Here is a 62,210-nt window from a genome sequence, read left to right as displayed (position 1 = left end):
TTTCTGTACGTTTTTCCCTTTGTATCTAACCAATTTATCTAATTGGGCCGGCCTTTTGGGCCTTACCAATTGGGCTTAAGTGTGTGGCTTGGAGTGGGACCAAAAGGGACCAATAAGACACTAGCTCCAATGGGCCTTGGGCTTTTCTGTCAACTCTTGACAAGTCCAAAGTTACCATTAACTATTTTTAATACCACTATATAAAAATAGTTGCACTCTAGGTCTTATCTATAAATTATATCCCAAGACTTTATTATACATGCAACCCCTTCATAAAATATTCGTAGTAATACAAAGTCATTAATGTAGACTGCCACTTTGTAAATTACTACATCTTAATCCTTGAGTACCCGGTTTAATCCTTTAATGTTATTCATTATATATTTATGAAATCCAATTCCATAAATATATACTTTAGTCTTACTAAAGTGGTTAGGCCTAACTCTTTGAATAACAAACCCATTAAACTTATCTCAAGGGAATATTTTATATCTCCGTTAAGAGACTATGAATTCCATCTTGAGAATACATGTTCCATCAACACTAAATGTGGCTGCCCAACATACTGAGGTTTTGACCATAACTGTAGATCTCACTCCTGATATATCAAAGCAACCTACACCTCATGATCAGGTTCATTATTCTCTCAGGATTAAGAGTTCATGCAAATACAAGTCGTGAGATTTATTATTCATTTGACAGTCTTTAGGAGAATAATAAATCTCACAGCGGTCCAGTTCAATATGTCTTAACTCTTAAAACATATTAACACATCAACTAGAAGTCTCCGCTTCCATGATCAAGACAAATCATCGTAGTTGATATGTTATAGTCTTTGCAGATGAAATGCCCAATTTCATCACCGACTACGAACTATAATTCTGAGTTTACAAAGAACTTGTGATTTATATCTTCTGTGACTCTTCACATAAATCACATACTATGCATCTCATGGACTATATGATAATGTCTGAATATTCATGTTACCATTATTTCAGATAATAATAAAACAAATTTATTAAACATAATATTAAGTCATACATAATGTCAAACACAATGTCACACTTAATATTATACATAGCATCTTACAATAGGATTTAAGGGCACCAATCCTAACAGGCTTCTTGGAACTGTGTCTTGTCTAGCTTTCCGAATCCCGCAATACGCTCGATTGCATCCGCCAAAACTTGGCTTCTTCCAATGCTTCTCAGCAGCACCAAAACCTCACTAGACACTCAAAATGAGTGTGGTAACTATTTGGGCTAGCAACCTCTCAAGGATATGGAAATGGAGAGGTAGGAGTTGAGTAAAAACCACAATGAATTGTGTAGAGAAATCTGGGTATAACAATTTCTAACTCTTAAGGGTTGTGGCCAAGGTTTTCTCTTAGAATCACTCCTCAATATTTGTGGGTAATGTGAGTATATATAGTGTGGGTATAGATAGTGTGTATCAGATATAACAGATTGGCAAAACAGAATGTTTCGAGGGTATCTCACGGGAAGGCCTTACCCGTGAGACACTCACGAAATCCAGCTGTCACCCACCTGTCCTGACTTTTCGCATTCCAGTCATGTGCAGGGCACATGCTTCACTTTAGGGGTAAGCTTCTTGCAAGATACCCGCGAAAACTTCTCGCTCTTCACTTTGTCTTGAGTCTTCACGCTCTCTCTCATTCACATAACCCTTACAAGAAATCCCATATAACATACAGGGTACATAAGATTGAACATAATTGCAATCAAATTTGGCACGAAATTAAAGCCAACATAAAATAGTTGTAAATTACAACTTTATAATCTCTCCCTTTGGCTATTCTGTGACAAAATCTCTAAAACATACTCTAGACTTAAATGTGAGTTTAGGAACAGTGACAAAACTCACTCACACCTAATCTAGAAGCTGTGAAGCACTTGCATCTATATACCTGTAACCTGAAACACTCGCACACAAACAAAACTTTCATTAAGCTTATGACAAATTGAATACATGATACGTACATGAGCAAGTAAAGCACGATTGAGTTAATAAACACTATAAAACAGTTAAGCATATCTTGATCATACAAGAACATTCATTGAAGAATGACTACAATGGTCATTTAGCTAGTAAATGATCATCCGGACACACAATGCAATTAAGTCCAATCAATTGCATGTCCAACACACAACCAATGCAAAATACACGAAGTATTTGCATCACGGATACAAGATCCTACTAGGGTACAAGTGTGTAGTACTCAAGATAGTTTAGCAACATCTAAAAGTACTAAAAAAAATGCTAAAACTGATCTAAAATGGCCAAAGAGGCTAGAACTGATCTAAAGCTAAATCAAATCTTTGCGCCATTGACATGTCCTTAATCTGTGAAGATAAGCAGTAATCTGCTCCTAGATGTACATAAACTGATCGGAGGTATGCTGCACATGGGATTCAAGCAAGCCATACATCGACTCTATCCATGCCATAAGGCGATCTAGACGATTGGGTCCTTGTGCTTGTGCTTGAGAGGATGGTTGAGCAGAACTTTCTGGTGCCGAGGTGAATCTGTCAACCTCTTCTTTGGTATCTCCACCCTTTTCCTCAACATTATCCCTCGGTATTTGAGAGATGCTGGTTTTGGGTTCAATGATGTGAGCTCTGCTTCTAGTCATAGTGTTTGTACCAATGGGATAATCCTTTGGTACAGTGGTAAAACCACTCAAAATCTTGAGCTTTTTCATGGCAATGAGACCCATGATAAGGGTGGGGAAGGGCATAACAGTTCTGGAGTTCCTTTTTGTAATGCTCTTGGTCAAAAGATGGAAGATGGGTCCACAAATATTGATCTCTTTATGTGTGTAGAGATTGTATAGAAAGATGGTCCTCGGTCCGAACAAAGTTGCCAAGTTGGTAATCATGATATATGCTAATGTCCTCATTTCCACGTTGAATGGAATGGTGTTCATTGATTTCTTGTGTAGCGCTCCATCAAGAACCTTCACCATTGGCTCTATAGATTCCAATCGATCATCATATTGCATGGTAATCGGCTAAGAAGGTGGATGAACTTCTAGGAAATCTTGGATTGAGTCCCTTGTAATCACAAATTCCTTGTGACGCACCCAGCAGTTAATGTGGTCTCCATCCAGACTAGCATTTGAAAATAACTCTTTGATGATTTTTGAGTACACATTACCAGTTGGATTCAACAGCTTTGTCCATGTCCTCTCCTTAAACATATCAGGGATGGAAGTGTCCTCAAGAGTATCAAATTGAACAAACTTTTCCCTAATTATTGTTGCTCGTTTGTACCAATCATTGTAAGCCATGTCTACCTTAATGGACTTAAAGTTGTCGGAGTCCATGCATGGACGCTTGGATGATTTCTTGGAAGCAGAGTGCTTGGGGGAGACATCTGCACAAGTAAACACAAAACAGAAAAAACAGATGCAAAAACACAAAAACATAACACAAACTTGATTAGTGTCAAGTTAGTCCAAAACGTAAGCACAACACTTAAAACAGAACACAACAGTGTTAAATGAACATGCTTGAAGTGCTAAAACATGTAAATAGCATTAAAATGCATAAAAATAGTAATTGTGCATGTGTGTGCATGTGGTGTGCATTAGGTCTTCACCATTGGCTCCATAGATTCCAATCGATCATTATATTGCATGGTAATCGGCTAAGAAGGTGGATGAACTTCTAGGAAATCTTGGATTGAGTCCCTTGTAATCACAAATTCCTTGTGATGCACCAAGCAATTAATGTGGTCTCCATCCACACTAGCATTTGAAAAGAACTCTTTGATGATTTCCGAGTACACATTACCAGTTGGATTCAACAGCTTTGTCCATGTCCTCTCCTTGAACATATCAGGGATGGAAGTGTCCTCAAGAGTATCCAATCGAAAAAGCCTTTCCATAATTATTGTTGCTCGTTTGTACCAATCATTGTAAGCCATGTCTGCCTTAATGGACTTGAAGTTGTCGGAGTCCATGTAGGGACGCTTGGATGATTTCTTGGAAGTAGAGTGCTTGGGGGAGACATCTACACAAGTAAACACAAAAGAGAAAAAACAAACTCAAAAACACAAAAACATAACACAAACTTGATTAGTGTTAAGTTAGTCCAAAACGTAAGCACAACACTTAAAATAGAACACAACAGTGTTAAATGAACATGCTTGAAGTGCTAAAACATGTAAATAGCATTAAAATGCATAAAAATAGTAATTGTGCATGTGTGTGCATATGGTTTGCATGAGGTGTGCCTAGGAGATGCATGGCAAGGCATGAATCGGCACAAGTGGGTCAAAGTGTGTAAAACACACACCCAAAGATCAAAATATGTTAAACAAGTTTAATCATGGGTAATCCCAAAATTTGGAACTCGTCGGAGTCCAAAACAACTCAAAAATGCCACTTGAGCATTTTGACAAACACTTAATATGCAACACTACACTACACATATGTGCAATGCATGAACAAATGAAAATATTAATAAATACAAGTTCAAATTGCCACAAAGGGCCAACACAGATACAAACAAGTCAAATGGGGCAAAGCTTAATCAAGATTTTGAAAATATTTTTTGCCCAAAATCAATAAACCTAACCCTATTTTGAAAATCCCCAATTCAAGACAAACTTAGATATTTTTCTGCATAATCTAAGAAAAGAGTGAAAAGATTGTTAAGAAACATACTTTTGCAGAGATTTTGTAGAGATTTGAACTTGAAATTGAAGGGTTTTGAGTGAAAATCAATTTGGGTTTGAGAGAGGTTCAAGTGAGGCAAAGGGATGGAACTCAAGAGTGTTTTAAAAGTCTCTCATATCATCCCTATAAAATTGAAAACACGCATTTTTTGTAGGTTAGATACTCGCGAAATTACTCGTGAAAAACACATTTGAAGCACAAAACCTTTCGCGAGAAGCCTTTAGTCACGATATAGTTGTGAGACAGTCGTGAAAGTCTCTGTCTGAAATTTTGTGTTTGTAAGGTTGAATTTAATCAACCATTTTGTTGGCTTTATTCTGTGCCAATTTGCTTGTAACTCAGTATTTAGAATCCTGTATTTAGGTGGGAATCATGTAAGGGTAGTGTGTGAGAGAGTATGAAGAAAAGCTTAAAAGTGTGCACTCAGCAAGGCCTTGTGACTAGATCTTGTGACAGGCTCGCGGCTAGCAAGTCACCAAAGGAGGCACACGTGTGAAGCATGCATAGGAGCTGAATAGTCATGCCAGCTGGAGCACTATAGGACAAAACTTCCAGTTTGGCTAGGCAATTAGCTCACGACTCAGTCAAGTTGCGAGGCCAAGTCGCCAGACCACACTGTTTGGAAAAAACTGACCTTTCGCATTTCAAACACACACTATTATAAATACCCATTATACCCAGAGAGAATTTTGTAGAGAGAAACCTTAGAGAAAACCAAGATTAACCCATCCACAATCTTCATCCTTGATTCTCCAAATTCCTCTACTCGCACCCTCTCCGTTGGTACATCCTTCAGAGGTACATTTAGCCAAATCCTTTTGTCATCATACTCATATATGTGAGAAGGTTATTTGGTGCTTGGGAAGCAGTTAGGAAAGGACCAATTGATATTGGTTGATGCTATAGGCTATAGCAGAATCCGGTAAGCTAGAGAAGACAATGGTTCAGCATAGCCTCGTTGGAGCAATGAGCTTGGAGGGCTTAGCTACACTAGATAGATTAGGCTTGGAGGGTCTTCCACTATTCATGTATCCGAACTTGATTCTCTAGTGAATTATTGACCATTTGGAGGGCGGCGGAGAGGTTTTACCCCGAGAACTTCGGTTTCCTTTTCGATAATACATCGTTGTGTTGTCTTTGTGTTTGCATCTCTATTCTCTTAATGTTTGCCATTTAATTTATACTGTGATTGCAATTTTATTTGGTTTAGATTGTTTTATCAATTCTGTTTTAGCTTATTTTCATATTCCGCACATACATTGTTTGATAATAAGCTTGAATTGGTAATTTGTATTTTAGAGGTCTAAACATTCAAGGTGTTTTACACATTAATTTGAACATTCAATTGGTATCAGAGTAGGTACACTTATTGTGGTTTAAATACCTAAGTGTGATCCTTGACCCTTTATGTTTATTTGCCATGGATAGTGCTTTGTATGCCTCAATGCATGTTTTGGATGTTGATGAATCTAACATGCCACGTGTTTGTGAAAATGCCTTTATGAGTGATAACTCTCATGATTGTGATGCTATGTTACATGAATCTTTAGATGTTGTTGATATTTTTAACATCAAACTCTTGAAGAAAAAGGCTAAGAAGTTTAATAAGGATTTGAGCAAGTTATTTTGTGAAAATGATGATTTGATTGCTAAGCTTAATGAATCCAACAAATTGGTTGAAAATATAAGAAATTTGTTGAAAATTCTCTTGAACAACTGAAAGAGTTTGAATGTTTGAATATGGACTTGGACGCTAAACTTGTTTTGTCTAACAAACTTGTTGATGAGCTAAAATGTGAAAATGAATCTCTTAAGATGTATGCAAAGTGTTTGACTGCTGAACCTATTGCTAAAAATGATCAAAATATTTGTTGTAATCATGCTGTGGTACCTGATTTTGTGCCTATTGTGTATTCTATCTCAAAGGACAAATCGGTGTACGTTTCTACACATAAAAGAAATTAAAAGGTGAAGAGAAAGGATCTTAAGTGAAAGCCTCCATTTAGGTCTCAATCTAAGGTTTTGGATGGATCTAAGTTTGTTCCAACTTGTCACCATTGTGGTGTGATTGGTCATATAAGACCTCAATGTCATAAGTTGAAGAGAGAACAAAACCATGTTACTAAATCCCTTCCTAAAAAGCCTAGTGGACCTAAACACATTGTTTGTCACCATTGTGGTGCTTTTGGTCATCTATGACCTCATTACTCTAAGTTTCATGCTCTCAAAAGAATCAAAAGAAAAGAGAAACTTGAGCTTCTTAACAGTTAAGCTAAAAAGGGTAAACCAGATTTGAGTGAAAATAGCATATTGTTAAAAAAAAGTGTTCAATGCTCTTAACTCTTTGACTATGTGCATCTCTAGTTCTCATTCTTCCAACCCTCGTTTCACTTCTCTTGAGACACTCATTCTAAACAATTGTTCCGTTTGAATGAGGAAGGGTTCCTATGGTTGAGTTTGTGCTCTTTTGGTCCTTGATCTAATTCTTTCGACCTTTGTAGAACCTTTCATGCATTGAATGTCATATCTTCATGCATTTTGTGCATCTTGCATTTCTTTGTATGCATTGCTATTGTTTTTTTTTATCTTTCTTTTTATGTTTTAGTATTGTGTGAGTAAAAAATCCAAAACCACATAAAAAATGAAAAATTCAAAAAGTTTGATCATATACGTTTGAGCACATATCTCATGAGTGTTTGGCCTAGTAATCTTCTAAGATCATGAAAATACTATCTTTAATTCCAAAACTCACAAAACATGTTATACATATTCAAAATTGAAAACCTGGCTCTGATACCATTTGTTGAAAAAATGCATGTTTGTATTGCATACAAAACATATGCAGTGGAAAAATTAACGGATCTACTTCATTCGCAATTGATAATATGTACTATGTAAATTTCAAAATTCAAGAATAAGAAAGTGTACCTTTGTGTGGAGAATTTCAAAAACAAAGATAAGAAGTTCTTGAGAACACTTTTAATCTTCATTCCAATTCCACTTGTGCCTAAGAAGTGTGGTCTCTCAATCAGTTTCTATGAATTTGTTCAAGAGAGAATGAGAGAGTGTCCAACCCTTATATACAAACAATTTCGTGCTCTTACTAAAATTCTGTATGTTTCTCTCTTTATAATTGATTATCTAATTAGGTTGGCGTTTTGGGCCTTTCCAATTGGGCTTTAGTATGTAGCTTGGAGTGGGACCAAAAAGGAATAAATAAGACTCTAGCTCCAATGGGAATTGGGTTTTTCTGTCAACTCTTGACAAATCCAAAGTTACAATTAATTATATTTAATCCCACTATATAAATATAATTGCACTCTAGGCCATATTAATAAATTATATCCTAAGACTTTATTGTACATGCAACCCCTTCATTAAATATTCGTAGTAATACAAAGTCATTAATGTAGATAGCCACTTTGTGAATTACTATATTTTAATCCTTGAGTACTTGGTTTAATCCTTTTAAGTTATTAATCATATATTTATGAAATTCAATTTCATAGATATATACTTTATTAATTTCTTACTTAAGTGATTAGGCCTAACTCTCTAAATAACTAAACCCATTAAACTTATCTCAAGAGAATATTTTATATCTCTGGTAAGAGACTATGAATTCCATCTTGATAATATATATTCCATCAACACTAAATGTGGCTATCCAACATACTGAGGTTTTGATCGTGTCTTTAGATCTCACACCTGATATATCAAAGTAACCTACATTTTATGATCTAGTCTATTATTCTCTCAGGATTAAGAGTTCATGTAAATAGAAGTCGTGAGATTTATTATTCATTTAACAGTTATTAGGAGAATAATAAATCTCACAATGGTCTAGTTCAATATGTCTTAACTCTTAAAACATATCAACTAGAAGTCTCCACTTCGATGATCAGAATAAATCATCTTAGTTGATATGTTATAGTTTTCGCAGATGAAATGCCCAATTTCATCACTGACTATGAACTAAAATTCTGAGTTTACAAAGAACTTGTGGCTGATATCTTCTGTAATTAAATCACATAAATCACATACTATGCATCTCATGAACTATATGATAATGTCCAAATATTCATGTTACCATTATTTTAGATAATAATAAAACAACTTTATCAATTACAACATTAAGTCATACATAATGTCATATTTAATGTCATACTCAATATCATACATAGCATCATACAATAGGGTTTAAGAGTACTAATCCTAACAATCTCCCACTTGCCCTAAAGATTATTTTGTACTAATATAACCCCCATTCCCTCCAAATGTGACTTGAAAGTCCTTTGAGGCAAGGCTTTGGTAAAGGGATCTGCTAGATTATTTTCACTTTCTATCTTTGCTACTATTACATCTCCACGAGCAACAATGTCTCGAATGATGTGGTACTTTCTCTTAATGTGTTTTCCTTTCTTATGATTCCTTGGATCCTTGGATTGTGCAACCACTTCACTATTGTCACAAAACAATGTGATGGAAACTTGCTCCATTCTCACAACACCAAGATTAGAAAGGAATTTCTTGAGCTAAATAGCTTCCATTGCTGCCTCACAAGCATCAACATATTTAGCTTCCATGGTGGAGTTTGCAATAAAAAATTGCTTAACACTCTTCCAACTTATGGCTCCACCTCCCAAGGTGAATACACAACCTGAAGTGGACTCTCTGAAATCAAAATCTAATTAAAAATCTGAATCTGTATAGCCAATGGGAATCAAATCCTCACATGGGTAAATAAGCATATAATTTCTCATTCTTTGTAGATACTTGAGAATATACTTTATAGCTTGTCAATGTTTTCGTCCTAGATTTGATTGATATCGGCTGATCATGCCAACTGAATAACAAATATCTGGTCTAGTACAAAGCATGGCATACATGAGACTTCCCACTACAGAAGCATAAGGAATTTGTCTCCTCATATTTTCTTCCTCTTGAGTCTTAGGCCTTTGGTCATTAGATAGAGGAACTCCATGTCTGAGAGGAAGTAATCCTTTCTTGGAGTTTTGCATTCTAAACCATTCTAAAACCTTATCTATATACCTAGCTTGTGATAAGCCTAACATTTTGTTCTTGCAATTTCACCAAATCTTGATCCCTAGAATAAAGCTAGCCTCACCTACGTCCTTCATATCAAATTGGCTTGACAACCAAACCTTTACCGATGACATTACTCCTACATCATTTCCAATGAGTAGAATATCATCAACATAAAGCACTAGGAACATTACTACATTATCTCTGTCTTTTGTACACACATGGTTCATCAAGATTTTGTTTAAAATCATATGACTTGATTGCTTGATCAAATCTGATGTTCCATGACCTAGATGCTTGTTTAAGTCCATAAATGGACCTTTTCAACTTGCATACCATATGTTGTTGGTTCTTTGCTATAAAACCTTCCAGTTGCACTATATAGATTTCTTCTTCAAGATTGCCATTTAGAAAAGCAATCTTGACATCCATTTGCCAAATCTCACAATCATAATGAAAGTTCAAAATGTGTGTAAAACACCCTTGAATGTTTAGACCCCAAATTATAAAATATTAATTCAAGCTTATTATCAAACAATTAATGTGCAGAACATGGACATAAGCCAAACACAGAATTGATAAACAATCTACGCCAAATATAATTACATTCACAACATAAAATAAATGGCAAAGATAAAGGAAGAGAGATGCAAACACAAGGACAACACTCGATGTGTTATCGAAGAGGAAACCGAAGCCCTCGGCGTAAAATCTCTCCGCCGCCCTCCAAGTGGTAAATAATCCACTAGAAAATGTAGTTGGGATACATGAACAGCAATAGACCCTCCAAGCTTAATCTACCCAGGTACCTAAGCCCTCCAAGCTTCTTGCTCCAACGAGGTTACTCTGAACCTTTTTCTTTTCTAGTTTATCAGATGCCACTATAAACCATAGCATCAACCAATAGTCATTGGTCCCTTTCGAACTGCTTCCTTTAGCACCAAATGAACCTTCTCACAGATGTAGGTGTGATGAGAAAAAATTTTGGTCAAGAACCTCTCAAGGATGTATCAATGGAGAGGAAGAGAGTAGAGGAATTTGAAGAGTTTCTTAGTGAAGATTGGGGATGAGGCAATCTTGTTTTTCTCTAAGGTTTTTCTCATAATATTCTCTCTGGAAGCTCTCTACATTTCATGGGTATAAGGGTCTATTTATAGTGGTGTGTGTTTGGAATACGAAGAGTTAGTTTTTGCCAAACAGTGCTGGTTGGCGCCTTGGCCTCATGGCTTGTCCAAGTCGCGAGTTTAATTCGCGAGGTAACGGCTTGGCCAGCCTGGGACTTTTGTCCCGTAGTATGACAGCTGGCGTGACCCTTCACCTTCTTGCATGCTTCTCATGTGCCCAGCATTTGGCGGCTTGCAAGCCGCGAGTCAGTCGCAAGTCCTAGCCGCGAGTCAGTCGCGAGTCCGTCGCGAGTCCTAGCCGCGAGTCTCTGCTTCTTTGCACAAAGATGAGCAATTCTTCACACTCTCTTCACACACTTCCTTTACATGAATCTCACCTAAGTACAGGGTTACTAAGTGCTAAATTATAAGCAAATTGGCACAGAATAAAGGCAATAAGATGGTTGATAAATTTCAACCTTACAATCTCCCCCTTTGGCTATTCCATGACAAAACCCTAAAACAAACTCTAGACTTAATGCGTGAGTTGGAAATAGTTGGAAAACTCACTTATACCTAACTCTAGAATCTGTGAAGCTCTTGAACCATAAACCAAAACATCTCCTAAAACACAATAACACAATAAGATCATTGTATGCAGAAAACTTGTAATGCATATGGAGCAAGCATAATGCGATCAAGCACAATGGAATAAAGCAATAGACCATGGCAAGACCAAAAACAAGCAAATACTATGAGGGCGTTTGGATTGCGCGTTTGCGTGTCCACGTTTCCTCAAATCTGCGTTTCTCTTTTTTTTTTTTTTTTTTTTTTTTTGGCCGCATAATTTGACTTTGGGGGACAAAAAATTTGTGCATGAACAGTGCGTGCACTGTTCACGCACTGTTCATGCACTATTCATGCAATAAAAAAATATTAAAAATGGGTCCCACGACACTATTCACACATTTAAAAATTATTTTGCTACAGTGTTTTCAGTTTTCAGTTTTTAGTTTTCAATTTCAGCAACAATAAGTTCAATCCAAACGGACCTTATAACTAAGTGATCACAATGTTCATTCACACTTGGAATGAACATCTGAACATTTAAGCTGATAGACACAAGGTAAATCACTTGAATGACCAACACTCAACCAACGCATAGTACATGAATGGATGTGAAGAGTGCCTTCTTGAATGGTTTTCTAAATGAAGAAGTATTTGCTGAGCAACCAAAGGGTTTGAAGATCCTCACTTTCCAGGTCATGTGCTAAGATTGAAGAAAGCTTGGTATAGGTTGGAGCAGGCACCAAGAGCATGGTATGATTGTCTCACCACTTACCTATTGGATCATGGGTTTAAAAGCGGTCAAGCAGATCGAACTTTGTTTGTTAAAAGGGATGAGAAATACCTCCTTGTTGCTCAAGTGTAGGTGGATGATATTGTTTTTGATCCACAATTGATCAACTAGCTTATGAATTTTCAGAAGAAATGAAAAGGGAATTTGAAATGAGCATGGTGGGAGAATTGAACTACTTCCTAGTGAAGGAAATAAAGATAAATGCAGCAGAAAATAAGTTTTAAATGGATTTACTTCATTCGATATTGATAACAAGTACTAAGTAAATTTCAGAATTTGAGAACAAGAGATCGTACCTTGAAGCGGTGAATTTCAAAACAAAGATTGAAGCACTTGGGACTACTTTTAATCTTCACTCCAATTCCACTAATGCCCAAGATGTGTGGTCTCTCAATTGGCAACAAAGGGATGACTAGCGAGTGACAAAAACTCACATGCACACCATTTCACAATGATGTTTCTTGCATATGAAAATCTGAACGTTTTTCCCTTTGTATCTAACCAATTTATCTAATTCGGCTGGCCTTTTGGGCCTTACCAATTGGGCTTAAGTGTGTGGCTTGGAGTGGGACCAAAAGGGACCAATAAGACACTATCTCCAATGGGCCTTGGGCTTTTCTGTCAACTCTTGACAAGTCTAAAGTTACCATTAACTATATTTAATACTACTATATAAATATAGTTGCACTCTAGGTTTTATCTATAAATTATATCCCAAGACTTTATTATACACGCAACCCCTTCATTAAATATTCATAGTAGTACAAAGTAATTAATGTAGACTGCCACTTTGTAAATTACTACATCTTGATCCTTGAGTACCTGGTTTAATCCTTTAAGTTATTCATCATATATTTATGAAAACTAATTTCATAAATATATACTTTAGTAACTACTTACTAAAGTGGTTAGGCCTAACTCTCTGAATAACAAACCCACTAAACTTATCTCAAGGGAATATTTTATATCTCCGTTAAGAGACTATGAATTCCATCTTGAGAATATATGTTCCATCAACACTAAATGTGGCTGCCCAATATACTGAGGTTTTGACCGTTACTTTAGATCTCACTCCTGATATATCAAAGTAACCTACACCTAATGATCAGGTCCATTATTCTCTCAAGATTGAGAGTTCATGCAAATGTAAGCCGTGAGATTTATTATTCATTTGACAGTCTTTAGGAGAATAATAAATCTCACAGCAGTCCAGTTCAATATGTCTTAACTCTTAAAACATATTAACACATCAACCAGAAGTCACCACTTCCATGTTCAAGACAAATCATCATGATTGATATGTTATAGTCTTCGCAGATGAAATGCCCAATTTCATCACCGACTACGAACTATAATTCTGAGTTTACAAAGAACTTGTGATTTATATTTTCTGTGACTTTTCACATAAATCACATACTATGCATCTCATGGACCAAATGATAATGTCCTAATATTCATGTTACCATTATTTCAGATAATAATAAAACAAATTCATTAAACAAAATATTAAGTCATACATAATCATACATAATGTCATACACAATGTCAAACTTAATATCATACACAGCATCATACAATAGAATTTAAGGGCACTAATCCTAACACCTAGGGCTTCAAGTGAAACAACAGAAAGATGGAATATTCATTTCTCAAGAGAAATATGCCAAAAATCTTGTCAAAAGGTTTGGCCTGGACTCTAAGAAACATACCTCTACTCCCATGAGTTCCTCTACAAAACTAAGCATTGATGCAGCCGGGGTTGACGTCGATCCAACACTTTATCGAAGTATGATTGGTAGTCTTCTTTATCTCATAGCAAGCAGGCCTGATATTGCATTCAGTGTCGGGGTATGTGCATGGTTTCAAGCTGCCCCTAAAGAATCCCACTTAACAGTAGTGAAGCGAATCATTCGCTATGTCAATGGTACATCTGAGTATGGGATTTGGTATACAAAATATTCGAATGAATGGTTGGCAGGATATTCAGATGTGGATTGGGCAGGATGCATTAATGATAGGAAAAGCACTTTTGATGGGTGCTTTTATCTTGGAAATAATTTGGTTTCATGGATGAGCAAAAAGCAAAATTCAGTATCCCTTTCAACGGTCGAAGCTGGATACATTACAGCAGAAAGTTGTTGTGCATAATTGTTATGGATGAGAAAGCTACTACATGACTATGGAATTTCTTAAGACACTATGTGTGTGTTCTGTGATAACACCAGTGCCATAAACTTGTTAAAGAATCCAGTTCAGCACTCCAAATCAAAGCATATCAAGATCCGTTATCACTTCATTTGAGACTTGGTCGAGGAAAAGATAGTTTGTCTAGAGTTCATAAATACTAACAATCAAAAGGCAGACATATTCACTAAACCTCTTGATGGCCCAAGGTTTGAATCCTTGCGTAAGACCATTGGTGTTGGTATCATTCCTTGAATTCAAATCTCTTTATGTTTCTGTTTGATTTATTTTTGTTGCTTGTTTTCTTATTTCAAAATGTTTTTCCATTTTTTTTTATCAATCTTTTATTACTTTTATGTCAAAAATCACATAAAAAGTAGAAAATCCTAAAAAGTTTGATTGGCTTAGTTGAGTTTTTGTATCAAAGCATGTTTTTCCTTGTACATTTGTCCTAATGGCTTTGTGCATTTAACGAGCATAGCTTGTCTCTTATACACTCATATCATTGTGTAAGAAATTCTGAAATCTGTGTGACTGTTGTAAATAGATCTTCAACATTGTCATGAATGATTAGTGAATGATTTTGTCGATCTCGAGACATGCATAGACTTATGCCTATATATCTTCCCACTTTTATTTATTTACGGCTTTACTCAAAGAGCTCACCAAATTGTAAGTCTCCAAATGAAAAGAGATATTGAGCTGCAAAAGCCTGTTGCACATACCAGTATTTGACTAGGAAAAAGGGAAAGCGACCAAAATAAAATGCATGATGCCCAAAAAGCCAAAGGCTATCTCATCAAATTAAAATATTAAAAATTTCAGGCATTAATCTCACAATGAGATTTGTTTATGTGGAGTAAAATGAAAAGCTTTAATGATATGTTGAAAATGGAGCAAAATGAAAAGTTTCAATGAATTGTACTCAAGTTTTTGTGGGAGGTCATATATGCATACTTTTATAATTGAGATGGGTCACATTATCTAGTGCTAGTTGTGTATGCCTTGATTGAATTGATCATTGAAGCTTCACATTAGACTAAGGACTATCTAATCTTTTACACCCACACACAACACACAAGTCTATGTTCAATGAATGCCATATTCATTTGTATGATTGTACTTGTTTAAATGTGTTTTTCACATACTCAATCTTTGTTGATCAAATACAAAAAGATTTTTAGGTGTTTTAGTTTATTTTTGAACAGTATTTTGTTTTTACAAAAATGTCAAAAAAATTTCAAAAACAGTGTTGCCCTGTTTTGGCGACTCAGTCACGGGTAAGTCCAGTCACATGCTCCAGTTGCGAGCTCACTCCGAGACTTTTCACAACTTATTGGCGAGTCAAGGTCTCAATCGCGAAAAGTGCTTAGAAAATTTTTCAAAAATTGAGTTTTTATGATTTTTACGACTCAGTGTGGCGACTTGTTCGTAGGTGGAAGGTCCAGTCGCGAGAGATACTCAGAGATTTTCGCGGCTCATCTCACGACTATTTCACGGGTAGACCTTCCAGTTGCGAAAAACACTTAGAGAAAATTTTTCAAGTCTCTTACCTTCACAGTGTTTCGTGGCTTACCAAGGCGACTGATTGGCGACTTAACTTAGTCGCGAAAAAAGCGTGTTTTTTGCGTTTTAAAGATAGTTTTAAATTGGTTTTCAATTTTTCCCTCAAACTCCTGTGATTGTTCATTGTCTTCCCTATTTCACTCTCATAAACACTCCGTGTATTTCTTTGAAAAACTTCCATTTCTGCATCATTTGTTCTCAAATCGTCAACAAAAAGGTATGGGTTCTCTCTCTTTCACTGCATACCTACTGATTTGAGCATTATTCTCTTGATTTCTGTGGTGTTTGTTATGGTTTATGATTTATCTTGTTAGAACATGGGTTTCTATTTTTCTTTTTTTATTGTGTGTTTGTGATGGTTTGTTCACTGATTTTCTCTATCTTGTTTATCGTGTGTGTTCTTGTTTGTATTCACAAACTCATTGTCATGGATTGAACCTAAATCTCAAATGTTTAGGGTTTTCTTCATCATCCATGGTGTGATTCTGACACATTGCTAATCCTGTTTGGTGTCTTGTTTGGTTTATCTTGTTTATGATAACCAATGTTGCAGAGTCAAAATGTCTCCTTTCAAGAGATTAGCTATGAAGGGAGGTAGCAGCAAAGAGAAAGAACCTGTCATTGAAATTGATGATTTCTCTCCTAAACCAAAAAGGACTCGTTTCCCATCAAGTGTGTTTGGTCCTAACAAGTTCCGATCGTATGTTGCTTTTCAGACTCATGAAAACGATTTCAGAAATGCTACACCATTGATTGAAAGGGCCGTTGATCAGCAATCTCTTTTTGACACTGACATCCCTAAATGGTTTGCTCATAAGGATTGAAATTATCTTCTCTCTGATCTTGATGATGCATATGAGAATTAGGTAAAAGAATTTTATGCCAATGCAATTGTTGATGGAGACGACCTTAAGTGTTGGGTGAGAGGAAAAAGTTTCTCGGTGTCTCCCACATACCTGGCAGAGATTCTTCACATCAACCGACCAATACTTAGAAACTCACAAGTGTATGATAATTTATATCCAGATGAGGACTTACTTCGGGAAGTTCTTGGAAAAGATTTGGAATTTTCCTCAAATGAGAACTTAGTTAATGTCTCATCTCTTCCTTCAAAATTAAGGGTGCTTATGATCGTCATGTTTCACAACCTGTACCCCTTATCCAGCACTGGATATATGAATCTTGGGCGTGCACTGTTCCTTCATGATCTGATTTCTGATGTAGAGATAGACATTTGTGCTCATATCTTTCACGTTCTTTGCAAAACTGTTCTACGAACTGAGTCAAGGATATGCATGCCTTTCTGTTGTCCCATTTCATGGATTCTAAAGCTTAAAGGAATCCATCCTGCACAAAACCAAGTCCAATCAACAAGCGTACATTCAACGCCAGCATTGGTCATAGTAAGAAGGGAACCAAGACAGAATCTTCAACGTCCCATAGTGGTTCGCACTTTACCTCACTCCCCATCGACGAGAAGCTAGACTCTATTGTAGCATTTGTCCATGAGCTAAGTTCAAAGATGTCCAGACTTTCATCCATCTTGCATCACCTCAACATTCGATGGGATATAAAGTTCACCTCTATCCAAGCTCAATTGGATCAAATCCAAAGAAAGCTAGAAGAAGATGAGAACTAGCTATTCCTTGACAAAAAGGGGGAGATGATGTTGGCAGGGGGAGTTTATCGAAAGGGGGAGTTTTCAGTAAATAGCCTTCTGTTTATCGCTTTTGTCTATCTTTTGAACATTTCTATTTTCATGTTATTGTATTCAGTACTTTATGAGGTTATTGGTTTGTACCTGCTACCTTTGTAGGTTTTAAGGTTTTTGTTTATGCTTTGTACCCATGTTGCTTTTGTAAGCTTTTAGGGTTGTTTATGCACACTTGTAGGACTTTGTTGTTTGTACCATGCTGTATTCAGCCTGTGTGCTTTGCTAAATTAGTACTTGACTAAATGTTATGCATTTTCTTCTAAGTACTGTCACTCTTGTGCCCTTGTAGGATTTTTCCTAGATGCACATACTTCTTGTACTGTGCATTGGTTGAGTGTTGGCCATTCAAGTGATTTGCCTTGTGTTTGCCAGCTTGAATGTCTGGATATTCATTCCAAGTGTGAATGAGCATTGTGATCACTTGGTTATAGTGATTGCTTATTTTGGTCTTGCCATGGTTTATTGTTTTATTCCATTGTGCTTGATCGCATTGTGCTTGCTCTATATGTATTACAAGTTTTCTGCATACAATGAACTTATTGTGTTGTTGTGTTTCAAGAGTTCTTGTTATTATGGTTCAAAAGCTTCACAGATTCTAGAGTTAGGTGTGAGTGAGTTTTCCAACTGTTCCCGTCTCATGCTTTAAGTTTAGAGTTTGTTTTAGGGTTTTGTCACAGAATAGCCAAAGGGGGAGATTGTAAGGTTGAAATTTATCAACCATCTGGTTGGCTTTATTCTGTGCCAATTTGCTTGTAATTTAGCACTTAGTAGCTCTGTATTTAGGTGGGATTCATGTAAGAGTAGTGTGTGAAAAGAGTGTGAAGAAAAGCTCAAGTTTGTGCAATGAAGCAAAGTTTCGCGGCTAGGACTCGCAGCTAACTCGCGACTGGCAAGCCGCCAATTGCAGGCATATAAGAAGCACGCAAGGGAGCTGAAGGGTCGTGCCAGCTATTGCACTACAGGACAAAAGTCCCAGGCAGGCCAGGCCGTTACCTCATGACTTGAACTCACGACTTGGACAAGCCGCGAGGCCAAGGCACCAAGTTACCCTGTTTAGCAAAAATTGTCTCTTCGTATTCCAAACACACACCACTATATATAGACCCTTATACCCACGAAATCAAGAGAGCTTCTAGAGAGAATTTTTGTGAGAGAAACCCTAGAGAAAAACTAGATTGCCACATCTTCAATCTTTACCTAAGAGGCTCTACAAATTCCTTTACTCTCTTCGTCTCTATTGACACATCCTTGAGAGGACATTGACCAAATCCTTACCTCGCCACACCCCTGTCTGTGAGAAGGTACATTTGGTGCTAAGGGAAGCAGTTTGGAAGGAACCAATGTCTATTGGTTGATGCTATGGTTTAGTAGCAGAATCCGGTAAGCTAAAGAAGAAATAGGTTCGGCGCAACCTCGTTAGAGCAAGAAGCTTGAAGGGCTTAGGTACACTAGGTAGATTAGGCTTGGAGGGTCTTCTGCTATTCATGTATCCCAACTATATTCTTTAGTGGATTATTTACCGCTTGGAGGGTGGCGAAGAGGTTTTACGCCGAGGGCTTCGGTTTCCTCTTCGATAACACATCGCGTGTTGTCCTTGTGCTTGCATCTCTCTTCCTTTATCTTTGCCTGTTATTTTCTGCTGTGGATATGATTATGATTGGCTTAGATTGTTTATCAATTCTATGTTTGGCTTATCTTCATGTTCCGCACATTAATTGTTTGATATTAAGCTTGAACTGATATTTTCCAATTGGGGATCTAAACGTTCAAGGGTGTTTTACACACATATTGAACTTTCAATTCTTAAGCTTCTCTGCCCCTTATTATGCTGCTCTCCCCCTTTTTGGCACGAATAGCTAAAGGCTGTCTTCCAACTTCTGTTGTATGTTAGCTAATTGTAACTCAATGGTTTCGAGATGCATTTGAGTTTAACTGTGAAAGGAGTGGAGAAGCCGTTTTAAATCTGAAATCCGACGAAGCACATTTTCGATGAAGTAACTTTGCTTGGGAAGTTGAAATCCAGGAGGAATAGACGGGGTGCTAGTTGATTGCGCAGAAGTAACTGTAGCATGAGTAGATGAAGATGCATGTGTGGATGGCTCACTCTTAGGTTTCTTAGAGGAATGACTCTTGCTTGCTTGGAGAGTGTGTATGGATATTGGTTGAGAACGAGGTAGAATTTTCTCATCTGCTGAAGGACTAACACCTTCACGAAGGATAATCTTCATGATTAGACTACAGAATGGAAGAATTGTTCGTGTTGCTGATCAAGCTGCTGTTTTCCCAATGATCTGGAATATGTGAGCACAGATGTCAATCGGGACACTAGAAATAAGGTCACACAGGAATTTAGCCCTTCCAAGACTGATGAAGGCAGTGTTTGACAATGGGTAGAGATTGGAAAACATGATCAGCTTTAGAGTTGTCAGTTCAGGAGAAAACAATGCAGTGCTTATAAATGATCCTGTGCTTCCCACTTCATGATCAGCCCTAAGAACTTTAAGGATGTCTTGTGCCTAAAGTTCTTTGTCATCGTATGGAGTTCGATCCACATTTTTTGGTCTGGTGATACGAAAAACCTTAGCAATGTAGTCTGCATTCATGGAAAATTCTGTTCCTCGTACCCAGCATTTCAACTTGACCCCTGTGTATCTGGCATTTGAGAAGAATTCCTTGACCAATTCTTCAATTGGATCCTCAAAATTTCCAAATAGGTCAGCCCAATCTCTTTCTTCAAAAATCTTAGGAATAAATGTTGTCCCTAGGGTATCAAACTTGACAACTCTTTCCACAATGGTAGAAGCCTCTTTGAAAGTGTCTGTGTACGTCTTTGAGTCAATAGGTGTCCTGAATCTCTCAATGGAAGAGTCCCTAGATGACTTAGATGATCGTCATGTTCGTTTAGCAACCGGGGTTGACGGGTCATCGGTTACAATATCTTTGCCTTTGGAGGAACAACGAGTCAACTGAAAAACATCAAACACATAACAGAGAACCAAATGCAATGCCACAGGATACACACATTAGTATGATTAGATTCAGATATAAGAGTGTGAAAAAAAATTTCACAAAATCACAGAAACATGAACAAGTTTAACACCAAGAAGACATAGGCAACACTATCAAACGAAATAGGCACACAGAAATGATGAATAACAGTAACAACTCAGAGTCAAATGGGCAATGTGTATCTTAAAGTCACAAATGACAAAATACCAAGAACATGATATGAATGGAGCAACACATTCATGAACCACAGCATATAGCACAGTCTCTCAATAGACAGAAACATGAAAACACACATGTAGAATGAGACACAAAGTAAAGGCAAGACAAGAACATCAAAACTCAAAACTCACAAACCCCCAAACAAAGTTCGAACCTATTAAATCTCAACAAAACAGAAACACTACACACAATAGAAAAAAATACTTGAACCAAGTACAATGAAGTAAGATAGAAATAACCCATACCTTTTTCTTAGTGTTTAATGAAGACATGATGCAAAAATGGGAACTAAAAAAAAAAAAAAAAACAGAGAGACACGGAGTGTTTGAGAGAGACAAATAGGGAAGATAATGAACAGTCACTAATATTCGAGGAAAAACTGAAAAAAAAATTTAAAAATTGCCTTTAAAATGCAAAACATGCGTTTTTCACGACTGGATCAAGTCGCTAGTCAATCGCCAAGTAAGCCGCTAAACACTTGAACTCAAGATTTTCAAAAAATCTTCTAAGTGTTTTTCACGACTGGAAGGTCTACCCGCGAGATAGTCACGATATGAGCCTTGAAAATCTCTGAGTACCTCTCGCAACTGGACCTTCCACCTGCGAACAAGTCACCACATTGAGCCGCAAAAATCATAAAAACTCAAATTTTGAAAAATTTTCTAAGTGTTTTTTGCGACTAAGACCTTGACTCGCCAGTGAGCCGCAAAAAGTCTCGGACTAAGCTCGTGACTGGAACATGCAATTGGTTCTACCCACGATTGAGTCGCCAAAACAGGGTAACATTGTTTTTGAAAATTTTGACATTTTTGTAAAAACAAAACACTTTTGAAAAACAAACTAAAACACTCAAAAAAAATTTTGTGTTTGATCAACAGAGATTGAGCTAGTGAAAACATATTTAAACAAGTACAATCACAAAAATGAATATGGCATTTATTGAACATAAACTTGTGTGATGTGTATGGGTATCAAAAATGAGATAGTCCTTAGTCTAATGTGAAGCTTCAATGATCAATTCAATCAAGGCATACACAACTAGCACTAGATAATATGACCCATCTCAATTAAAGAAGTATGCATATATGACCTCCCATGTAAACTTGAGTACATTACTTTGAAGCTTTTCATTTGGCTCCATTTTCAGCATATCATATGATCTTTTTGAATAAACATATTTCATTGTGAGATCGATGCCTGAAATTTTGAATATTTCAATTTGATGAGATAGCCTTTGGCTTTTTGGGCATCATACATTTTATTTTGGTCGCTTTCCCTTTTTCCTAGTCAAATACTAGTATGTGCGACAGGCTTTTGTAACTCAATATCTCTTTTTATTTGGAGATTTACATTTGGTGAGCTCTTTGAGAAAAACAAAAAAATAAAAGTGGGAAGATATATAGGCATAAGTCTATGCATGTCTCAAGATTAACAAAATCATTCATTAATCATTCATGACAAGGTTGAAGATCTATTTACAACAGTCACATAGATTTCAGAATTTCTTCCACAATGATATGAGTGCACAAGAGACAGGCTAAGCTCGTTAAATGCACAAAGCCATTAGTACAAAGGTACAAGGCAAAACATGATTTGAGACAAAGCTCAACAAAGTTGATTAAACTTTTTGGATTTTCTATTTTTTATGTGTTTTTGGATTTTTTACATAAAAGTAAAACAAAAAAAATTGATCAAAAACAATGTAAAAATATTATATAAACTAAAACAAATAACCAAACAACAATTCAAACAAACAGAAGCAAAAATCATACAAGCGAACATAATCACAAAGCATAGGAATTATTGATGCATGGACATGTTATGATGCTTATGCATGAGTACCCTTCGTCACCTATACGCCACGTGTGTTTGGGGTGATATCCTTGACGGATTGAGTACAAAGTTAGGACTGTTAAACCTCTTTGTGAAGCTTTCCAAGCAATTTGTAAAGGCACCAATCATCTTCATTATGTCCATCATTACGGGATCATGGTTTTGACTTCTTGATTGTTCACCACCCCAAGACCTATTGTCAACCTTACACATAATGAGCAGCAATGAATAAGAGAATTCTAATAGATTTAAACATTGCTACTGGTGAAAAGATTTCTTCATAATCAATACCTTCTTTTTGTGTACACCTTTTTGCCACTAGCCTTACTTTAAAGGTTTCAACCTTTCCATCTATCCCTCTCTTCCTCTTGTAAACCCATTTGAAACAACAGGTTTAACACAATATCCATGTTTACCTAAATAAGTTGCAGAAATTAAATTCCTACGAACATTAGGTACATACAAACACTCTTCCAATAATAAAACCGTAGACTCAAAGCATAAATTAAATACTCCAACAGCTACAATCAGAATCTTGCTCCCATCAGCCACAGTAAGAAACAACTACCCTTTATTAAGCTTTCTAGTCTCCAGGAACCCTTGCAAAAAATTGTAGATATGATTAGTACAACCTGAATCCTCACACCATGAATCCATGCGATTTTGTACTAAACATATTTCAAGGAGGAATAAACTTTTCATACCCTTATTAATGGTAACCTTGAATTTTGGACAATTCCTCTTCCAATGTCCTTTCTCACCACAATGAAAACACTTTCCTTTGATCTTCTTTCCTTTATTAGCAACTCCTAAGGCAATTTGTTTACCATCTTGCTTAGTGAAGTCCTTCTTCTTCTTCTTCTTACCTTAGCCTTTTGACTTAGGTTCAGAAGTAGAATCTTCACCCATATTGGCTTCAACACTAGAAGTACCAAGGATGCCTTCCGCCGCAACCAACTCATTCATTAATTCAGACAATGAATAAATCTTTTTGTAGTGATTTTGGTAGTGACTGAAGTATCATATCCACTTGGGATTCTCCATCAATATTGGCACCTAAAACTTCCAGTGTATTCAGAATAGAGATCATTGTAAGACAATGCTCACTCACTGAAGTGCCTTCAACCATTTTGGTATTATAAATTTGCCTCATAGTTTCTTTCCATACAGAACGACCTTGCTCACCAAACATCTCCTTTAGACTTAGTATTATGTCTGAAGCTAGTTCTACATCCTGCATTTGATGTTGTAGAATATTTGAGATAGATGCTAGGATGTAGCTCTTGGCCATCTCATTAGATTTCTACAAACGATTATATCACAGTTTTTCCTCAAGAGGAGCATCTAATGAAGGAAAGCTAGGACATGGTTGAGTAAGCTCATATTTGTGTTATTCAGTAGTAAGAACAATGTCCAAATTTCTTTTCTAGTCAACATAGTTAGATCCAGTCAATTTGTTTTGATTAAGAATACTAATAAGTGGGCTAAATGGTGCCATGATAAAATCTGAAAATAATAAACATGAATATAATAAGTAAACTGGACATTATCAATTTAGCACATAAATATATAGTATGGAACCTTAATAAAACCATAATATGATATGTAAAGTTGTAATTTACAACTATATGTTTTGTTGGCTTTTATTTCGTGCCAAATTTGATTGTAATTATGTTCAATCTTTTGCACCCTATATTTGCTGTGGGATTTAATTGTAAGGGTTGTGTGTGAGAGAGAGTGTGAAGACTCAAGGCAAATTGAAGACTAAAGAGTTTTCGCGGGTATCTCACGACTAAGCATCCCGTGAAGTGATGCATGTGACCTACACATGTTGGAATGCGAAGAGTCAAGACAGGATGAAGACAACTATGTTTCGTGAGTAGCTCGCGGGTAAGACCTTCCTGTGAGACACCCACAAAACATTCTGTTTTGCCAGATTGTCCTATATGATACACACTTTCTGTACCCAAACTATATATACCATCATTATCCACAGAAGTTGAAGAGTGCTTTAGAAAGAAAACCCTAGCCACAAACCTTAAGAGTTAGAGATTGTTATACCCACAATCCTCTACACAATTTCTTGTGGATTTTCCTCAACTCTTACCTCTCCATTTCCACACCATTGAGAGGTTGATAGCCCAAAAACTTACCACATCCTTTCAAAGTGTCAAGCGATGTTTTGTTGCTGCTAGGAAGCATTGGAAGAAGCTAGGCTTTGGTGAATGCAATCGGGCATATTGCGAGATCTGAAGAGCTAGACAAGACACGGTTCCGAGAAGCCTTGTTAGAGTAGGAGCTTAGAGGGCTTAGATACATCGGATAGATTAGGCTTGGAGGGTCTCTTGCTAACCCATGTATCCTAACTAATTGTCTAGTGGATTGATTACCGCTTGGAGGGCGGCTGAGAGGTTTTTCATCGTGTTCTTCGATTTCCTCTTCGATAACACATTGGCGTGTTATCTTGTGTTTGCATTCTTCTTCCCTACTCTTTTACCTTTCATTTTACTGCTGTGTTATAATGATTATGGGTTAGAGTAGCTTATTTGTTTATCCGCTCGCATTTACTCTATTCTGTACTTAGTATTAAGTTTGAGTAAAATTTATCGAGCCGTAACTTTAATTTGGGGGTCTAAACAGCTCTTTTGTTTTCAACACATTTTCGAGCTTTCAATTGGTATCAGAGTGGGTGCACTAGCTGTGGTTTAATTGCCTTAGTGCGATCCTTGACCTCGTTTAAGATGGACCGGTCTTAATCTTTAAATGTTCCACCATATTTTGATGGTAGAAATTATGCCTTTTGAAAATTTTGGATAAGGGCATTCTTGTGTTCAATTGGTGATACTATTTGGGATGCAGTAGATGTAGGTTGGACTAGGCCAGAAGCTGCTAAATCCACTTGGGAGAAGGCAGCACTTGCGGTAGCTAACGCTAACAGTAAAACTTTGAATACAATTTTGTGGTGTTTCTCTAGATGAGTTTCACAAGATTTCTCACATAACAGTTGCCAAGGAGGCGTGGGAGATATTGGAGACCACCTATGAAGTCACGAAGAAGGTGAAGGATACTAAGTTACAGTGTTAGCCACTCAATTTGAAGAGCTGAAAATGAGTGAAGACGAGTCATTCAACTCATTCTATAGCAAGCTGAATGGGGTGGTTATTGGCCAGTTCAACTTGTGTGAGAAGAAGGAGGACTTAAAGATAGTGAGGAAAATCCTTCGATCATTGCTGGAGAGCTTCCATGCAGAAGTTACTGCAATTGAAGAGAGCAAGGATCTCGATGATATCAAAGTTCAAGAACTAATTGGCTCACTTCAAACATATGAGCTGTCATTGCCATCACAAAGGAAGAGCAAATCCCTTGCTCTTAAGACAATTAATGAGAGGATCGATGCTTATGACTCATTAGATGAGGATGAGGTTGATAAAGATGTGACACATGTTGTGAAGAATTTCCAAAAGTTCTTGAAGTTCAAGAAGAATGGAAAGTTTGCTGAGAAGGGAAAATTCCAAAATCTCGAAAAGGAGAAAAAGGATTTCAAGAGGAAAAAGGGGAAGGAGTCTCAATCCTCTCAAGGAATCACAAGCTTTGAATGCAACAGACATAGACATCTCAGGAAGGAGTGTCCCAATTATTTAAGAAGGAAAGCAAGGTGTATGCCACTACTCTTAGTGATTCAGACTCCTCTAATTCAAATTTAGATGAAAGCTATGACAGAGAGGGAATTTCTCTGTCTTTATTACTATTGCTTTCGTGGAATCTTCCAATGATTTGAATGTGCTAGTGGAAGAGCTTGGTGAGCACACTAAATTGGAGTCAATAGGGATAGTAGAGGAATCTAAAGATGAGGAAGATGAAGGAACAATGGGACTGCAAGAGACATACAATTCCCTCCTTAAGAAGATTGATGAATATGGAAAAGTGGCTAAGGCAGCCATTAAAAAGATGAAGAAAGCAAAACAAGATTATAGAAGTCTTTTAGTGCGATACAAGGAGACCAAAAGTGAAATGGAGATGCTAAACGAAGAGTTAACCGAAGCTTATTCAAATATCAAATTTCTTGAACTTGAGGTGGTTCAAGCAAATGCTGAAGTAGAGCGAGCTTCCTCCAAGAAGCTTGATGAAGTACTTACTTATCAAAAACCTTTCTCCGGCAAAAGTGGATTGGGATACACTAGAGATAGCAGTTCGGTTGCCAATATATCCAAGGAATTAAAGTTTATGAAAATCAAGGAACCGATGGTAGCTACCACTGCTGTTGAGAAAGTGAATGTAGAAAAGAAGAGGAAAGTGAATGACCAACAAGTGCTGATAAAGCCTCATAACCAATCAGTGGTCAAACCTGAAACTAAAGGGAAGTCACATCCAAAATCATAAAGAGGTCTAAGAACAAAACATTTTTGCCATCATTGTGGAATTCAAGCACACACCAGACCCAATTGTCATAAGCTTAGAGCATTGAAGAATGCAAGTGCTCAGAGGTCAAGAGGACCAAGAAATGACAAAAGGAATTGGACTACTGAGCAATCAAAAGGTCAATAAGGTGATCTTGGAGTGAAGGATGTGATGAGGATGATTGATGCATTCACCACCTGTTTGGCAAGCTTCACCAGAAGATTTGAATGTCATAACAATCGTACCCAATCCACTAGGGATATCACCCCAAACACAAGTGTCATATGGGTGAAGAAGGATACTTATGCATGATCACCCTTTATGCCCACACATTAATTCTTCTGATGTTTAGGGTTATAAGTTCATGCATCATGACATGCATAATTCAATTTGTGTCAATTGCTTCTAGTTTATAGCATGTTTCTTTTACAATTTTTGGTTTGTACCTGTTTTTGTTTATCTTACTTGTTCTGTTTTTAAGTGTGTTCAAAAATTCAAAAACCCATAAAAATTGAAAAATCTACAAAAAGTTTGATTGCTTGTGTTGTGTATATCACATGTGAGTTTGGCCTAGTACCTTTGTACTAATAGCGTAGTGCATTTACGAGTTTAGCTTGTTATGTATGCACATATATCTTAGTGGGAGAAATCTTGAAAACTATGTGTGATTGTTGTAAATAGATCTTCAACCTTGTCATGAATGATTGGTCAATAGTCTTGATGGTCTTGATACTTGCATAGACTTGTGCCTATATATCTTCCTACGCTACTTTTATGTTTTTTCTTAAAGAGCTCAACAAATGTAATTCTCAAAATGAAAAGAGATAATGAGCTGCAAAAGCCATCACACATACTAGTATTTGACTAGGAAAAAGGGAAAGCGACATTCTAAATTGAAATGTATGGAGCTCAAAAAGTCAAAGGCTAACTATCAATGTTGAAATATCAAAAATTTCAAGCACCGATCTCAAAAAGAGATGTATTATCCAAAAATGATTAATTGTTATGATTTATGCAGAAGCCAAATGAAATGCTTTTAACTTTTATAATCATTCTCTTGTGGGAGGTCATATATGTTCATTTCTATAATTGAGATAGACCACTTGACTTAGTACTAGTTATGTATGACTTGATTGAATTGATCATTGAAGCTTCACTCTGGTCAAAGGACTATTCCACATTTGTACTCACCCACAACACACAAGACTTTGATTCAATTAATGCTTATCTCATTTGTGTAATTGTACATGTTAAAATGTGATGTGTATGCTCAATTATTTGTCGATCAAATCTAAAAATATTTTTGAGTGTTTTATATGTTTTTGAAAGTGATTTTACACTTTCGTGTTTTTAGTTTTTGTTCAAAATGTATTTTTGTGTTTTTCTTCAAAAACTAGTTAAGAGGCAGTTTCGCAAGAAGCTCGTGACTTAAAGCTTCCCGCAAAACCAGCTTAAGGGAAATAAATTTTTTTCCAGTTTCATACAGAGAGTCTCGCTATTCTCTCATGGGTATTTCGCTACAAAACCGTTCTCAAAAAATGGTTTTCAGGTGAAAACAGGAAATTTTTTCAATTTCATGCAGAGGCTATCGCGATTATCTCGCAACTGTTTCGCTACTAAAAGCTTCTCGCAAAAGTTTTTGTGCTTCAGTGGTGCTTTTCATGACTAATCTCACGACTGCCTAACCCGCGAAAAATGTGTGTTTTCAGTTTTCTATAGCAAATGTGACAATTTTTCAAACTCACTTCATTTCCCTCGCACTACCTCTCTTGAACCCCTCTCAATCCAAAATCATTTTTCACTTAAACCCCTTCACTCTCAAGCTTGTTTTCTGCATTTTCATCTTCAAGGTATGTTTTCTAAAACATTTTCTTCTCTTTTGTCTCAATTTATGCCGAAATTAAGTTAGGGTTTCCAAAATTGGGGATTTTTCAAAAATGGGTTAGGATTCATGATTTCTGTGAAAATATTTTCAAAATTTTGATTGGGCTGAGTCCCATTTGATTTATGTGTATCTGTGTTGGTCCTGTTTGGCATTCTAAACATGTGTTGAGGCATTTTCACTTATGTTCATGCATTGTTCATCGGTGTAGTGCATTGTTGCATGCTATGTGTTTGACAAAATGTCTAGGTGACATATTTGTGTTGAATTGGACTCAAATGAGTTCCATTGCTTAGCTTTACCCTTGATTGAACATGCTTAGCATGTTTAGATCATTGGGTGTGTGTTTTACACACTTTGGTCAATTTGTGCCTCAATGTCATGCCATGCATCACCTAGGCACCCACTAGGCACACCCCATGCATCACCAACTGCACACACATGCACAATAGTTGCATAGTACACACACACACACATGCGTAGTTGCTTATTCCTACATTTTGATCATAGTTACATTGTTTAGCACTGATAGCATGCTGTTTTAAGTTTGGTATGTTCTATTTTAAGTTGTTTTTATTTCTATTTTGGACTAACATGAAGCTAATCATGTTTCTGTTCTATTTTGTGTTTGTGCACTTGTTTCTTTTCTTGGTTGTCTATGTAAATGTGCAGATGTCTCCTACTAAACATTCTGCTATGAAGAAGTCATCAAAATGTTCTCCTAACAACTTCAAGTCTATTGAGGCAGATTTGAAGTACAATGACAGCTACAAAAGAGCAATGATTATCATGGAAAGGGTTGTCAAGTTGGATACCCTTGAGGACACCTTCATACCTGAAGTGTTCAAGGAAAGGACATGGAAAAAGCTCCTAAATCCAGTTGGAGTTGTACTCGGAGATCATAAAGGAATTTTTCCCCAATGGTAGTGTAGAAGGAGATCATATAGATTTTTGGGTGAGGCACAAAGAGTTTGTCATTACAAAGGAAAGCATACAAGAATTTTTGGAGATTCGTCCTCCCTCACAGCCAAGCACAATCCAATATGAGGATCACCTAGACTTTACAAAGGAAATGGTGTTGACTCTTGAACACAATTCCATTCAGTCTAGAGATGAGCACTCTTGCTCATGTGATGATCCATAACTTATATTCGGTCACCAACCGCATGAAATTGTTCGCTTCAAGGACAATCTTTTTGTGCGATCTCTTTACTCATAAGGAGATTGATATATGTGGACACATCTTCCACCTTTTGAAGAGGAGCATTGAGAAGAAGAACTCTAGAATAATCATGCCATTCTCCTCACTCATAATGGGCCTCATTGCAAAGTCAAGGCTCAAACTTCCAAGTGATCTCACTATGGTTCAAAGAGACTATCCCATTGGTGCACATACAGTGACTCAAAGGATAGTCTACATCAAAGGCTATAGAGCCAGCGTGTCTTAAATACCAAGGGATCGTGTTGAGGAAGAGGTGGTGATACAGAGAAGGAGATTGATAGATACATTACTGCACCAGAAACTTCAGCTCAGCCATCTTCTTTAGCACTAGCACGAGGACCAGACAGACTTGATCGCCTCCTAGCTAGAGTGGACCAAATGTTTACCATGCTTGACTCCCATGTGCAGCACACTGTGAACTAGTTTGCTTATATCTAAGGTCAGATCACGGCTTTATCCTTATAGATTGATGATTTATCCATGGACTAGGGATCAGATTCAAAGTCCGATCAGTTCTAGCCTCTTTGGCCATTTCGGTCAAAAAGAAGGAGAAAATTTTGAAGGGGAGCTTGCAGTTTTGAGGTGGAGCAGAGTATAGACATAGCTTAGGCTTAGAAACATTAGTTCATATAAGCGGTTTAGCATTATTTATTTTAACTTTTATAACTGTTAGTTTATTATTTTTATTGCTTTATTTTAAAGCCTTAGTACTCTGTTTTTAATTTCAATTTATATTCAGTATTTGTGTTTATCCCAATGCTTTGTAGCATTTTTTTAGTACTTTTAGATGTTGATTATATATCTTGAGTACCTGACACTTGTACCCTAGTAGGATCGTGTATCCTAGATGCAAATACTTCGTGTATTTTGCATCGGTTGTGTGTTGGACATGCAATTGATCCTTCTGAGTGGTCTTAATTGCATTGCGTGTCTGGATGAGCATTTACTAGTTAAATGTTCATTGTAGTCATTCTTTAATGACTGTTCTTATATGATCAAGATATGCTTACATGTTTTATAGTGCTTACATACCTTGAAGTTGACAATGCAGAAAAGATGCTTGAAATTGATGGGTTTGAATGAAATTGATTTTGGGTTGACCTTAGGCCTTGGTACCAGCTCCCATACATCATTTCTAACAAACTGGTGTAACTCATGGTGCATGGACTCTACCTAATTCTCATCCTTCAATGCTTCCTCCATTATCTTTGGTTCAAACTGAGCAAGGTAGCAGTTTTATTCCCATGGTTCACAGTATAACTCGTCCTTTTCTCAGCCGAAGTCCTTTATCTAAGTCATGAATGATATTGCTCGAGGGATGATTGAGGATTACCCTTGATGATGATCTTTTGGACGTGGAAGGTTCCTCATCACGCAGATTAGAGGTTGAACTTTCGGAGGGGGAGTGGACTAGGAGATCCTTGAGTCGATCTAGTCACCCTTCTTGGTATAGGAGGTGTAGACTCCTCTTCTGGTAATTCTTTCTCAGCATCTTCACCTTGAAACATTTCATCGCCTTGCTCATTCTTCTTAAGGGTTTGGCATTCACCATCATCATCAACACCCTTTTCAGAGATGTGTCACAATGACCCATTTATTGATTCCATCACCGTCTTAGTGCACTTGTTATACACTCTATATGCTCGGCTATTTGTGGAGTAACCAAGGAATATCCCTTCATCACTTTAGCATCAAATTTTCCAAGATTCTCCTTATCATTGAGAATGTAGCACTTACTTCCAAATATTCAGAAATATTTCACTTTTGGTTTCTTCTCTCTCCAAAGTTCATATGATGTCTTCTTAGTTCCTGCTTGAAGTAGATTCTATTCCCAATGTGGCACAATGTATTCACAACTTCAGCCCAAAACTTCTGTGGAATGTTTTTGTTGAGTAACATTACTCTTGCCATTTCTTGAATCACCCGGTTTTTCTTTTAACCACCCTATTCTGTTGTGGAGTTTTGGCAGTTGAAAATTCCTTCTTAATGCCATGTTCATTGCAGAATGCTTCAAACTTAGCATTTTCAAACTCCTTCCCATAATCACTTCTGATTCTAACTATGGGAACTCCTTTTTCATTCTGCAGCCTCTTGCACAGCCTTTTACTTGTCACATGCTTCTAACTTCTCCTTGAGAAAGTCCACCAAGAATATCTTGAGAAATCATCAACAACCACCATTATATATCGCTTTCCACCCATGCTTTCTGTTCTAGTTGGACCTATTAAGTCCACATGTAGTAACTCCAAGGGACGAGATGTAGCAACTACAGTTACTTTAGGATGGCTTGACTTTGTTTTTTTTCCCAATTGACATGGACCACAAACATTCTTCTCAATTTTTCCAAACTTTGGTAAACCAACCACAGCTTCAAGCTTAGACACTTTTGCCACTTGTTTGTAGTTAGCATGTCCAAGACGTTGATGCCACAACTCCAAAAGATTCACTCGAGCACTCCTACAGCTATGCTTGGCTTGGGAATGACACCATAACAATTGTCGATGGTCCTTAATCCTTTCAAAACTTGAACACCTTCTTCATTCAAGATTAGACATCCTTTCTTTGAGAATTGGACTAAGAAGTCTTCATCACAAATCAAGTAATACTCAACAAGTTCACTTTCAATCCCTTAATATACAGCACATCAGTCAACAGAGGTAGTCCCAAAATATCCACCGTTCCCTTTCCAAGAACTTGAGAATGACTACCATCTCCAAAGTCACAAAACCATCTTCCTTCTCTTTAAGGGTTTTGAACAAAGATTTATCTCCAGTATATGCTTGAACATCCGCTGTTAAGATACCACAAAATGAGTTAAACACTTTTAATGGGTATGAATAAAAAGATAAGCATGGGAGAGACATTTCCAAACATATGAGCTGGGACTGCCTTCCCATAAGACGAGTAAATCGCTTACTCTTAAAACCATCACCGAAAGACAAATGATTCCCCCGAAAAAGATGGGTGGAGAAGGAGTACATTTCTTGCAAAAACTTTCGCAAATTTCTGAAGATGAAGAATAGTGGTAAACTGTTCAACAAGGAAGTTTTCATCTTCAAGAGGTGATGGAAGTGTTTAAGAGGAAAGAAGGGAAGGATTCTCAACCTCCTTCAGACATTGTGTGCTATGAGTGCAATGGCCATGGATATCTAAAGAAGGAGTGTCCAAATTTTTTGAGGGGAAAAGGTGAGGCTTATGCCACAACGCTCAGTGATTCAGACTCTTCTGATTCTGACTCAGAAGAGAGCTGTGACGGAGAGGGAAACTACTCCACCTTCATGACCATTGCTCACATGGATTCCTCGGATGACTTGGGTGCACTTGTGAAGGAGCTTGGTGAGCATTCTGACTCAGAGTCTATTGGGATTATGGAAGAATTAGATGCTGAAGAGGAAGAGAATACAACTAATCTTCAAGAAAATTACTCCTTACTACTTGAGAAGTCGGGAGAGTATGCAGGGGTAGCGAAGGCGGCTGTGAGGAAGATGAAAAGAGCTGAAGAGGACCACAGAAGTCTCTTGGTCAGACATAAAGTGGCTAAGTGTGAGATTGAAACACATTCTTAAGAAAGTTAAGGATGTAAAGAAGAAGAATATGGCTGAGCAACGAATGGTGAATAAGCCCCGAAATCAATCTGTGGCCAAACATGAAACAGAGGAAGATCTCTCCCAAGATCACAATGGGGTCCTAGGACGGATTATGTGTGTCACTATTGAGGATTGCAAGGACACACCAGACCCAACTGTCAAAAGCTAAGAGCAGACAACAATGCAAGCATTCCTCAATCACGAGGAAGAAGAAATGACAATAGAGCTTAGGGTGGTGAGCAATCAAGAAGCCAAAACCGTGATCTCAGAATGATGGACGTGATGAAGATGATCGCCGCCTTCACCACTTGCTTAGAGAGTTTCACTAGAAGGTTTGAAAGTCCAAACTCTCGTACCCAATCTGTCAAGGATATCACCCCAAACGCACATGACGTGTGGGTGAAGAGGGGTACTCATGCATAAGCATTATAACATGTCCATGCATAAATTCTTCCAATGATTAGGGACACTTGCTGTTGCATCTTATCATGCATTGTCTTCATTTTATAGCATGTTTCTTTTACCTGTTTGGCTTGTGCCTGTTTTTGTTTTTGCTTTGTTGATCTTTCTTTATTTCAATTTGTTTTTGAGTGTGTCAAAAAAATTCAAAAACCCATAAAAATTGAAAAATCTCAAAAAGTTTGATCACTTGTTTTGTGTATGTCACATGTGAGTTTGGCCTAGTACCTTCGTACTTATGGCGTAGTGCATTTACGAGCTTAGCTTGTTATGTATGCACATTTATCTTTGTAGAAGAAATCTTGAAAATTATGTGTGACTATTATAAATAGATCTTCAAGCTTGTCATGAATGATTGGTCAATAGTCTTTCTTGATACTTGCATAGACTTGTGTCTATATCTCTTCCCACTTTATTTTTTTTTGCAAAAGAGCTCAATAAATGTAAATCTCCAAATAAAAAAAGATATCGAGCTACAAAAGCCTGTCACACATACTAGTATTTGACTAGGAAAAAGGGAAAGCGACTTATGTTTCTATGTTGAAATGTGTGGTGCTCAAAAACCAAAGGCTAATCATCAATTTTGAAATATCAAAAATTTCAAGCATCAATCTCAAAAAGAGATGTTGTGTCCAAAAATGATCAATTGTTATGCTTTATGCAGAAGCCAAATAAAAGCTTCTAAGTTATGTAATCATTTGTGGGAGGTCATATATCTCATTTCCATAATTGAGATAGTCCACTTGATTCATATCAGCTGTGTATGACTGATTGAATTGATCATTGAAGCTTCACTCTGGTCAAGGACTATTCACACTTGATACTCACCCACAACACACAAGACTTTGATTCAATAATGCTTATCTCATTTGTGTGGTTGTACATGTTCAAATGTGATGTGTATGCTCAAATACTTGTTGATTAAACCCAAAGAGATTTTTGAGCGTTTTATTTGTTATTGAAAGTGATTTTATACTTTCGTGTTCTTTGTTTTTGTTCAAAATGCATTTTTTGTTTTTCTTCAAAAACTAGTTCAGGGGTTGTTTTGCGAGAAGCTCGTGACTTAGAGCTTCTCGTGAAAAGTATTTGAGGGAAATAATTTTTTCATCATGTCCCACAGAAACTGTCGCGACTGTATCGCGACTACCTTGTGACCAACAGCTTCTCGTGAAATGCTATTTGGCAAAAACTGGATTTTTCCAAATTTAGACAGAGAGTATTGCGACTGTCTCGCAACTGTCTCGTGACCTAGTGCTTCTCGCGAAATTTAATGTGCTTCAGTGGCCATTCTCGCGAATGTTTCGCGACTATTTCGCTACTCTGTAACTCGCGAAAAATGCATGTTTTCAGTTTTATATAGCAGATGTGACAATTTTTCAAATCACAAACACTTCCCTCACATAACCTCTTTCGAACCCCTTCTCAACCCAAAATCAATTTCATTCAAACCCATCAATTTCAAGCATCTTTTCTGCATTGTCAACTTCAAGGTATGTAAGCACTATAAAACATGTAAGCATATCTTGATCATATAAGAACAGTCATTAAAGAATGACTACAATGAACATTTAACTAGTAAATGCTCATCCAGACACGCAATGCAATTAAGACCACTCAGAAGGATCAATTGCATGTCCAACACACAACCGATGCAAAATACACGAAGTATTTGCATCTAGGATACACGATCCTACTAGGGTACAAGTGTCAGGTACTCAAGATATATAATCAACATCTAAAAGTACTAAAAAAATGCTACAAAGCATTGGGATAAACACAAATACTGAATATAAATTGAAATTAAAAACAGAGTACTAAGGCTTTAAAATAAAGCAATAAAAATAATAAACTAACAGTTATAAAAGTTAAAATAAATAATGCTAAACCGCTTATATGAACTAATGTTTCTAAGCCTAAGCTATGTCTATACACTGCTCCACCTCAAAACTACAAGCTCCCCTTCAAAATTTTCTCCTCCTTTTTGACCGAAATGGCCAAAGAGGCTAGAACTGATCGGACTTTGAATCTGATCCCTAGTCCATGGATAAATCATCAATCTATGAGGATAAAGCCGTGATCTGACCTTGGATATAAGCAAACTAGTTCACAGTGTGCTGTACATGGGAGTCAAGCATGGTAAACATCTGGTCCACTCTAGCTAGGAGGCGATCAAGTCTGTCTGGTCCTCGTGCTAGTGCTAAAGAAGATGGTTGAGCTGAAGTTTCTGGTGCAGTAATGTTTCTATCAATCTCCTCCTCTGTATCACCACCTCTTCCTCAACACGATCCCTCGGTATTTAAGACACGCAGGCTCTACAGCCTTTGATGTAGACTATCCTTTGAGTCACTGTATGTGCACCAATGGGATAGTCTCTTTGAACCACAGTGAGATCACTTGGAAGTTTGAGCCTTGACTTTGCAATGAGGCCCATTATGAGTGAGGGGAATGGCATGACTATTCTAAAGTTCTTCTTCTCAATGCTCCTCTTCAAAAGGTGGAAGATGTGTCCACATATATCAATCTCCTTGTGAGTAAAGAGATCGTACAAAAAGATTGTCCTTGGAGCGAACAATTTCATGCGGTTGGTGACCAAATATAAGTTATGGATCATCACATGAGCAAGAGTGCTCATCTCTAGACTGAATGGAATTGTGTTCAAGAGTCAACACCATTTCCTTTGTAAAGTCTAGGTGATCCTCATATTGGACTGTGCTTGGCTGTGAGGGAGGACAAATCTCCAAAAATTCTTGTATGCTTTCCTTTGTAATGACAAACTCTTTGTGCCTCACCCAAAAATCTATATGATCTCCTTCTACACTACTATTGGGGAAAAATTCCTTTATGATCTCCGAGTACAACTCCAACTGGATTTAGGAGCTTTTTCCATGTCCTTTCCTTGAACACTTCAGGTATGAAGGTGTCCTCAAGGGTATCCAACTTGACAACCCTTTCCATGATAATTGTTGCTCTTTTGTAGCTGTCATTGTACTTCAAATCTGCCTCAATAGACTTGAAGTTGTTAGGAGCATGTTTTGATGTGCACAAACACAAAACAGAACAGAAACATGATTAGCTTCATGTTAGTACAAAATAGAAATAAAAACAACTTAAAATAGAACATACCAAACTTAAAACAGCATGCTATCAATGCTAAACAATGTAACTATGATCAAAATGTAGGAATAAGCAACTACGCATGTATGTGTGTGTACTATGCAACTATTGTGCATGTGTGTGCAGTTGGTGATGCATGGGGTGTGCCTAGTGGGTGCCTAGGTGATGCATGGCATGACATTGAGGCACAAATTGACCAAAGTGTGTAAAACACACACCCAATGATCTAAACATGCTAAGCATGTTCAATCAAGGGTAAACCTAAGCAATGGAACTCATTTGAGTCCAATTCAACACAAATATGTCACCTAGACATTTTGTCAAACACATAGCATGCAACAATGCACTACACCGATGAACAATGCATGAACATAAGTGAAAATGCCTCAATACATGTTTAGAATGCCAAACAGGACCAACACAGATACACATAAATCAAATGGGACTCAGCCCAATCAAAATTTTGAAAATATTTTCACAGAAATCATGAATCCTAACCCATTTTTGAAAAATCCCCAATTTTGGAAACCCTAACTTAATTTCGGCATAAATTGAGACAAAAGAGAAGAAAATGTTTTAGAAAACATACCTTGAAGATGAAAATGCAGAAAACAAGCTTGAGAGTGAAGGGGTTTAAGTGAAAAATGATTTTGGATTGAGAGGGGTTCAAGAGAGGTAGTGCGAGGGAAATGAAGTGAGTTTGAAAAATTGTCACATTTGCTATAGAAAACTGAAAACACACATTTTTCGCGGGTTAGGCAGTCGTGAGATTAGTCATGAAAAGCACCACTGAAGCACAAAAACTTTTGCGAGAAGCTTTTAGTAGCGAAACAGTTGCGAGATAATCGCGATAGCCTCTGCATGAAATTGAAAAAATTTCCTGTTTTCACCTGAAAACCATTTTTTGAGAACGGTTTTGTAGCGAAATACCCATGAGAGAATAGCGAGACTCTCTGTATGAAACTGGAAAAAAATTTATTTCCCTTAAGCTGGTTTTGCGGGAAGCTTTAAGTCACGAGCTTCTTGCGAAACTGCCTCTTAACTAGTTTTTGAAGAAAAACACAAAAATACATTTTGNGAGATGTACATTTGTTGAGCTCTTAAAAAAATAAATAAATAAATAAAGGAGTGGGAAGATATATAGGCACAAGTCTATGCAAGTTTCAAGATCAACAAAACCATTGACTAATCATCCATGACAAGTTTGAAGATCTATTTACAACAATCACATAGATGTCAAGATTTCACCCACAATAATATGAGTGCATAAAAAACAAGCTACGTTCGTAAATGCATAAAGCCATAAGTACAAAGGTACAAGACAAAACATGTTTGTGACAAAACACAATAATGTCGATCAAACTTTTTGGATTTTCTACTTTTTATGTGTTTTTAGATTTTTGACACAAAAACAAGAAAAGATTGACCAAGAACAATGTAAAAACATTTAAAACAATTGCAAAGAAACAAACAAAAAATTTTCAGCACAAGCTAGAACATAAACAAAAAGCACACAACCAAGCAAAGTCACAAAACATAGGAAGTATTAATGCATGGACATGTTGTAATACTTATGCATGAGTACCCTTCTTCACCCACACGTCACTTGCGTTTGAGGTGATGTCCCTATAGGATTGGGTATGAGTGTTGTGGCTTTCAAACCTTCTGTTGAAGCTTGCCAAATAGGTAATGAATGCGTTGATCATCTTCATCATATACATTACTCTGGAATCACTATCTCGACCTCTTGATTGCTTAGCTGTCTAATTCCCTTTGCCATGTCTTGGTCCTCTCAACCTTTGAGCACTTAAGTTCTTCAATGCTTGAAGCTTATGACAGTTTTATCTGGTGTGACCTTGAATTCTATAGTGATCACAGAAGTGTTGGATTCTCGGACCTCTTTGTGTCTTTGGGAATGATTTCCCTTGATTCTTAGGCTTGACCACTGATTGGTTACGAGGCTTATTCAAAAACCATTGGTCAGTCACATTCTACTTCTTTTTCGATTTCTCTTTCTCAAAAACTGAAGTTTCTACCACTGGTTCCTTGGCTTTCATGAATTTCATATCTTTGGATATATTGGCAGTCGAACTGCTTTCACCGGTGTATCCCAATCTGCTTTTGTCAAAGAAAGGCTTTTGATGAGCAAGTACTTCATCAAGCTTCTTGGAGGAGACTCGATCTACTTTAGCATTGGCTTTAACCACCTCGTGCTCAAGAAATTTTATCTTTGAGTAGGCTTCGGTCAGCTCTCCATTCAGCGTCTCCATTTCACATTTGGTCTCCTTGTATCACAATAGAAGACTTATATAATCTTCCTTTGCCCTCTTCATCTTTTTAATGGCTGCGTTAGCCACTTTGGCATATTCACCATCTTCTCAAGGAGGGAATTGTAGGTCTCTTGCAGTCCCACTTCTTCTTCATCTTCCTCGTACTCAAATTCCTCTACTAACCCAATTGACTCCATTTCTATGTGCTCACTAAGCTCTTCTATTAGAGCACTCAAATTATCCGAAGATTCCACATGAGCAATGGTTATAAATGCAGAGAAGTTTCCCTCTCTATCACCCTGAATCTAAGTTAGAGGAGTTGGAATCACTAAGAGTAGTGACATACACCTTGCCCTTCAATTTCAACTAATTAGGACACTCTTTCTTGAAATGTCCGTGATTCCTTGAAATCCTCTTCAATTTCAAATAATTAGGGCACTCTTTCTTGAGAGTCATTCCCATCTTTCCTCTTAAATCCTTTTTCTCCTTTTCGAAACTTGGGAATTTTCCTTTCTCCGCAAATTTTCCATTCTTCTTGAACTTTAAGAACTTTCAGAAATTCTTCACAAGATATGCCACATCTTTATCGATAACATCCTCATCTGATGAGTCATGAGCTTCTACGCTTTCATTAATTGTCTTAAGATCAAGGGATTTGCTCTTCCTTTGTGATGGCAATGATAGCTCATATGTTTGAAGTGAGCCAACTAGTTCTTGAACTTTGATATCATCAAGGTCCTTGCTCTCTTCAATTGCTGTAACCTTTGCACAGAAGCTCTCTGGCAATGATCAAAGGATTTTTCTCACTATCTTTGAGTCCTCCATCTTCTTACCCAATTTGAACTTGCCAACAACTACCTCATTCAGCTTGCTATAGAATGAGTTGAATGACTCGTCTTCGCTCATTTTCAGCTCTTTAAATCGAGTGGTTAGCATCTGCAACTTAGTAGCTTTCACCTTCTTCGTGCCTTCATAGGTGGTCTCCAATATCTCCCACACCTCCTTGGCAACTGTTATTTGAGAAATCTTGTGAAACTCATTTGGTGAAACACCACAAAAAATTGCATTCAAGGCTTACTATTTTCGTTAGCTGCCGCAAGGGCTGCCTTATCCCAAGTGGATTTAGTGGCCTCTGGCCTAATCCATCCTACTTCTACGGCATCCCAAATAGTTTCATCAATTAAACATAAGAATGCCCTCATCTAGACTTTCCAAAAGGCATAGTTGCTACCATCAAAATATGGTAGCACATTTAAAGATTAAGACCGGACCATCTCAAATGGGGTCAAGAATCACACTAAGGTAATTAAACTACAGAAAGTGCACCTGCTCTGATACCAATTAAATGTTCAAAATGTGTATAAAACACCCTTAAACGATTAGACCCCCAAATTACAAATTACCAATTCAAGCTTATTAACAAACAATGTACGTGTGGAAAATGTAAATAAGCTAAAACAGAATTGATAACATAATCTAAACCAAATAAAATCACATCCACAGTAGAAATTAAATGGCAAAGATTAAGGGAAGAGAAATGCAAACACAAAGACAACACAACGATGTGTTATCGAAGAGGAAACCAAAGTCCTCGGCGTAAAACCTCTCCGCCGCCTTTCAAGTAGTCAATAATCCACTAAAGAATGAAGTTGGGATACATGAACAACATAAGACCCACCAAGCCCAATCTACCCAATGTACCTAAGCCCTTCAAGCTTCTTGCTCCAACGAGGTTGTGCCGAACCTTTGTCTTCTTTAACTTACCGGATTTCGCTATAGCCCATAGCATCAAGCAATATCAATTGGTCCCTTTCTAACTGCTTCCCAAGCACCAAACAACTTTCTCATAGATATGGGTATGGTGAGAAAAATATTTGACTAAGTGTACCTCTCAAAGATGTAACAATGGAGAGGGTGAGAGTAGAGGAATTTGGAGAAACAAGGATGAAGATTGTGGATGAGTCAATCTTGTTTTTCTTTAAGGTTTCTCTTTCAAAATTCTTTATAGAAGCTCTCTACATTTCGTGGGTATAAGGGGTATTTATACTAGAGTGAGAATGGAATGCGAAGAGTCAGTTTTTCCAAAACAAAGTGGACTGGCGACTTGGCCTCGTAACTTGACTGAGTCGTAAGTTCAAGCCGTGAACTAACTGAATGGCTAGTCCAGACTTTTTGTCCTGTAGTGCTCTAGCTGGCGTGACTATTCAGCTTCTCTGCATGCTCCACACGTGTGCCACTTTTGACGACTTGCAAGTTGCGAGATCCAGTCACAAGCCACTTGCTAAGTGCATAAACTTGAGCTTTTCTTCACACTCTTTCACACACTACCCTTACATGATTTCTATTTAAATACAGAGTCTCTAAATGTTGAAATATAGGCAAATTTGGCACGGAATAAAGCCAACAAGATGGTTGATAAAATTCAATCTTACATATATATTCTCAAGATCGAATTCATAATCTCTTAACGAAGATATAAAATATTCTATTGTGATAAGTTTAATAGGTTCGGTTATTCGGAGAGTTAGGTTTAACTACTTTAGTAAGAAATTACTAAAGTGTATATTTATGAAATTGGATTTCATAAATATATGATGAATAATTTAAAAGGATTAAACCAAGTACTCGAGGATTAAAATGGAGTAATTCACAAAGTGGTAGTCTACATTAATGACTTTGTATTAGTACGAATATTTAATGAAGGGGTTGCATGTACAATAAAGTCTTGGGATATAATTTATTAATAAGGCCTATTGTGCAATTATATTTATATAGTGGTATTAAATACAATAAATGGTAACTTTGGACTTATCAGGAGTTGATAGAAAAGCCCAAGGCCCATTGGAGTTAGAGTCTTATTTGTTCCCTTTTGGTCCCACTCCAAGCCATATACTAAAGCTTGATTGGAAAGGCTCGGCCAGCCTAATTAGATAATCAGTTATAAGGAGAGAAAGATACATAATTTTAGCAAAAACATGAAATGGTTTGTATGTAAGGGTTGGACACTCTCTCATTCTCTCTTGAACAAATTCATAGAAACTGATTGAGAGACCACGATTCTTGGGCACAAGTGGAATTGGAGTGAAGATTAAAAGCGTTCTTAAGAACTTTTGAACTTTGTTTTTGAAATTCTCCACACCAAGGTACACTCTCTTGTTCTTGAATTTTAAAATTTACATAGTACATGTTATCAATTGCGAATGAAGTACATTCGTTAATTTTTCCACTGCATATGTTTTGTATGCAATACAAACATGTACTTTTTCAACAAATGGCATCAGAGCTAGGTTTTCAATTTCAAATCTGCATAACAGGTTTTGTGAATTTTGGAATTAAAGATAAAATTTTTTGATGATGTTAGAAGATTATATATTTAATTTTTTGCATGGTTGTTGAAACTATGGTCTAATGAAAACTAATATTGATGTTATGATATAGTTTAAATTTGAATTTAAGTATGTTGAATTGAACTTTAAGGCTATAACATCAATGGAATTCAGTTTTGATATCAAATTCTATCTATTATGTTCATATGGTGGTTGTTTGTTTATGAAAACTACTGAAAACTATCTACATCCGCCCTTTAAAAAACTGAAAACACTCATTTTTCGCGGGTTACCTTCTCGCGATGTTACTCACGAAAAATGCCTTTGAAGGATGAAACTTTTCGCGGGTAAGTTTACTTGCGAAACAGTCACGGGTAAGCTTTACTCGCGAGACAGTCGTGAAAGTTTTTGATTAAATTTTGTGTGCTCACTATTTTGCCTTAACCCATTTTTGCAGGAAGAGCTTAGTCGCGAGATTATCGTGAAAATGTCTCTGAAGATTTTTTCAAATGTATAAAGGGCAAGGCTGTATGTGATTAGATTACACATGTTTACAAATCAAAAACCTTTCTTTTAAAACATCTAGTGGGAGAGAGATACAAGGGTTGGATCTCACGACCTCCATTGTCGATTTATAGTAGTATGATTAAGCACCTTGCCTTGGCATATATGCCTTGCTCCCTTCAGAGGGTGTTTAATTCATGGGACTATAAAGTAAATTTCTTATTGATGAATGATATGTGTTTTTACATTAAGAATGACAATGCTACCGTGTAGTTACTTAATGACTCACATAGAATTCAGGCAATAGTGTACACTAGACTAAGTTTAATGTTAACCTTCCTTCAGAGCTATGTCATTATTACTTAAGGGCTAAAGGAAATACGGCATGTTATTGGTGTATGATAAGAGTTATCATGATAGCACTAATAATGAGAATAGTTCTCAATCAATCATAGTGTTTATAATTTACTTGCTTCCAAGGAATTTTAAACATGGGATTGGGTTGTTGTTGCTTACATTATGAAAGCTCGAAAATGTGTTGAAAAACAAGAGCTATTTAGACCCCTAAATTAAAGTTACCGCTCGATAAATTTTACTCTAACTTTATACTAAGTGCAGAATAGAGTAAATAGGGAAGAAGAATGCAAACACAAGATAACACGCCAATGTTTATCGAAGAGGAAACCGAAAAACTTAGCAAAAAACCTCTCGCCGCCTTCCAAAAGGTAATCATTTACTAGACAATTAGTTGGATACATGGGTTAGCAAAAGACCATCCAAGCCTAATCTACCAATGTACTAAGCCCTCCAAGGTCCTACTCCAACAAGGCTTCTCAAAACCATGTCTTGTCTAGCTCTCAGATCTCACAATACGCTCGATTACATCCACCAAAGCCTAGCTTCTTCCAATGCTTCCCAGTAGTACCAAAACCTCACTTGACACTCTGAAAGGGTGTGGTAAGTTTTGGGCTATCAACCTTGTAAAGTTGTTATTTTACAACTATGTATTTTGTGTAAGCAACAACAACCCAATCCCATGTTTAAAATTCCTTGGAAGCAAGTAAATTATAAACACTATGATTGATTGAGAACTATTCTCATTATTAGTGCTATCATGATAACTCTTATCATACACCAATAACATGCCGTATTTCCTTTAGCCCTTAAGTAATAATGACATAGCTCTGAAGGAAGGTTAACATTAAACTTAGTCTAGTGTACACTATTGCCTGAATTCTATGTGAGTCATTAAGTAACTACACGGTAGCATTGTCATTCTTAATGTAAAAACACATATCATTCATCAATAAGAAATTTACTTTATAGTCCCATGAATTAAACACCCTCTGAAGGGAGCAAGGCATATATGCCAAGGCAAGGTGCTTAATCATACTACTATAAATCGACAATGGAGGTCGTGAGATCCAACCCTTGTATCTCTCTCCCACTAGATGTTTTAAAAGAAAGGTTTTTGATTTGTAAACATGTGTAATCTAATCACATACAGCCTTGCCCTTTATACATTTGAAAAAATCTTCAGAGACATTTTCACGATAATCTCGCGACTAAGCTCTTCCTGCAAAAATGGGTTAAGGCAAAATAGTGAGCACACAAAATTTAATCAAAAACTTTCACGACTGTCTCGCGAGTAAAGCTTACCCGTGACTGTTTCGCAAGTAAACTTACCCGCGAAAAGTTTCATCCTTCAAAGGCATTTTTCGTGAGTAACATCGCGAGAAGGTAACCCGCGAAAAATGAGTGTTTTCAGTTTTTTAAAGGGCGGATGTAGATAGTTTTCAGTAGTTTTCATAAACAAACAACCACCATATGAACATAATAGATAGAATTTGATATCAAAACTGAATTCCATTGATGTTATAGCCTTAAAGTTCAATTCAACATACTTAAATTCAAATTTAAACTATATCATAACATCAATATTAGTTTTCATTAGACCATAGTTTCAACAACCATGCAAAAAATTAAATATATAATCTTCTAACATCATCAAAAAATTTTATCTTTAATTCCAAAATTCACAAAACCTGTTATGCAGATTTGAAATTGAAAACCTAGCTCTGATGCCATTTGTTGAAAAAGTACATGTTTGTATTGCATACAAAACATATGCAGTGGAAAAATTAACGAATGTACTTCATTCGCAATTGATAACATGTACTATGTAAATTTTAAAATTCAAGAACAAGAGAGTGTACCTTGGTGTGGAGAATTTCAAAAACAAAGTTCAAAAGTTCTTAAGAACGCTTTTAATCTTCACTCCAATTCCACTTGTGCCCAAGAATCGTGGTCTCTCAATCAGTTTCTATGAATTTGTTCAAGAGAGAATGAGAGAGTGTCCAACCCTTACATACAAACCATTTCATGTTTTTGCTAAAATTATGTATCTTTCTCTCCTTATAACTGATTATCTAATTAGGCTGGCCGAGCCTTTCCAATCAAGCTTTAGTATATGGCTTGGAGTGGGACCAAAAGGGAACAAATAAGACTCTAACTCCAATGGGCCTTGGGCTTTTCTATCAACTCCTGATAAGTCCAAAGTTACCATTTATTGTATTTAATACCACTATATAAATATAATTGCACAATAGGCCTTATTAATAAATTATATCCCAAGACTTTATTGTACATGCAACCCCTTCATTAAATATTCGTACTAATACAAAGTCATTAATGTAGACTACCACTTTGTGAATTACTCCATTTTAATCCTCGAGTACTTGGTTTAATCCTTTTAAATTATTCATCATATATTTATGAAATCCAATTTCATAAATATACACTTTAGTAATTTCTTACTAAAGTAGTTAAACCTAACTCTCCGAATAACCGAACCTATTAAACTTATCACAATAGAATATTTTATATCTTCGTTAAGAGATTATGAATTCGATCTTGAGAATATATATGTAAGATTGAATTTTATCAACCATCTTGTTGGCTTTATTCCGTGCCAAATTTGCCTATATTTCAACATTTAGAGACTCTGTATTTAAATAGAAATCATGTAAGGGTAGTGTGTGAAAGAGTGTGAAGAAAAGCTCAAGTTTATGCACTTAGCAAGTGGCTTGTGACTGGATCTCGCAACTTGCAAGTCGTCAAAAGTGGCACACGTGTGGAGCATGCAGAGAAGCTGAATAGTCACGCCAGCTAGAGCACTACAGGACAAAAAGTCTGGACTAGCCATTCAGTTAGTTCACGGCTTGAACTTACGACTCAGTCAAGTTACGAGGCCAAGTCGCCAGTCCACTTTGTTTTGGAAAAACTGACTCTTCGCATTCCATTCTCACTCTAGTATAAATACCCCTTATACCCACGAAATGTAGAGAGCTTCTATAAAGAATTTTGAAAGAGAAACCTTAAAGAAAAACAAGATTGACTCATCCACAATCTTCATCCTTGTTTCTCCAAATTCCTCTACTCTCACCCTCTCCATTGTTACATCTTTGAGAGGTACACTTAGTCAAATATTTTTCTCACCATACCCATATCTATGAGAAAGTTGTTTGGTGCTTGGGAAGCAGTTAGAAAGGGACCAATTGATATTGCTTGATGCTATGGGCTATAGCGAAATCCGGTAAGTTAAAGAAGACAAAGGTTCGGCACAACCTCGTTGGAGCAAGAAGCTTGAAGGGCTTAGGTACATTGGGTAGATTGGGCTTGGTGGGTCTTATGTTGTTCATGTATCCCAACTTCATTCTTTAGTGGATTATTGACTACTTGAAAGGCGGCGGAGAGGTTTTACGCCGAGGACTTTGGTTTCCTCTTCGATAACACATCGTTGTGTTGTCTTTGTGTTTGCATTTCTCTTCCCTTAATCTTTGCCATTTAATTTCTACTGTGGATGTGATTTTATTTGGTTTAGATTATGTTATCAATTCTGTTTTAGCTTATTTACATTTTCCACACGTACATTGTTTGTTAATAAGCTTGAATTGGTAATTTGTAATTTGGGGGTCTAATCGTTTAAGGGTGTTTTATACACATTTTGAACATTTAATTGGTATCAGAGCAGGTGCACTTTCTGTAGTTTAATTACCTTAGTGTGATTCTTGACCCCATTTGAGATGGTCCGGTCTTAATCTTTAAATGTGCTACCATATTTTGATGGTAGCAACTATGCCTTTTGGAAAGTCTAGATGAGGGCATTCTTATGTTTAATTGATGAAACTATTTGGGATGCCGTAGAAGTAGGATGGATTAGGCCAGAGGCCACTAAATCCACTTGGGATAAGGCAGCCCTTGCGGCAGCTAACGAAAATAGTAAGCCTTGAATGCAATTTTTTGTGGTGTTTCACCAAATGAGTTTCACAAGATTTCTCAAATAACAGTTGCCAAGGAGGTGTGGGAGATATTGGAGACCACCTATGAAGGCACGAAGAAGGTGAAAGCTACTAAGTTGCAGATGCTAACCACTCGATTTAAAGAGCTGAAAATGAGCGAAGACGAGTCATTCAACTCATTCTATAGCAAGCTGAATGTGGTAGTTGTTGGCAAGTTCAAATTGGGTAAGAAGACGGAGGACTCAAAGATAGTGAGAAAAATCCTTTGATCATTGCCAGAGAGCTTCTGTGCAAAGGTTACAGCAATTGAAGAGAGCAAGGACCTTGATGATATCAAAGTTCAAGAACTAGTTGGCTCACTTCAAACATATGAGCTATCATTGCCATCACAAAGGAAGAGCAAATCCCTTGATCTTAAGACAATTAATGAAAGCGTAGAAGCTCATGACTCATCAGATGAGGATGTTATCGATAAAGATGTGGCATATCTTGTGAAGAATTTCTGAAAGTTCTTAAAGTTCAAGAAGAATGGAAAATTTGCGGAGAAAGGAAAATTCCCAAGTTTCGAAAAGGAGAAAAAGGATTTAAGAGGAAAGATGGGAATGACTCTCAAGAAAGAGTGCCCTAATTATTTGAAATTGAAGAGGATTTCAAGGAATCACGGACATTTCAAGAAAGAGTGTCCTAATTAGTTGAAATTGAAGGGCAAGGTGTATGTCACTACTCTTAGTGATTCCAACTCCTCTAACTTAGATTCAGGGTGATAGAGAGGGAAACTTCTCTGCATTTATAACCATTGCTCATGTGGAATCTTCGGATAATTTGAGTGCTCTAATAGAAGAGCTTAGTGAGCACATAGAAATGGAGTCAATTGGGTTAGTAGAGGAATTTGAGTACGAGGAAGATGAAGAAGAAGTGGGACTGCAAGAGACCTACAATTCCCTCCTTGAGAAGATGGTGAATATGCCAAAGTGGCTAACGCAGCCATTAAAAAGATGAAGAGGGCAAAGGAAGATTATATAAGTCTTCTATTGTGATACAAGGAGACCAAATGTGAAATGGAGACGCTGAATGGAGAGCTGACCGAAGCCTACTCAAAGATAAAATTTCTTGAGCACGAGGTGGTTAAAGCCAATGCTAAAGTAGATCGAGTCTCCTCCAAGAAGCTTGATGAAGTACTTGCTCATCAAAAGCCTTTCTTTGACAAAAGCAGATTGGGATACACCGGTGAAAGCAGTTCGACTGCCAATATATCCAAAGATATGAAATTCATGAAAGCCAAGGAACCAGTGGTAGAAACTTCAGTTTTTGAGAAAGAGAAATCGAAAAAGAAGTAGAATGTGACTGACCAATGGTTTTTGAATAAGCCTCGTAACCAATCAGTGGTCAAGCCTAAGAATCAAGGGAAATCATTCCCAAAGACACAAAGAGGTCCGAGAATCCAACACTTCTGTGATCACTATAGAATTCAAGGTCACACCAGATAAAACTGTCATAAGCTTCAAGCATTGAAGAACTTAAGTGCTCAAAGGTTGAGAGGACCAAGACATGGCAAAGGGAATTAGACAGCTAAGCAATCAAGAGGTCGAGATAGTGATTCCAGAGTAATGTATATGATGAAGATGATCAACGCATTCATTACCTATTTGGCAAGCTTCAACAGAAGGTTTGAAAGCCACAACACTCATACCCAATCCTATAGGGACATCACCTCAAACGCAAGTGACGTGTGGGTGAAGAAGGGTACTCATGCATAAGTATTACAACATGTCCATGCATTAATACTTCCTATGTTTTGTGACTTTGCTTGGTTGTGTGCTTTTTGTTTATGTTCTAGCTTGTGCTGAAAATTTTTTGTTTGTTTCTTTGCAATTGTTTTAAATGTTTTTACATTGTTCTTGGTCAATCTTTTCTTGTTTTTGTGTCAAAAATCTAAAAACACATAAAAAGTAGAAAATCCAAAAAGTTTGATCGACATTATTGTGTTTTGTCACAAACATGTTTTGTCTTGTACCTTTGTACTTATGGCTTTATGCATTTACGAACGTAGCTTGTTTTTTATGCACTCATATTATTGTGGGTGAAATCTTGACATCTATGTGATTGTTGTAAATAGATCTTCAAACTTGTCATGGATGATTAGTCAATGGTTTTGTTGATCTTGAAACTTGCATAGACTTGTGCCTATATATCTTCCCACTCCTTTATTTATTTATTTATTTTTTTAAGAGCTCAACAAATGTACATCTCAGAATGAAAAGAGATAATGAGCTGTAAAAGCCTTTGCATATACTAGTATTTGACTAGGAAAAAGGGAAAGCGACCTTTGTGAAAAATGTATGATGCCCAAAAAACCAAAGGCTTACTCATCAAATTGAAATATCAAAAATTTCAAGCATCGATCTCAAAATGAGATGTTTTGATTCAAAAATATCAAATGATATAATGTATTTGGAGCCAAATGAAAAGCTTCAAAAGTTATGTAATCAAGTTTTGTAGGAGGTCATATATGCATATTTCTATAATTGAGATAAGTCATTATTCCTAGTGCTAATTGTGTATGCATTGGTTGAATTGATCATTGAAGCTTCATATTAGACTAAGGACTATCTCTTGTTTGGTACCCACACACATCACACATGTTTATGCTTAATGAATGCCTTATTCATTTGTGTGATTGTACTTGATTAAACATGTTTCACATACTCAATTTTCGTTGATCAAACACAAAAATATTTTTCAGTGTTTTAATTGTTTTTGGAAAGTCCTTTGTTTCTGCAAAATTTTCAAAAGCTATATTGCCCTGTTCTGGCGACTTGGTTGCGAGTTAAGCCAATTGCATGTTCTAGTCGCAAGCATTACTCAAAAGGTCTTTGCGACTCACTGGCCGGTCAAAGTCCCAGTCATGAAAATGACTTAGAAAATTTTCAAAAATTCAGATTTTTAGAGCTCTCGCAACTCATGTTGGCAACTTGTTCGCGAGTGAAAGGTCCAGTCGTGAGGTTACTCAGAAGTTTTCGCAGCTTCCTTCGTGACTTACTTGTGGGTGGACCTTCGAGTCGCAAAAAACACTTAGATAATTTTTCAAAATTTTTTCTCTTAGGTGTTTGGCGATTTGCTTTGGCGAGTTGTTCACGACTTGACTCAGTCGCGAAAATCGTGTGTTTTGCGCAAATAGGTCAGTTTTTAAAACCTTTTAAGTTTTCCCTTGAACTTTTGTGATTATTCATTGTCTTCCCCATTTATCCCTCTCTCAAACCCACCGTGTTTCTCACAAAAACCACCATTGTTGTTCATTGTTTCTACTTCAATCTTCAAGAAAAAGGTATGGGTTTTCTTATTTTCTTTGCACATTTCATATTTATTGCCTTGAATTTCCTGAATTTTGAGTTATTATAGAATTTTGAGTTATATATTGATCAATCATGGGTTTGGTTAGTTTTGTTGAGTTTGCTTGATTGAGTTTTTGTGGGGTTTGTTTAAATGTTGCTTTATATACTTGTTTCCTTGTTTGTGTCACTATTTTGAGCATGTTTTCTATTCTGACCTGTGCTATGTGGTGCATTTCATGTTTGTAGTAATTTGTCTCACAGACAGTTACTTGTGTTTTTGGGGTGTTCATAGACTACAGTGTGCTTAGTTGTGCCTGTACACCACACACACATGTGTTACTCATGCTTAAATGCTGCATTCTTGATCCATTTACCACATTTGAGTGATATCTCATTCTATATTTCAATGTGCAGTTATTTCATTGACTAACTTGGATCTAATCAAGTTGATGTTTGTGTCTTGTGTTTTTGCCCTTGGTTCTCTACTGTGTGTCTGCTATTTTGCAAATATCTCATCGTTCCTCTCAAGGAAAAGAGCCTGTAACTGATGTTCCATCATCCCTTGTTTCAAAACAGACTCAAAGTTTGTCTCAAGTTTCAAACATCGAGAGATTCAAGACTCCACTTAATTCACTGACTTTCGAAAGCATTTTTAAAAAGGCTCCTACTGTGGTGGAAAGGGTTGTAAAATTTGATACCTTGGGAACAACATTTATTCCTAGGATCTTTGAAGCAAAAGATTGATCTGATTTGTTTGGGAACTTTGAGAACCCAATTGATGAATTGGTTAAGAAGTTTTATTCAAATGCTAGATACACAAGAGTTGAGTTGAAGTGTTAGGTACGAGGAAAAGAGTTCTCCATCAATTCAGACTACATTGCAAAGATTCTTCACATCACTAGACTGACAAATGTAGATCTCACTCCATATAATGATAAACAGCCTCAAGTACACAACATTCTTCAAGTTCTTGAGCCTGATCATGAGATTTCAAGCAAAGGCATATCCATAGGCATTGCAAAGTTTGCACCTGAATTGACAACTCCCAAATTGATCAAATTCTTCAACCTTTACCCACTCTCAAACACTGCATTCATCAACCTTGGAAGGCAGCACAAACATGTATTCATTTTTGTAGCCTTGTCATGAAGATCATGGTTCTTAAAGGGGTAAGTCCACCAACAGATGGGAAGAAAATGGATTGTCTTCGTCTATTGTCCATGATTTCCCTTCAAGCCAGCAAAAGTCACTCTTCCAAAACACCTAAGAGTGAATCTTTCCTTCATTCCACTTCATTTGGTCAAGGTTCAGCTACACCTGTGCATACCAAAACTGTTTCTCTCACTCCTTCAGCGATGCAAACAATTGGCACTCCATCTACCTCCTAGCTCTCAAGCTGACAGGTTAAGCACTCTGATTGAGAGTGTGTCTTAGCAGATTTCAGGTTTAGAACAACTTCTCTGCTCCACCAACAACCAAGTTTAAATGCGTCTCACAGCCATTGAGACAAAGTTAGATGCTATTCAACAAAAGTTGAAGGACAATCTTTAGCTATTTGTGCCAAAAAGGGAGAGGGATAGCATAAAGGAAGGGGGGAGCAACATAAGAATGGGAAGTGTGCATATTGAAAGGGGGAGTTGTGTGAGCTCAGAAGAAGAATACACATATACTTTACTTTTGTTCATTTGTTTATAGTGTTTATAACTCTTGGTATTTACATTGTGCTATTGTTTAAAGCTGTTGGTACTTTGGCATATATTAGATGATATTCAATATTTTATTTTGTACCTTTGCATATGTAGCTTTTGATTTGCACCCATGCTTTGTAGCTTAGCACTTGTTGTTAAATGTTATGCATTTTCCTTAAGTACATCACTCTTGTACCCTTGTTGGATTTTTTATCCTTGATACTTTGCATTGAGCTTATTAGCTTGCATGTTCGGATGTTCATTCCTTGTGTGAATGAGCATTGTGGTCACTATTTATAGTGATTGTTCTTTTTTGGTCAAGCCATGCTTTATTGCTTTAATATATGTTGCTTGATCCATTGTGCTTGCTCCATATGCCTTACAAGTTTTTTGCATACAATGATCATGTTGTGTTGTTGTGTTTCAAGAGATACTTGTACTTATGGTTCAAGAGCTACACAGATTCTAGAATTAGGTGTGAGTGAGTTATGTTCAACTGTTCCCAACTCACATGTTAAGTCTAGAGTTTGTTTTAGAGTTTTGTCATGGAATAGCCAAAGGGGGAGATTGGAAGGTTGAATTTTATCAACCATCTTGTTAGCTTTATTCCGTGCCAAATTTGCTTGTATTTTAGCATTTAGAAACTCTGTATTTAGGTGGGAATCATGTAAGAGTAGTGTGTGAGAGAGTGTGAAGAAAAGCTCCAGTTTGCGCACTCAGCAAGTGGCTCGCGACTGGATCTCGCAGCTTGCAAGTAACCAAAAGTGGCACACGTGTAGAGCATGTAGAGGAGTTGAACAGTCACGCCAGCTAAAGCACTACAGGATAAAAAGTCCAGATTGGCCATTCAGTTAGTTCCCAACTTGAACTTGCGACTCAGTCAAGTCACGAGGCCAAGTTGCCTTTCCATTCTGTTTTGGAAAAATTGACTCTTCGCATTCCTTTCTCACTCCAATATAAATACCTCTTGTATCCACGAAATGTAGAGAGCTTCTAGAGAGAATTTTGAGAGAAAAATTCTAGAGAAAAATAAGATTGACTCATCCACAATCTCCATCATTGTTTCTCCAAATTCCTCTATTCTCAACCTCTCCATTGTTACATCCTTAAGAGGTATTCTTAGCCAAGTCATTTTCTCACCATACCCATATCTATGAGAAGGCTGTTTGGTTCTTGGAAAGTAGTTAGGAAGGGATCAATTGATATTGGTTAATGCTATGGGCTATAGCAGAAGCTGGTAAGCTAAAGAAGACTAAGATTCAACGCAACCTTGTTGGAGCAAGAAGCTTGGAGGGCTTAAGTAAACTGGGTAGATTAGGCTTGGAGGGTCTTCTGCTATTCATGTATCCTAACTTCGTTCTTTAGTGGATTATTGACTCTTGGAGGGCGGTGGAGAGGTTTTACACCAAGGACTTCAGCTTCCTTTTCGATAACACATCGCTGTGTTGTCTTTGTGTTTGCCTCTCTCTTCCCTTAATCTTTGCCATTTAATTTCTGCTATGGATATGATTTTATTTGGTTTAGATTATGTTATCAATTTTGTTTTAGCTTATTTACATTTTTCACACGTACATTGTTTGTTAATAAGCTTGAATTGGTAATTTGTAATTTGGGAGTCTAAATGTTCAAGGGTGTTTTACACACATTTTGAACATTCAATATGTTCCATCAACACTAAATGTGGCTATCCAACATACTGAGGTTTTGATCGTGTCTTTAGATCTCACTCCTAATATATCAAAACAGCCTACACTTCATGATCAGGTCTATTATCATCTCAGGATTAAGAGTTCATATAAATAGAAGTCATGAGATTTATTATTCATTTGAGAGTCGTTAGGAGAATAATAAATCTCATAGCGGTACAGTTCAATATGTCTTAACTCTTAAAACATATCAACATATCAACTAGAAGTCTCCACTTCTATGATCAAGCTAAATCATCTTAATTGATATGTTATAGTCTTCGCAGATGAAATGCTTAATTTTATCACCGACTATGAACTAAAATTCTGAATTTACAAAGAACTTGTAACTTATATCTTCTATGACTAAATCACATAAATCACATACTATGCATCCCATAGACTATATGATAATGTCCAAATATACATATTACCATTATTTTAAATAATAATAAAATAACTTTATTAATTACAACATTAAGTCATACATAATGTCATATATAATGTCGTACATAATATCATACATAGTATCATACGATAGGATTTAAGTGCACTAATCATAATATACAGGAAAAAAAGTATAGTCTGGCCTAGTCTAGTAACTAGCAACTAGAACTCATGATTCATCCTAGTCGTAAAGTGACTCGCCAGTGCATCCTGTTTTGCTGAAAAATGAATTTTCACATTCCATCTCATACCCTACTTTAAATACCCTTATGCCCACGAAATGTAGAGAGCATTCAAAGAGAATTTTGAGAGAGAAACCTTAGAGAAAACAAGATTGATTCATCCACAATCTTATACATTTAATTCTTCAAATTCCTTTACTCTCACCCTCTCCATTGTCATACCCATAAGAGGATTATAAACTAAATCCTTACCCCACCAAATTTAGAGTAGTGAGAAGGTTCTTGGTGTTTGGGAAGCAATTCAAGAGAGAGCCAATTCATATTGTTTGCAATAGGCTAATTGTGGGATCCGGAAAACTAGAGAAGACACAGTTTAGTGTAACATTGTTGGAGCAAAAAGCATGGAGGGCTTAGGTGCATTGGGTAGATTAGGCTTGGAGGGTCTATTACTATTCATGTATCCCAACTGATTTTCTGGTGGATCATTTACCGCTTGGAAGGCGGCGGAGAGGTTTTTCACCGAATTCTTTGATTTCCTCTTTGATAACATGTGCTGGTGCTATCTTGTATTTGCATCTCTTTTTCCCTTACTCTTATCTTTTAATTTTTGCTGGTTGTGATTAATTAATGGCTTAGAGTAATTTGATAATTTGGGTATTGTTTATATTTCATATTATGCACATACATTGTTTGAATATAATCTTCTTTTGGAAATTTTGTTTTTGAGAGTCTAAGCATTCACAAGTGTTTTATACACTAAGTGAGTTTTCAATTGGTATCAGAGTGGGTACACTTGTTTTTGGTTTCATTACCTAAGTGTGATCCTTAACCCTTGTGTTTATTGCTATGGATAGTACTTTGTATGCTTTTATGGATGTTGTTGATTGTAACATGCCATGTGTTTGTAAAAATGCGTCTATGAGTGTTAATCCTCATAATTGTGATGACATGTTACATCTATATTTGGTGTTGTTGAAATTCCAAATTTCAAACTCCTGAAGAAAAAGGCTAAGAAGTTTCATGAGAATCAAAGCAAGTTCATTTGTAAAAAGGATGATTTAACTGCTAAGCTCAATGAATCCAACAAATTGGTTGAAAAGTATAAGAAACTTTCTAAGCATTCTATTGAAAAACTAAAAGAGTTTGAATGTTTGAATATGGAATTGGATGCTAAACTTGTTTTGTCTAACAAACTTGTTGATGATCTTAAATGTAAAAATGAATCTCTTAAGATGCATGGTAAGTATTTGATTGCTGAACCTGTTGCTAAAAATGAAGAAAAACTTTGTTGCAATCATGTTGTGTTGCCCGATTTTGTGCCTCTTGTGAGTTCTAATTCTAAAAACAAATCGGTGTACATTCCACACAAAAGAAACCAAAAAGTGGAGAGAAATGCTCTTACGCCTAAGCCTTCATTTAGGTCTCATCCTAGGGAGTTGAGTGGATCTAAATTTGTTCCTACTTGCCACTATTGTGGTGTGATAGTTCACATACAACCTCAATATTCCATGTTAAAGAGAGAACAAAACTATGTTGCTAGATCCCTCCCTAAAAGGCCTAGTAGACCTATCCCATTGTGGTGCCTTTAGTCATCTAAAACCTCATTACTCTAAGTTTCAAGCTCTTAAAAGAATCAAAAGAAAAGAGAAACTTGAGCTTTTTGGAAGTTGTGCTACGAAAGCAAAACCAGATTTGGGGGAAAATGGTAAGTTGTTGAAGAAAGCTTTTAGTGTTTTTACCTCCTTGTCTATGTGCATCTCCAATTCTCATTCTTCCAACCCTTTTCTCATGAGATACTCATTCCAAACAATCATTCTATTTAGATGAGGATGGGTTCCTATGGTTGAGCTTATGTTTGTTTGGTCCTTGATCTAATTTTTTTGATCTTTGTAAGACCCTTCATGCATTAAATGCTTTATTATCATGCATTTGTGCATCATACATCTCTTTATATGCATTGTCTTTGTTTTTGTTCTTGATCATTCTTTACTTTGCTTTGTGTCAAAAATACAAAAACACATAAACGGTATAAAATCCAAAAAGTTTGATCATTCTTTAATGCATTTTCACATGCATGCTTAGCTAGTTCTCTATGCACTTGAATCTTTGTGGAAAACATCTTAACATCTATGTGATTGTTGTTAATACATCTTCAAACTTGTCATGAATGATTAGTCAATAGTTTTATTTATCTTGAGACATGCGTAGACTTGTGCCTATATCTCTTCTCACTATTTTTATTTATTTTATTATTATTATTATTATTTGCTTAAAAGCTCAACCAATGTCAAATCTCAAAAAGAGATAATGAGCTGAAAAAGCTGTTGCAGAAACTAGTATTTGACTAGGAAAAAGGGAAAGTGACATGTATTTACAAATGTATGATGCCAAAAGCCAAAGGCTTACTTATCAAATTCAAATATCAAAAATTTCAAGTATCTATCTCGAAAAGAGATGTAAAGATCAAAATGATCAAATGTTATCAAAAGAAAAGAAGCTAAATGAAAAGCTTCTAACTCAATGTAATCAAGTTTATGTGGAAGGTCATATATGTTCATTTCTACAATTGAGATAGGTCACTCTACTTAGGGCTAGTTGTGTATGACTTGGTTGAATTGATCATTAAAGCTTCACATTAGACTAAGGACTATCTCATAATTGATACACATCCATATCACACATATCTATGTTCAACGAATGCCTTATTCATTTATGTGATTGTACTTGATTAAATGTGATGTACATGATCAATCTTCTGTTGATCAAACCCAAAAATATTTTTGAGTGTTTTAGTTGTTTTTGGAAAGTATTTGATTTGAAAATTTTCATAAAAATCCAAAAATTTGCAACTCTGCATTTTTGTGACTTACTCGTGAATGGTCAACTCAATTGTGAAAAAGACTTAGAAAGTTTTTCAAAATTCGGGTTTAAGGATTTTTGGCAACTCATTCGCGAGTTGAACTAGCGAGTGTAAGTCCGAGTTGTGAAAAAGACTTAGAAAATTTTTCAAAAACTAGGTTTCAAGGCTTTTGGCGGCTTATTCGCAAGTCAGTTGAGTCACGAAAATGCATGTTTTGCAAAAATAGGGTTAAATGTCAGATAGTTCTTCAAAACTTTTCACTTTTCCTCGCATCACATGTTTGTCTCTTCGTCTTCTCCGCCTCTCCCTCTCTCAAAACCACACTTTTCACTCTAAAAACCTCCATTGTTCTCTTCAATCTTCACTCCAAATCCAAGAAAAGGTATGAGATTTTACTCCTTTTTACTTTATTTCAAGTTTAAAGCATTCCATTTCATGTATTTGTTGGTTTTGTTGAGATATTGAAATATTGTTGAAGAACATGGGTTTTGTTGTTTTGATGAAACTGATATATGGGTTTTGTTGAGAATGATGATATAATGCTTGTTTTCATGTTTCTGTCAAGATTATTACATGCTCATGCATAATACAATGCTTTGTGTTATGGTGTGCATACCATTTTGTTGATAAAAGGTCTATTTAGATGTTTTTGTGTGCAATTTTGGACTTCATCGAGTACAAAATTTGGGGATAATCATGTTTCCACATTTGGAACAACTAATGGTTATGTGTTTCACACTTTCCCCCTTGCATGATTTCATGCATCTTATATGCACACTATTCCATGTGATGCACACACACAATCTTTGACATGTTTTGTGTCTAATGCCATGATTATATCATGCTTTGATGTTTAGCTTCTTCATATGTCATTTTTTTTTTAATTGCTCTTTAAATTTTAGTTTTTAGGGTTTAATTTGTAGTTTTTGTTTTCGGTACTAACTTGTGTCTAACTAAGTTTGTTTCCATTTATTGTGTTTTGATTTTATGGTCTTTGCTACTATGTTTTGTAGATGGTGCCATGAAAAACTGTTGCTCAATGTGGTGACAAGAGAAAGCGCTTTGATGACAGTTTGTTTCGCTCCCCTCAACTTTTAGAGAGATATGCCCTTGAATGTTCAAATAGCGTATAAAACACTATGAATGTTTAGACCCCCAATTACAATATTATCAATTCAAACTTAATGTCAAACAATATATGTGCAAAAAATGAATACAAGCTAATAACAGAATTGATAAACAATCTAAGCCAATTAAAATCACATCCATAGCAGAAATTAAATGGCAAAGATTAAGGAAAGAGAGATGTAAACACAAGGACAACACAACGATGTATTATCGATAAGGAAACTGAAGCCCTCAGGGAAAAACCTCTCCGCTGCCCTCCAAGCAGTCAAAAATCCACTAGAAAATGTAGTTAGGATACATGAACAGCAATAAACCCTCCAAGCCTAATCTATCCAGTGTACCTAAGCCCTCCAAGTTTCTTGCTTCAACGAGGTTACGCCGAACCTTTGTCTTTTCTAGCTTACCAGATTCCGCAATAGCCCATAGCATCAACCAATAATCATTGGTCCCTTCCTAACTGCTTCTCAAAGCACCAAAAAGCCTTCTCACAGATGTGGGTATGGTGAGAAAATGATTAGGGTAAGAACCTCTTAAGGATGTAACAATGGAAAAGGTGAGAGTAGAGGAATTTGAAGAGTCTCTATGAAAAGATTATGGATGAGTCAATCTTGTTTTTCTCTAGAGTTTCTCTCTAAAAATTCTCTCTAGAAGCTCTCTACATTTCATGGGTATAAGGGGTATTTATACTAGGGTGAAAAAGGAATGCGAAGAGTCAGTTTTTTCAAAACAGAGCTGGCTGGCTACTTGGCCTCGCGACTTGACTAAGTCGGGAGTTCAAGCTACGAGTTAACTGAATGGCCAGTCTAGACTTTTTGTCCTATAGTGTAATAACTAGCATGATGGTTCAACTTCTCTGCATGCTTCGCTCATGTGCATCATCTAGCGGCTTGCCAGTCATGAGCCACCTGTGAGATCCAATTGTGAGTTCCTGCTTCATTGCACATTCTTGAGCATTTCTTCACACTCTCTCACACACTACCCTTACATGATTCTCACCTAAATATAGGGTTTCTATGTGCTGAATTATAAGCAAATTGGCACAGAATAAAGTCAACGAGATGGTTGATTAAATTCAACCTTATAATCTCCCCCTTTGGCTATTTCGTGACAAAACCCTACAACAAACTCTAGGCTTAACGCGTGAGTTGGGAACAATTGATCAAAACTCACTCACGCCTAACTTTAGAATATGTGAAGCTCATGAACCATAAGAACAAGTATCTCCTGAAATACAACAACACAATATGATCATTGTATGTAGAAAACTTGTAATGCATATGGAGCAAGCACAATGCGATCAAGCAAAATGGAAATAAGTAATAAACCATGGCTTGACCAAAAATGAATAATCACTATAAATAGTGATCACAATGCTCATTCACACATGAAATGAACATCTGGACGTGCAAGCTAATAAGCTCAATTGCAAAATATCATTTGCATATCCAACACTCAACCAATGCAACAATATAAGGTAATTGCATTAAGGATATAAAATCCAACATAGGGCACAAGAGTGACATACTTAAAGAAAATGCATGAGATTTAACAATAAGTATAAAAGCTACAAAGCATGGGTACAAAACACCTTAAAAGCTTACAAAAGCAGAAGGTACAAAATGCATAAAATAAAACTGAATAACATAACATAAACACTAAAATATGCTAATATGAAGTAAAGTATTAAACATAGGCTTGCTTGCTGAAATCTCCCCCTTTGATCCAGCTCTTTTTCGCCCTGTCATTGTACTCCCCCTATCAACATCATCTCCCCATTTTTGTCATGGAATAACTAGTCCTTATCTTCTTCTAACTTTCTTTGAATCTAATCCAATTGAGTTTGGAGAGAAGTGAACTTCATATCCCACCGAATGTTGTGATGGTGTAAGATAGATGCGAGTTTGGACATCTTGGTGCTCAACTCATGGATAGATGCCACAATGTTGTCTAGCTTCTCGTTAAATAAGGATGAACTAGAGCGCGAACCATTGTGACATGCTGAACTTTCCATTTTGATTCCCTTCCAACTATGACCAATGCTAGCATTGAACGTATGCATGTTAATTGGATCCGGTTTTGTGTACGGAGACTCATTTGTTGATGGATGAATCCCTTTGAGCTTCAATATCCTAGAAATGAGGCAGCAAAAAGGAATGCATGTCCTTGAATTAGTTTGTAGAACCGTTTTGCGCAGAACATGAAAGATATGTGCACAAATGTCAATCTCTACATCAGAGATTAGATCATGAAGAAACAAGGCACGTTCGAGGTTCATATACTCGGTGCTAGATAATGGGTACAAATTATGAAACATGATGATTGTAAGCACTCTCAATTTTGGAGGAAGAGAGGAAACACTAACTGAGTTCCCATTTGATGAGAATTACAAGTCTTTTCCAAGAGCATCCTGAAGTAGGTCCTCATTCGGACATAGATCATCATAAACCGATGAGTTTGTAAGCATCAGCCGGTTGATGTGAAGGATCTCAGCCAGATATGCGGGAAAGATTGAAAAACTTTTTCTTCTAACGCAGCACTTGAGTTCTTTGCCTTCAACAATTGCATTGGCATAAAACTCTTTAACCAAAATCTCATATGCTTCATCAAGTTCGAAGAGAAGATAATTCCAATCTTTGTGAGCAAATCATTTAGGAATGTCGATGTCAAAAATAGATGATTGACCAACAGCCCTTTCAACCAATGGTGTAGCATCTCTGAAATAATTCTCATGAGTCTAAAAGGCATCATAGGATCTGAACTTGTTGCGATTGAACAATCCTGATGGTGAACGGGTCCTCTTTGTTCTAGGTGAGAGGTCATCAACATCAATGATAGGCTCTTTCCTTTGGCTGCTGCCCACTTTCACACCTGCTCTCTTGAATGGAGACGTTTCCACCCTGCATCATGTTTTACCAAAAAAACAAGAGAAACCACACAAGACACCAAACATTATTAGCATTGGGTTAGTTCCAAAACATGGATAATGAAGAAAGCCCTAAAAAGTTGAGATTTAGGTTCCAAACATGACAATGAGTGCGTATGTGCCACTAACAACACAATATTTACTCAAGTTAGAGTAGATCAGTACA

At 36.6% G+C, this 62,210-nt stretch overlaps 2 protein-coding genes across 2 annotated transcripts; both read left to right on the top strand.

The window, feature by feature from the left end:
- The first annotated feature begins 13,930 nt into the window (after positions 1–13,930).
- On the top strand, positions 13,931–14,359 carry LOC112030163 (secreted RxLR effector protein 161-like). Its single transcript, XM_024062847.1, has one exon. It carries the CDS (start codon positions 13,931–13,933, stop codon positions 14,357–14,359), a length of 429 nt encoding a protein of 142 aa, XP_023918615.1.
- Positions 14,360–25,843: 11,484 nt separating this feature from the next.
- Positions 25,844–30,464, top strand: LOC136068138 (uncharacterized). The gene is made up of 4 exons (XM_065774868.1): positions 25,844–26,393; positions 26,524–27,074; positions 29,689–29,939; positions 30,122–30,464. The coding sequence occupies exons 1-4, from the start codon at positions 25,844–25,846 to the stop codon at positions 30,462–30,464; spliced, it is 1,695 nt and encodes a 564-aa protein (XP_065630940.1).
- The last annotated feature ends 31,746 nt before the right edge of the window (positions 30,465–62,210 follow it).

The sequence above is a fragment of the Quercus suber genome, unplaced genomic scaffold, assembly GCF_002906115.3.
Source record: "Quercus suber isolate HL8 unplaced genomic scaffold, Cork oak 2.0 scaffold_100, whole genome shotgun sequence".
NCBI lineage: Eukaryota > Viridiplantae > Streptophyta > Magnoliopsida > Fagales > Fagaceae > Quercus > Quercus suber.
The sequence above is the reverse complement of the archived record's forward strand: the minus strand, read 5'-3'. Positions and strand labels throughout refer to the sequence as shown.

What these genes read in the sequence shown, in the direction of transcription:
- LOC112030163 (XM_024062847.1), top strand. Translation starts at nt 13,931, where the DNA reads ATGAGTTCCTCTACAAAACTAAGCATTGATGCAGCCGGGGTTGACGTC.
- LOC136068138 (XM_065774868.1), top strand. Translation starts at nt 25,844, where the DNA reads ATGAGTGAAGACGAGTCATTCAACTCATTCTATAGCAAGCTGAATGGG. An exon ending in TTTAAGAAGGAAAGCAAGGT is followed by an intron (nt 26,394 to 26,523) that starts GTATGCCACTAC and finishes TGAATGTGCTAG; the next exon opens with TGGAAGAGCTTGGTGAGCAC. An exon ending in AAAGGAATTTTTCCCCAATG is followed by an intron (nt 29,940 to 30,121) that starts GTAGTGTAGAAG and finishes AATTCCATTCAG; the next exon opens with TCTAGAGATGAGCACTCTTG.